This window comes from Danio aesculapii, chromosome 24 (assembly GCF_903798145.1).
Source record: "Danio aesculapii chromosome 24, fDanAes4.1, whole genome shotgun sequence".
NCBI lineage: Eukaryota > Metazoa > Chordata > Actinopteri > Cypriniformes > Danionidae > Danio > Danio aesculapii.
In genome coordinates, this window is record NC_079458.1 from 10,677,523 (window position 1) to 10,749,611 (window position 72,089).

At 36.0% G+C, this 72,089-nt stretch overlaps 2 protein-coding genes across 4 annotated transcripts in view; both read left to right on the forward strand.

The window, feature by feature from the left end:
- The first annotated feature begins 3,023 nt into the window (after positions 1-3,023).
- cnn3a (calponin 3, acidic a) lies at positions 3,024-26,426 on the forward strand. The gene is made up of 7 exons (XM_056450789.1): positions 3,024-3,244; positions 21,383-21,504; positions 22,943-23,009; positions 23,311-23,448; positions 23,543-23,659; positions 24,996-25,142; positions 25,236-26,426. Exons 1-7 carry the CDS (start codon positions 3,188-3,190, stop codon positions 25,575-25,577), a joined length of 990 nt encoding a protein of 329 aa, XP_056306764.1. The 5' UTR covers positions 3,024-3,187; the 3' UTR covers positions 25,578-26,426.
- A 23,446-nt stretch (positions 26,427-49,872) lies between these two features.
- tlcd4a (TLC domain containing 4a) overlaps positions 49,873-72,089 on the forward strand; it is a 37,549-nt gene continuing 15,332 nt past the window's right edge. The window contains exons 1-5 of one of the 3 annotated variants that reach the window (XM_056450126.1): positions 49,873-50,169; positions 61,942-62,111; positions 64,291-64,380; positions 64,529-64,587; positions 66,998-67,092. In XM_056450126.1, coding sequence (XP_056306101.1) covers positions 61,957-62,111; positions 64,291-64,380; positions 64,529-64,587; positions 66,998-67,092 — 399 coding nt within the window. In that variant the 5' untranslated portion in view covers positions 49,873-50,169; positions 61,942-61,956. Of the gene's footprint in view, positions 50,170-61,781; positions 61,863-61,941; positions 62,112-64,290; positions 64,381-64,528; positions 64,588-66,997; positions 67,093-72,089 lie in introns of those variants that run through there. The other 2 variants (XM_056450125.1, XM_056450128.1) reach the window with 2 other exon arrangements.

A 72,089-nucleotide genomic window follows, 5' to 3' on the forward strand; every position in this document is an offset into this window, starting at 1 on the left:
CAGATTCGAGAACCAGACAGAACTGTTGTATAAATATGAATATATCATGTACACTGTAAAAAATGCTGGGTTCCACACTATTTTCATGTTGTCCTCACGAAAAACGATTAAAAGAACTTAATCGTTTTTACAAATTTAAGTGGATTGAACATAAAACAATTAAGTTGTCCTAAAATATGTAGGAATTGTTTTTGTCAAAAGTAGTTTGAGCAAGCAGCAAAAGCCATTTTAGGTTATATATCAGAATATCTTGTTTTGTGTTTATTCGCTCTCAAGTTTAGAAGCATTTGAGTTTCTGTAATTGATAATGGAATTTTCACTTTTGAGTGAACTATCCCTTTAAAGGCCCCAAATGAGGCCCAATTCATTTAGCTGTGATTTAGTTAGTAAAATAATGTCTCACCAGCTTTGTTTTTAGTAGTTTGGGATCTTTTGTGACCTCTGTAAGATGCATTTGGTGTTTTACAACTGTCTTTTGTTGCAAAGGGAAGAAAGTCTTTACTACTAAATTCTTATCAAGAGAACACTGATTGTTTTCAAGAGAAATTCTTTAGCTCTTATTGTTTGTTATTTTCATTACAGATACTCTTATTAATGTTTTCCCCAGTCAACCATGCAGAATTTCATTCAGACATCCTCTGTTACATTTTATTGCGTTTAAAAGGGCTACAGCATCTGATAAAGCATGTGGAGTTGTCAGATGAAACACATGGTGAAGCTCCAAACACGCAGCTGTTCTGACATTCATTTTAAGCTCAAATGCATTAAGCTATTAGAAATATTCACAAAAGGAAAGCAACGTTCATGTTTCCTTGTTTATGACACACTTTGAGTGACAGGGTGAGATACTGATCTCCTCAGTCAAACCTCCTCTAGATTAGTTGTTTTTTCTGATGTTTTCAATTCAACCTTGCCGACAAAAATAAACCCTGACATTAGAGCCCCACCCTGCATATCAAGCTCAAAACAACAAGTGGACATTTAAAACCGTTTGAAGAATACAGGAAAAATACGTAATGCTGAAATTAGAACCATTTGGGTTTGGTTTATGTTGATAAATTGTAGGTACTGGCTTAAAAATTTCCCTGAAAAGTCTAAATCAAAACATCATGCATAATAACAATAATAATAATTACACTACCTGACAACAGTCTTGTCATTGATCGTAGTTGTAAGAGCTACAAATGATAACTTGACGTCTAGTTGATCGTTTGGAAAAGTGCCAGAAGGTAGATTTTCCATTGAATCATCTGTTGAACTGCATCCCAATCATCACAAATACTGCAGAAGACCTATTGGGCATGGACCCAAGATTCTCATAGAAATCAGTCAAGTTTGGTGAAGGAAAAATCATGGTTTGGGGTTACATTCAGTATGAGGGTGTGCGAAAGATCCGCAGAGAGCCTGAGGAATCAAGACATTTGTGCTGCCTATTACATTACAAACCACAGGAGAGGGCAAATTCTTCAGCAGGATAGCACTTCTTCTCATACTTCAGCCTTCACATCAAAGTTCTTGAAACCAAAGAAGGTCAAGGTGCTCCAGGATTGGCCAGCCCAGTCATCAGACATGAACATTTTTGAGCATGTCTGGGGTAAGATGGAAGAGGAGGCATTGAAGATGAATCCAAAGAATCTTGATGAACTCTGGGAGTCCTGCAAGAATGCTTTCTTTGCCATTCCAGATGACTTTATTAATAAGTGATTTGAGTCATTGCAGAGATGTATGGATGCAGTCCTCCAAGCTCATGGGAGTCATACACATGATTAATTCATTTTCCACTGCACCATGACTTTATATTCTATACTGTACATTATTTCTCTTAAGTGATGACACTTTTATCTAAGCAAAGTCAGACCTTACTGTCCTAATTAAATAATTAAAAATCAAGTCATGATCATATTTTATTTTGGTAAAATAAGCATAATCTAGAGGCCTTTGCCTTTCATATAAGTCACTACTGGTACCAACAGATCAACTAGAAGTCAATTTATTATTTGTTGTTCCTAAAACTTGGATAGACGACAAGACTTTTGTCAGGTAGTGTATAATAATATTAATAATGATAATAATACTAACTGTATAGTATAACAGCCACAATGGCAAGTTTTAGTCAAAATGATATGTGCATTATTGTTATTGCAGCCACAGTGTTGTTTTTATTCATTGTTTCTGTTTTTTTAAATTCATTTCCATCATGTTCTACATGAATAAACACCTCCATGATAAAATATCCATTAGCAAATATTGTCATGCAGTCTTTAATTAAACAGACAATTGTAAATAGGTAGAAATTAACCAATTTATGTGTTTGTATGCTAATAATATTAATTTAAATTCATATTATATTACTTTTATTCGTGTTTTTCACTTCTAGTTCATGCATTAATACATGAATGTACTTCTCATTGCCATTCTACTGTTAAGCGTTAAATAATATTTGTATATTGACCTACAAAAGTTAACTTTGAAATGTTTTTCTGCTCTCACTGTTGTCAAACTGAAAACAAAATAGTGAAAAACACTTTAACAATTTAGAATAATGGTCCATTTATTAATGTTAGTCAATGTATATACTAACATTAAGTAGGAATAAGCTTGTAAAGCATTTATTAATCATAGTTCAGCATTTACTAATGCATTATTAACGTCCACATTTGAGCTTGTTAACATTAATACACTAAGTTAGCATGAATGAACTAACAATGAACTAACGGTATTTAACTTAAATAACAAGGTAAGCAAAGCTGAATAAATATCCTAGAAGATATATTACTAGTTGTTTGTTCGTGTTAGTACATACATTACATACATACATTATTACACGGTTCAATTGTAGAGAATCCATCACTTTCGAGTTCAATAGTTTGTCAGGTGAGCTTTTACTTTATCCAGCTGCACCCAGAAGATAGAGCGAAACAATGGATATTATAATATGCAGATCAAATGCTTCTGATTGGTCGTTAATGCGCGTCACTCACCCAGCACCGCCCCAAATCCCCGACAGAAGCTAGAAGTTTTTGCGCGAGAGCCTCTGTTGTGTAAACTCACTGTGCGCGCGGATTATTCATGCACGCGGAGCGAAAAATCAACGCAACTGTGATTTTACTGCAACTTTAGGACTTTACTTCACTCATTATCTGTTGCCCTGTTTATTGACTCCACGGCAAAACTCAAAAAGTGAAACATGACCCAGTTTAACAAGGGACCAGCCTACGGATTATCCGCGGAGGTGAAAAACAAGGTAAACCTTGAACTTTTTTCCTCTTTGTTTAGAATATTCGTACACTTAACGTTATATTGATACTATTTCGGTATATGCACGTTTAGTAGCATTACTGTACTTTTTAAAAAGTGTAAGTACGCACAAGGTTTAGTTTGGTGTTACTGTAGTTAAGTTTAACTTTTAGCCATTTTATTAAGTTTTCTTATTATGTAAACAATGCCATCGACTTTTGATTCAACTTTGATACATATACATGAGGTCAAGCCTAAATCCAAGTGGATTTGAATTAAAAAGCTCATTAATCCTAAAATAATTACATTATAATGATAATAATTGAAGGTAAAATACTTTCTCAGTATGCTTACCACCTTAAAACATGATTTTTTTATCTGTATACTACAAAAATGCTATAAATACTTATAATATTTCTAACCAAATTTGTGTCAAATTGGGCTATACATTCAAATAAAAAGATTTAACCCATCAGTTGTGGCTGTGTCCACATTGTACCCAATTTTAAATTTATTTAACTGTGTGTGTCCGTGTGCGTGTGTGTGTGTGTGATACATGAACCATTTGTTTTTACGTCATATTGTTTTTAAAGATTATTTCAGCCTAACGTTTTCATTTTTAATGTAATTGTCTTGTAAAAATCGTATTATGTTATTAAGTCGACAAATTCTCATCAAAAGTAGTAGGGGTCATTTAGGGAAACATTAATGATAATTTGTGTTCTCTTGTTCGTTTAGTAGTGTATCCTGCCTCAGAATGACCGGACAGGATGTTTTATGCAATAATCTACGTACGTAAAAGCCAATAAATCAATGTAAAGACACCCCCCCTCCTCCCATTCAGATGTTTTTAGCATGACATCATCAGTATTGAAAAGTAAATTTAGACCCAAGTAATCTTACTTCACAGCTCAACAGACAAATGAAACCGTTCTTTTGATCGAGACCGTCTATCTTTCATCCGACCCCTTCGGAAGTAAGGATTCCGTCTTGGAATTTTAAGCATTCCTATAATGTGACGGCAGTGCCGGAACAGCTGTGATGTTTATAATCCTGCTTCATTCAGAAGAGTTCAGCTACAGGCTTTGATCTGTCAAAGTGTGTGTCGAAATAATGACCTTTTTAGTCAAGTAAATGTTGCTTGTAATTGCACTCACCCTCATGTTGTTCCAAACCCGTATGACTTTATCAACACCGTGGGAGGAATAAGGGATGTTCTTGCGCATGCAATTAAAATGAATGGGGATTTAAACTGTCTTTTGGGCTTCAAAAAGATTAGGAAAATGCATTAAAAGTGGTCTATAAACATGTGTGTTAGCTGGCACATCTTCTGTAAGAATACTGTAGCTTTGTGTGACGAACAAATGGATATTTGAGGCATCATTACTTCAGTGTCTGGATCGTAAATCAAATCTGCTTAATTAGTCTGGTTCTCTTTAACAGAATGAACTGATTCATCACAAAGATCCATTTCAAAGGAATGATTCATACAGCCCTCATGAAGTACACTGAATATACACTTTTGCTGCTTGTTTAATCTACTTATTTAAAATGAGTTAAAACAACACAATTCTTAGGATATTTTGGGGGACAACTTAATTGTTTTATGTTCAGTCCACTTAAATTTGTTAATATGATTAAGTTAACTTAATTGATTTGTGTTGGGACCTTTTTTACATTGTAGGATGAAGTTTATTCCTTTTACATAAATGAAGACCCAATATCACTGATATATTAACTATGCTTGTTATTTATACAGTCCCAGTCCTTATGCTCTTTCATGAAATTTAAGAGACAAGAGAGAATGTTACTCAAATTCACTTTTTTTTTTCTGTGTAATAAAATAAATTCAGTCAAACAGGTTTGGAAAGAGATGAGCCATGAGTAAGTGATGACAGAATTTACATTTTTGAGTCTTGTGGCTAAACTTGCAAAACTGATCCTCTCCTCTTTCCAGTGAAATGCACTGTACGTAGTTCAAATAACTAGTTCCATTACACAATTTGCCCTTGTAATCCCTGACGTATTTTCCATTTTTTTGCTTTTTTTTTGAAGTTCATTTTTGAGGTTTGTTGCATTAACACTTTAACTTCCCAACCGAGGAAAAAAAAATTGGATTGCATTTCTTAACTCCTAATGCCGCTATAGTTAACACACTCAATATGTTTTTTTGTCAACACATCCCATAATTTCTAAAATATCAACATCTACCAAATGGTTGATATGTCAGTTTATGGTAAAAGTACCGGAATGAATACATATACTATGAAAAATCTGAAATATAAAGACCAATTTATTTAAAAATATAATCATAATAAAGCAATTTTGAATGCTAAATCAACTTTTTTTTCTGAGGTATGCTATAAAATATTTCAGATTCTCATTTAACATGTTTTTTTTTTTTTACAATTAAACCAAAATCAAGTGTAGTAGTGCAACAGGATTATATTTGTTTCATTTATTTTGTAAACCAACCATGCTGTGTGTGTACACCATTATTTAAAACAGTCTTTCTTTAAATGTCTTTAACAGTCATTATTTAACAGAGTCAAAATATGGTCAACCATTTATTAGAGCAGGCAGTAAACAGTTGTTGATATTGGCATGTGCTTGTTTTTATAAAATTCTAGCCAAATTGACTAGTCATTTAAAGTATATTCAGTATTTTGAAAACATTTGAATGCCCAAATTTAAATTTGAGTACGTTTTGAGCATATTTACACCAATTCAAAAGTTTGCAGTTGGTAAAATTTAATTAAAGAAGCAAGTGCTCACCAAGGCAAACCAAGTGCATTTGTGGAATTACTATTACTTTTTAAAATATCTGTTTCAATTTTGAATAAATATTTTTTCTATAATGCAAAGCTGAATATTCAGCATCATTACTCCAGTCTTTAGCATCTTTAAGAATAATCTTTCAGAAATCATGATTTCATCTTCAAGATGCATTTATTATCATCATTGTTTGAAACATTATAGAATTACTTAATATAGTTGTTATGAAAATCGTTATTTACATTTTTCAGGATTCTTTAATAGGAAGTTTTAAAAAAAGAATGTTGTTTCAGTTTTCGGAGGCCTTTGTTCATCTTCGAAACACAAATTAATATATTTTAGATGAAATCCGAGAGCTCCCTCATTCTCCATTGACAGCAGTCGTCACACGATGCTCAAAGACCAGACAAAACATTGTCAAAACATTTCAACACTTCAGTTGTTCAACTGTAATCATATAAAGCTCCAAGAACACGTTGTGCACCAAAAATGAATTAAATGGAAAAACAACTGTTCACCAATGTCTTCTCTTCCTCGTCAGGTCGTGCGTTTACTATGGGCAGTATGACATATTGCCATTACAGTTAGCAGTGCAACACGCAAATGTCGAATTGTGTGTAGTAAGCTCGCAACCTAGGCTGCGTTCCACTTGAGTTTTAGAAATGCACTTGAGAACTTCCCTTCCCTTGTTCACTCTGGAAAATCATGGCCATCATTTTAAAGTGCGTTCCACTTCATCAAGCGAATAAGGGAAGCCTACACAGACATACCCACGATCCCTCGATTTTGACAGAGGAAGTGAGTCTGCTTCCACTCCAGCACCTATTGACTTTATTCTTTACATGCGTTCGCAGCCATCAGGATCTTTTTGGCTCGAGACTGAGGATACGCACATCAATATAGCATCACTTTCGTAACACTGTATAACAGTAAGTATTTACAGTACTGTGATGGTTGGGTTTAGGGTTTGGGTGGGGGTAGAAGCTAATAAAATACAATTTATTGGGTAATTTAATAAATAACAAATAATACTCTGTACAGGGCAATGCGGTGGCACAGTGGGTAGCATGTTCGCCTCACAGCAAGAAGGTTGCTGGTTCGAGCTTCGGCTGGGTCAGTTGGCATTTCTGTGTGGGGTTTGCATGTTCTCCCCTTCTTGGTGTGGGTTTTCTCCGGGTGCGCCGGTTTCCCCCACAGTCCAAAGACATGCAGTATAGGTGATTTGGGTATGCTAAAATTTATCATAGTGTATGTGTGTGAATGAGTGTGTATGAATGTTTCGCAGTGATGGGTTGCAGCTGGAAGGGCATCTTCTGCGTAAAAAAACATATGCTGGATAAGTTGGCGGTTCATTCTGCTGTGGCGACCCCAGATTAATAAAGGGACTAAGCCAAAAAGAAAATAAATGAATACTCGGTACAACTACTGTTTTGCATTACTGTGATGGTTGGGTTTAGGGTTGATGTTAATAAATAAACTAAGAAATTAATGAAAAATTGAATAAATAATTCTCGTCAACTTCCAGCCGCAAACGTATCTGATCTAGCAACAACCTAAAACAATCGTAAAAACTAGCGTACTTCTGCATCGCAGAGAAAGGTCAATATGTCCCAGAATGCCATGCAATTTTTACGTCACAACAGTGTAGTTCCCAAGTGCTCAAGGGTTTAGGGCATTTAAATCCATTCAGATATTTCGGCAGTAGTGGACACTTGTGTTACATAATCAATGACGTACATCCGAGGGAAAGAGACAGAGGGAATTTAGCGAGTGAAGGGCATAAAAAAATTGAACTGGAAGGCAGCCCTGATCTAACATGGACGAGTCGTTTTTACAGTTATTTTGTCTCGCAAAAGTGTTCTCGGAGTCGGCAATTTAGCTTACACAAACTGAGCAAATGATTGTATGATTGTGCATGTGAGGCTTTACGTCTAGTTTGTTTTAGCAAAATAGCAGTTCAGACTTATCTTATATAAGGAATAAAGCTAAACTATACACATTTTTCAAGCAGCCATTTAATCTACAGTATTAATCTACAGCTACGAGAACATTAATAACTCTGTTTATTTCAAAGCTTTTATAGGTCATGCGCTTTTCCGAGACTTGATTGTCCCGTTCTTTGAGTTTCATCAGCTCTCGCTTGCTTCCACTGAAAGCCGAGAGCTGATTTCTGCCTTTGTTTTCTGGCAAGCTGAACTTTATAAATGTGGGAAGTCAAGGCTCACAGCGAGATTCAGAAATGCTAGCTTTCCAGTGAATGTCAATGAATCACGCCATCTTGTTAAATAGAAATACTTCTTAAAATAAAACCCACAAATGACATAATGGGAAAGAATGTTTTCCCAATCAAACCGATGACCCTCTTAAGCAGGCCTAAGACGTTGTTCGTCATGGGATTATTGCCAAAGATGATCTTCTCTTCACATTCAGTACAGTAAGGATATTGTTCAGCAGGATGATTATTTTTAAACATGTAAGAGGCGATCATTAACCACCTATTTTTATCAGAACCACTCGTGTTACATTATTTTAATCATATCAGTTGTTCTTACCATGTTGTTTTCCCCCAGGCAGTGGGTAGACTGATAATTATTCCTGTTTTCGAGTTATTGGAAATAGTTTGCAGACATATAAACATTTTTTCTAGTAACTACACTATATTTACTATTATTACTATTAATTTACTAGCATGACAGTCTAGATCCATGAGTGAAAACAGTTTCTCTTTTACTTTTGAGTTGTGAGTCCTGGGGTTGAGAATTGATTGCATGCACTTTTGTTGAAATCTGGAAACATTCAATCCTAATCTGAAAATAGTTGCATTAATAGGAGGAATTCATGGAGAAAACTAAATTTCCCTTGCTACAGGACACAAAATTCCACAAATCAAAGTGAGCAAAAGATATTTTTGTTATATATATATATATATATATATATATATATATATATATATATATATATATATATATACATATACATATACATATATATATATATATATATATATATATATATATATATATATATATATACATATACATATATATATATATATATATATATATATATATACATATACATATATATATATATACATATATACATATATATACATATATACATATATATACATATATATACATATATATATATATATATATATATATATATATATATACATATATATATATATATATATATATATATATACATATATATACATATATATATATATATATATATATATATATATATATACATATATATATATATATATATATATATATATATATATATATACATATATATATATATATATATATATATATATATATATATATATATATATATATATATATATATATATATATATATATATACATATATATGTATATATATATATATATATACATATATATATATATATAACCCACCGGTCCTACTGTACCTAAACCGCTCTGAGCTGGTATCGAACCGGTGATTGTTTGTATGTAAGTCGATTGCTCTAACAAGGAGGCTAAAGACCATGGCCCCTAGTGTCTGTTTGCTTAAGCACCTTTTGAGGTCAGATGAGTGAGGTTAACCTGCAAAGCACTTCGCTAGCTGGCCTCCGTTAACACTCATCCCCCTAAAGCTTACTCTCATCCTGGAACGAGCCCCCATGTGTAACCCACTGGTCCTACTGCACTTTATTGATTTTTTTTTCCCATATTTTGGAGAAAGTAAATTCAAAAACACGTAAGGAAGAAAAACAAAAACAAAATGATTTGAGACTTTATAGACTGGTTAGTTTTAATATACACTTTAGTTCATTGCCTCCAAGAATTTTCCACTGTCAGAACTTTGAACATGCAGGAATTTCCCCTGAAATGTTTGGCTGTGCTTCAACTGACACCTTGAATCTCTCAGGCCTGGGAAAAACGTCTTCAGACTGCAATAAATCTAAAGTCTTGCTTCTCTGCATGGAATCTCATTTTGCATCAATTTTAGTGTTCATGTCTGTTCAGTGGATTTTGGAAACATGCCAGTACTGGTCCAAATCTCAAGTCTTGGTGTCCTGGGACAAGCCAGGAGGGTCAGAACAGATAGGTCATGGTGGTTTTTGGATAAACCCAGAACAGGTTAACCATGGCTCTTTGATCTGTCGCTCTTTAATGCCACATTCCTTCTTGATCCTCAGCATATAAACACATTTGCTGCCATACTGTGACTGCTGGTGTGCAGCCGGCCGAGTGAGGGGCCGTTACATTCCCCGCTATGTGCTGATCAGCAATATTTTCCAGGATTGGTTAAGGCTCTGTGAAGTGTGGCCACGCTTGTTAACCCTGTGTTGCCATTTTAGGAAGAACAGGAAAGTGGGTTTTCCTGAGGCTATTGTCCTTAGGCCATTGTTCTGCAAGATCTTATAACAGTGTAAACACACACAAGACTTTTACTTAAAGGATCATCAACGTATATTGAAGGTTTGAAAGCCTTTTAGTCAAACGTTTTCTGTGAACTCTTTGCACTCTCTAGTTATTAACAGCTGTGTTGTTTGTGAAAACATTTTGTGATTTATTTTAATTTTTTTTGCAAAAACACCATAGTAACATTTTTGGTTCACAAATATTGTGAAAAATCAGTGAGCGTAAACGTTTTTTCAGTTTAATAACCTAACAAACCTGTGATGCCTGCAATAAAATACCTTTTGTGGAATGTAAAGATTCTATTATAGGATATTTATGGAACTGTCAGTGCTAATAAATAACCTTTATTTTTAAGAGTTTTGTCTTATGTTAAGTGGAAGTTGTTAGTTAAACATCATTATTATAGTTTATTCTTGGAGATTTGTTTATGAGAAGGTATAAATAAAGCCAAATAATTAAACCAAATAAATAGAAATCTATTGAAGAGTGGTTAGCTAATACTTCACTATCTGGCACAGGAACTATCCAGCATTTAAGTGATGACTTAAAACACCCCAACAACCAAGTAATGCCACAGCAGCCACTTATCAATACTCTAGAATTGTGCTTGTAGATATTCTCTTCAGTGTTCTACTGTAGTTACTGTATGCTATCATATCTGCTGAAATTAGCTTTTATCCAGCAATGCCCTTCCTGTGGTTTCAAATAATATGCTAATTTTTAACAAAATGTACAAATCTGTTTTTAAGTAGTTTTTTTATTAAAAGGTTTTGTTTTTCATTTGAAAACTAGCATTTTGGCAATTTAAAACTTTTTAAAACTCTTTAAAAGGGTGTGTTTTTGGAACCTTTTATCATCTTCAATAGGGCAGCACAGTATATCGAATAATTTGCATCAATGCATTTATAGTATATGCAATATCCGTATTGCAGCATATGTTTTACACAGTGGATGACCTTCCAGCTGCAACCCAGTAGTGGGAAACATCCATACACACTCATTCACACACTACGGCCAATTTAGTTTCTTCCATTCACCTATAGCACATGTCTTTGGACTGTGGGGGAAACTGGAGCACCCGGAGGAAACCCAAGCCAACACAGGAAGAACATGCAAACTCCACACGGAAATACCATCGACTTTCTTTCTGTGAGGTGACAGTGCCAACCACTGAGCCACCATGTCGCCCCAGTGCTATAAATTATGTTTATTATTTATTATGTGCCAAGCATTTGTTGCTTGCATAGATTATTTATCCAGATATCTTTATACATACCTCCCCAGTTGGTGCTATTATGCTTTTGGCTAGAGAGGTGCAAAGCTCTAGAGCAAAAATAAACTCTAAAGTTGAGACGAGAGGAAAATTAACAGCAATTAGAATCTGAATATCTATTAAAGTTTTCACTCTTACATAGTGTTTTCTCTAGGAAAATGTTATATTGCAGAAATATTATTGCAGTACTCTATGCATGATATGCAATACTGCTGTGTAGTGTTGTCAAAAGTATTGACTTTGGTACAAGTCGGTACTGAAATTTTAAAATAGTTTATTTCCAGCCAACATTTGAGCATGGTTGAGTTTGTTCTTAAACACAGCTGATTGGTAATTGTGTTCACCTGTGGCCATTGTGTTGTCAAACGTATTGTCTTCAGTACCGGTTATACTGAAATTTAAAAAAGTCTGTTTTCAGCCAACTTTTGAGCTCAGTTGAGCATGTTCTTAAATAGGGTTGCCAAAGTATCGAGTTCGGTACCAATAGGTACTGAAATTTTAAAAACGCCAATTTCCTGCTAACATTTAGGCAATATTGAGCATGTTCTTAAACACAGCTGATTTGCCATTGTGTTCGCACACTCAACAGAAATGACTGTGATTGGCCGTGAAGGTCATCGGTTCACCACTCTTCAGCACAGTTCACCAAGAGCAAACACAGATACACGGACATTGGTGCGTTTAAAAGCTGTTCTGTCTATAAGCTGACATACGAGTAATCTGCTGATGGACCAACTGATCTACGCGTATCTGTCTTTTGCTTTTTATAAATAGCGGTGAACTGATGACCTTCACGCCTAATCAGCCATTAATGTTGAGCAGTGCTTAAACATTAGCGGAAAATGATTTTTTTTTTTTATTTCAGTACCGAATTGGTACCGAACTCGTGAATGATAGTGAACTTGATACTTTTGACAACCCTATTCTTAAACATAGTTGATTGGTTATTGTGTACTCATGCCTGACATCGCATCAGCATGTTTCATTTAGGAGCTTACACAGATACATGGACAGTTTACACTAGTAGGTTCATCAATGGATCGCTTCTGTATCTGTTCACAGCAAGTAATGGACATTTTTTTTCAATTTCAGTATTGATTTGTACCAAAGTCAAAACTTTCGGCAAAATTTATTCGCAGTATTGTGCAACCCTGATCTCTATGTAAACTACATAAATGTGATTTTGTGACATCACAAGCAGGGCTCGAAATTGCGACCGTTTTGGTCACATATGCGCCTGAAATTTTATCTATGTGACTTCACAATATTTTTGGGAGCATTTGTGCGAACGCATAAAATTGTTGCCGTGCGACCGGTTTTCACTGCAAAATTTTCCCCGCATGCACGGAACATGAATGCATCCTTCATACAGAATGCATCCTTGCGCATGAAACGCCAAACGCAGCACTCAGGTATGGTTTAAAACAGTTGTCATATTGACTTGCTGCAGTAAACAAATCATGAACATCAAACGTTCAGTTGTGGTCTGAATACATTTCCTTATACTACAGGGCTCGAAATTGCAACCATTTTGGTCGCATGAGCGCCCGAAATGTAATCTATGCCCCCTCATAATATATTTGGGAGCATTTGTGTGTCTGAATATAATGGTTGTAGTGCAATCTGATTTGATTTTCTCTAAAAACTTGCATTTACACTTTGAAGAGTGGAAAGACTTCTAGTGGGTTAAAGTCCACTATGAAAATCAGTAAAGTATTTGCTGTAAAGCCTGTGATGGAGGCTTCAGGTAACAGTGTTTGCCTCTGAATCTAAACATATTAAGTGTGAGAGGTTCTATTTAATCCTTCATTTTATCGTCAGGTGTGTGTAAAATTTAACACCGCATACTCCATTGCAAAATGGCTTGTATTACCTTTTTAAATTAGGGATGCACCGATACCAATTTTTTGGAACAGATCCAAATCGGCCGATACAGATCCGATCCCGATACTGTGCCATTTTTTTCAGGTTTTTATTTTTGTTTTTTAACATAATACAGTTTCTATAGTTCTGGAACTAAACTCAAATAATATATCTTATTTAGTAAAAATAACAGACCTATAGGCCTACTGTATATGACAGACCGCTCAATCTAACTAAAACATGATGCTTGCTATAAACTTTAGGCTAAATTAATTGAACATTCATTATGACATTGATCTGTTGTGGTTCAGCTTATGTTTCCTTTTTTAATATTAAGATTTTTCTTAGAACTCTGTAATAGGCTACCACTCATGACCCTAATCATTGGTAAAATAACCAGCCTTTTAGCAAAGCCAGATATTTTCCTGCAGGTTTGAAGCAGACTAAACTAAACCGTCTGAATCCAGTTTTACTTAATAAGCATTTCCTCGCCATGAGTGAGATGGAGAAACTGAAAAATTGTCTAAAAAAAATAATTTTTTGTCTGAAAAATTTTCTTTTTGCAACAAATTTTGTTTATGTATAATTTGTTGGTTATTTTAATGTATTTTTTATTGGTCAGAATGTTTGAGGTGAAGTTCAAAACAAGTTCCTCTTATATGCTTCAGTTCTCAAACTGACACACTGGTCTGTTAAATAAAATATTAATATAAATAAAATGACAGTGAAATGTCCAGTTTCAGAGTAGCCTATATTAGGCGAAATAATTTTCTGTTCATGACTATCCATATTGCGCCCGTCAGTTTCACTTTTATTTATTTAATACTTTGACCACAATGAGCAGGGCTTTACAAAGTATAAGCAGCACTTAAAGTATTCCCCTCGGGAAAATAAACTCAGTCGGAAGGATGAGAGAACAGAAACTTATTGTGAGAATAATTTTACTGAGTGGTGCACGTCTCGTCTGCGCGGCCGTTTGCATGAATGAAGCGCTTGATGCACTGAGACACAGCCCTCCTGTATCTGCGGACACTGTCAAAACAGCATCCCAAAGGGGAGAAATCAGTGCGTTGAGGATCTGTCAAATGTATTATTGAGCCTTTTCTAATGTAAAGTTTCAGGTAGGCCTACTTTGTGTGTGAAGAGCAGGTAATATCCCTCTCTACTCCAGTGTTGTGAACGCGATCTGCTGACAGACACAGCGCAACATGATTTAGAATCAGCAATGAACTCCTTGTGGCAGGTCAATATGAACCCATTTGATGCAAAACTAAATGCATTTCTCCACTGATTACTTATAATTACAGGAACAAATAGTCTTGGAGAAAGTTTTTTGAGTTGTCACGAACACGACACGCAGTGTTTCCCAGAGATGGGTTGCAGCTGGAAGGGCATTCGCTGCGCAAAACATATGCAGGATAAGTTGGCGGTTCATTCCGCTGTGGCGACCCTAGATTAATAAAGGGACTAAGCCAAAAAGAAAATGAATGAATGAATAAAACGACACACAGTTTGAATTGTGAATGAATGGAGAATGATTGACAGGCGCAGCGCTGGAAAACGCTGAACTGAACATGAATTAAAGCACGTGACTATTGATCTGTACTTCACATTAAACTATAGAATGGCTTCAGAATATTTGGGATATAAAAAGGCTACATGACAACTTTCTAGTGCTTTATAATAGGCTACTTTCATGGCTTTGTTGGCTTATAAAACACACAGAATATAGCGCACCTGCAAGATCGGATTTGGATCGGTACCAGCTGGTCGATACCCGATCCAGCAAAAATACGCGGTATCGAACCGATATCCGATCCAAGTATCGGGATCGGTGGATCCCTATTTTAAAATAAACTAATAACTTATTGCAGCTCATAAAAAAGACCGTATTGCTATTAAGATGACATATGCAAATAATAAGCTAGATGTCAATATCATCTGTGCAAACACTACCTAAAAGAACAGCAAGTTATTATTATTAACTCAGTTAATCTCAATTATGTCAAGCAGTGCGTGTAGAGCCGGTGGGCACATGCAGATTTTTTTTGTTTGTTAGTTTTGATTAGTGTTGATTTCAAATGCAGTAAATCTGTCAAAATAAAACTTCTATTATATTATAGTAATGGTGCTCATAATTTTTGGTGGGTGCGCCTAAATTTTGGCTGGTGTGCCTACATTTTTTGAAGTTGGGAGCACTAGTGCTACCAAGCAAAAATGTTAATTTCGAACCCTGACAAGTGAACATATGGAGACTTTTTGTCTATAGTATTGCATGAGTCTTTTAGTGTGGAGGAGGATTGTTTTCACAAAAGTGTTGTATGTCCACTAAACTTTAAAAGAATACAGAGGAAAAACCTTTCTAATTCTAATATACAACATTATCATGTAGACGTTTCTTGTGTGTTTAAACAGTTCCTTTCAGATAAAAAAATAGATTTCACATGTATAGAAAAGCAAATCTTTCCTTGTTGTCTGCTTCGCAGGGTTTTTCCAGAGCGTATGGTTAAACATTGCCTAATACTGGCTGGACTAGTTGTCCACATGTGATAAAGTAGGCACGCTTGATTTCAGCACAATACTCAACATTAGTCACAGAAGATGTAAGAATGCATGTTGGTTTTAGCCAAGTAAACTTTGCATTGTGTAACCACATTAAAATGATTAACCATTATATAATCATATCTTACTAATAGAAGCTCTGCTTGTCTTTTTTAAGCATCAGATTGCAAATTTATCTGGTTGCTAATCTCTATATTTCACTGTTTGCATGGGTTTTTAGCTTATACCCAAGGTGAAAAGGTCACCCCTCCTCCACTGTCATCACTGTTTTATCGATCTCAGAGGGACTGTTTGTGGAATTGATCATGTCGCGTTGAGAGGCCTTTCACTCCCTGACCTTATTTTAGTCCGATGTTTGCTGGGTTTCTGTGCTGTCATCAGTGTGCTCTGAGAATTATGAGTGGGGGAGGACTCCAGCGGGATCAGCCCACAACTTTCCAGAATGTTCTTCTCCTGCAAATGCCTCTAACATCTCCATCAGGGTCACTTTTCCACATTTTTTTTTTCTTTCTTTTTTTCTTCTCTATCACTGGCTGGTTTCCCAGTGGACTGGAAGGAAAGACAAGACAGACACATGGTTCTCCGATCTTTCCTCACTGTCTCCATGGAGCCCTTCTGTGCTTCCCCCTCCTTTTATCAGTCTTCATTTTCCGATTTGTGTCTAATATAAATCACCCCAGTCAATGGCTTATTATATCAGCGATATATAACGTTCTTTGTCTCCCGCTGCATCCAAAACCATCCACTGCTCTTTTGAACTTTTTGGAACATGCAAAAAGTTCTGCACTTTGTCAGAGATGAGAGACCGTGTACGGTTTAGTGTATCGTCTGTCATTATAGGAGAAAAGTCATCTCGGCTGACCTCAAATTGCACAAGGGAACGGCCACAACACCCCACACACCATTTTTTCCTAGTGGTCTCACATTTTGACTGCTGGGTTTTAGCGTGGGAGGATTTCTGATTGATCTTCAGCTCACTCAGAGGCCTTCTATGGAAGTTTATGAGCCCCGGCTATATCTTAAACCCTTTGGGAGAAATAAAAATAGCCAAGCATGAGACCATTGTTGGCATAAATTATGTGGATAATCATGGCAAAGATAATTTGGTTGATACTGAATACTGAAGTCACTTTAGTATCTCTGCAAATCTGACCACAAGTTGATTTGTTTTTTCTTTGTTTTACTCCATTTAATTTGAAAATAGGCTCTGTGTACCATTTTTGAATCCATTCAGACAATCTCCAGGTCTGGTGGGAGCACTTTTTAACTTAGTTGTATATAATTTGAATGCAAATAGACCATTAGCATATCTCTAAAAATGAACAGAGTTTCAATTTTTTTTTCTGTTTTAAGCTTGACTCTTTTTTTTTTTTTTTTTTTTTTGTTACATGGTGTACTATGGTCTTCCGCCAGACCTAGAGCTCGGCTAAATTGATTAAAAAATGGTAAAAATTAACTGTTTAGCCCTATGGAAAGTTGTAAAATGAGCCTATTTTTCAAAAAGTGAAGTGTTCGTGTAATATATACTGTGATTCTTAGTATTATATTCTCATACAACAGTATTGAAATAATAACAGAAAGAATACTTTAGATTTTTTAATGATAAATGGGCCAAAAAACATGCTAAACCATTCTGTTGCAACCATTCTGTTGTTTTTGGTATGATACTGTTACTGATATGATACTAAGACAGTTTACTTTGTATTAAGTATTTGTATTTGAATTAAGATACCTTTTTCTCAATCAGAATTATGCTTAATACAGACATCTAAAGCATTTTGGGCCTTCAAAATAACACCAATTTTTCCACCTATGCTCTAAAAAAAGCTTATTTTTAGCCAAATTTGGATAAATGTGGAGAAATTGAGATTTTAAAATAAAAAAGTATGATACATGGCTAAAAACATACTACACTATTCTTTTGCAACTGTATCTTGTTTATATGATACTCTTACTGATATGATACAGTTTAACTTGGTATTAGGATACCTTTTTTCTCAATCTGAATGATGCTTTATACAGGCATAAACCACATCTAAAGCATTTTGGGCCCACAAAATAAAAGCTATTTTCCACCTACGCTCTTAAAAGAAAGCCTTTTTTTAGGCAAATTTGGATAAAATGTGGACAAACCAAGCAAACTTACTAGGCCATCCTTTTTGCAACTGTTTCTTGTCGATATGATACTGTTACTGATATGATACAGTTTAACTTGGTATTAGGATACCTTTTTTTATCAATCTGAATGATGCTTAATTCAGGCATAAACCACATCTAAAGCATTTTGGACCCACAAAATAAAAACTATTTTCACCTATGCTCTAAAAAAATCTTAATTTTAGCCAAATTTGGATAAAATGTGGACAAACCGAGCATTTACAATAAAATAAGTATGATACATGGCCAAAAAAAACATACTAAACCATTCTGTTAAAACTGTTTTTTGTTGATATGATACTGTTACTGATATGATACAGTTTAATTTGGTATTAAGATATGTTTTTCTCAATCTGAATGATGCTTAATACAGGCATAAACCACATCTAAAGCATTTTGGGTCTGCTTTCGTAGTGTATAGACCCACAAAATACTACCTATTTTCCACTTACACTCTACAAAAGCTTATTTTTAGTGAAATTTGGATAAAATAAGGACAAACCGAGCATTTTTAAATTAATTTACAATCTACTCACTAAACACATAATCATTATGTGGCATGTTGTGAGAAATTACACCAAATCAAAGCCAGGTTATGAATAAAAATAGAGTTGCCGTCCACATAGATCCATTAATTCAATAGTACATCTGGGTCACACTGTGCTCACATTAAAGTGGTAAATGACAAAATAAGAACAAAGGGTGTCTGAAATTGAGTTGGATAGATGCATTTTAATGCACGTTAGCTACAGGTGGGAATGGGAATGCATCTCAGCTGACCACTAAACATGCATGATAATAACAAGCGGGAAACAAAGTGTCTTCGAAGGTTTAGAGCTCTGTTTGTGCTGTAAATATAGTTTGAGATAGCCAACAGGTCATGACAAAAGACTCTTATCATGTTTTGGCTGGAAAGAAAGACATCTCCAGAAGCCTCTGTCCACCGCCTATACCAAAAATATCTTCTCCTCCACCCTGTTTCCCTGTATATCTCTTTGTCCCGCTCTCTGTTGATCTGTATTGATGGCCACATTTAGCTTTGTCTATGTACAGTCTGACCCTGAAGATTGAACTTGAAAAAGAGCCTCTGTGATAAAAGCCATTTCCTTGATGTTTTTATTAGTAGCTGTTCTAAATGTGTTGCTTACGGTGTTTGTTGAAATTCGTTATGCTGATTTACACAAATGTTTTCGAAAGGGTATACTTGAAGATGAAGTAATCATGGGTGCTTACTAAAAAATAAAAACATCCTTTGAGAGTCTGCATGAATTAGAAGTGCTTGTACTGTTGATACTTAATGTGAATAAATCATTGACTCTAAATCTTAGTCTTACTGTACCCTAGTTGAGGTATACTATTACTTTTTAAAGACATATGTAATCGCCTACAACAGAAGCCATCATTTTGACTTAAGTAATAATAATACCTAGATAATATGTATACATACACTACCTGACAAAAGTCTTGTTGTCTATCCAAGTTTTAGGAACAACAAATAATAACTTATATTCCAGTTGATCATTTGGTATCAGAAGTGGCTAATATGTAAGGCAAAGGCCTCTAAATTACGCTTATTTTACCAAAATAAAATATGATTGATTTTTAATTATTTAATTAGGACAGGTAGGTCTGTCTTTGCTTAGACAAAAGTCTTGTAAACAGAACGTCTCTAAACAGAAATAATGTACAGTCTAGAATATAAAGTCATGGTGCAGTGGAAAAAGAATTAATATTGTGTATGACTCCCATGAGCTTGGAGGACTACATCCAATCATGTCTGCAATGACTCAAATAACTTATGAATAAAGTCATCTGGAATGGCAAAGAAAGCGTTCTTGCAGGACTACCAGCGTTCATCAAGATCGTCTGGATTCATCTTCAATGCCTCCTCCTTCATCTCACCCCAGATGTGCTCAATAATGTTCATATCTGGTGTTTGGGCTGGCCAATCTTGGAGCACCTTGATCTTCTTTGCTTTCTGGAACTTTGATGTGGAGGCTGAAGTATGAGAAGGAGCGCTATCCTGCTGAAGAATTTCCCCTCTCCTGTGGTTTGTAATGTAATGGGGCAGCACAAATGTCTTGATACCTCAGGCTGTTGATATTGCCATCCACTCTGCAGATCTCTGACATACCCCTATACTGAATATAACCCCAAACCATGATTTTTCCTTCACCAAACTTGACTGATTTCTATGAGAATCTTGGGTCCATGTGGGTTCCAATAGGTCTTGTGCAGTATTTGTGATGATTGGGATGCAGTTCAACAGATGATTCATCAGAAAAAAAATCTACCACCTTCCACTTTTCCAAATGATCAACTAGATGTCAAGTTATTATTTGTTGCTCTTACAACTGCGATCGACGACAAGACTCTTGTCAGGTAGTGTAGGTGCATTTTATTGAGAATTTAAACCTTGGTGGTTTTTGCACCCAGAGGCTGCACGATGTTGTGGTATCTTCAAAAATTAATTGATTTTTTGAATCTATGTTTACATATCTATAACAAAAAACACTTCTGCAAATGATGTTGAATTGTGGCACCAACTTCTGCACAAGAAAGCAACTCTCGTCTTTTGTTCTGATTGGGTTTGTTCTGTTGTTAGTCACAGATTTCATTTCTTTGCAGATTACTCTTTGTCAGCAGGTCAACTGTGCTATTTACAGTCAGAAAAGTCCTGAGAAAGAGCGAAACGGCCAGAATAGATTCATGCTGAGACTCTTTGTTGGGATTTTATGCTCCATTGCTGGCAGAATCGCATGTTTGGCATTGCGTCACATGATTTACAGGCAAACAACTCTATTCACAAACAAAGAAAGCCAGAAATGAGCTTTTACAAGCAGTCTGATTGAATTAAGCTGCATTTGATGATTTTCCATTCGCTCTAAGGCAACAGGCAAAGAAGATCCTGTTTCTTGTGTTGACGTCAAAGACGTCCTGTAAGAAGATCAGCAAAGTATATTGGCATTGCAATAGTTTAAATAATCATGCATGCAGACACATATCTGTAGAATCTAAAGGAAGATTATCACAGGTAATGATGATCTTGCAGAGCCGGTTTGACTAATGCTGTTGGGTGACTTGTTGATTGACTTATTTCTTTTCACAGATTGCACAGAAATATGACCTACAGAAGGAAGAGGAACTTCGTTTCTGGATTGAGGAGGTAACCGGAATGCCGATTGGAGACCACTTCCAAAAAGGGCTCAAGGATGGCGTTATACTGTGCGAGTGAGTTGGTCAACATTTTACAAACAATTTGGCCCTGTGGGCAAGGTTTCTCTGCTGGAATCAAAAAGTTGAACATGATATAAGCTAGTTTGCTGGTCTCCCTTTTCCAATTTGTCATTTTCTATGCCTCATTTCCACTGAGGGGTACGGTACAATTTAGTAAAGTACAGTATGATTTGGTACGGATCATACTAATCAGGCTTGCTTATCCACTGCCAGCAGTAACTTGGTACTTGGCATGGTGTACGCCACAAAATTGTGGTCAATGTCATTCTTGTTAAAAAAAAAAAGCCCATACAGGCTATTGACATTTTTGTGTTTTGTACACAAGTTTGTTATTTCAAATGTAGACTTGTTGCGATCGCACCTCACACTTTCCAAATGTTTTTTAAACGTAACGTGTTATTGGCCATGCAAACAACAATGGAGGACATACAGCACAAACTATTCTTGTGGTTGTTTGTTACAAGAAGATGACAAGCTTTGTTTTAATTTGTTCATTGCTGCCCGCTGTTTTATATACAGTGTTGTGTTTCAGTGGTGTATTTAAAAATGCCACTTCCTGTGTTGTCATTCTCCTGGCTTGTTGTGCAATCAAGTGACAATTCTCTGTAAACCAATTACCATTCAGCAGTGAGTCAAGCTCCACCCTTTGTTATCATACTGTACGTATGCATACATGCTAGGTACGTGTACACTTAAGAGTCTCAAAAAAAGCAGCACGGTACTTATTACAGAGGAAATGGAAATAAATGTGTACCATACTGTACTGTACCGAACTTTATCACTCAGTGGTGATGCTCAATCATTCATTACTATGGTTTTGTTCAATTGGGAGACCGCCGCCAACCAAGTAGGACATGTTCCTGGATTAACATCAGTGTTGATCCTGGAACAACATTCCAATCAGCCAATCAGAATTAAGGGACACGTTTACAGTTTAGGCTTACAGTTAGGTTTATGCACTTATACATGATTGTTATCCAACTATTATTCCCCTTGGATTTTGTGCATAATTTACAGTTATGGTTGGGGTTAAGGGTAAGGATTAGGTATGAACCACATTTTCAAACAAAAATGACATTCCAGGATCAACATAGATGTTAATCCAGGATTGCCTCATACTTGGCAAAATCATGACGCAATGGAGACTACTTGTCTGAACCGCTAAACTAGTTAAAGATTTGACTTGACAGACTAGGAGACTATCAGAACATTAAGAGTTTCAGCTTAACCTAATGACACTTTCTCAACTAATAAACCAGTGCAGGACTATCAGTCTTGTTGACCAGTGGCATAATATGTGTCCAATTCCATTTAGTGATGCTAGTAGCAGGGAAATGACCTATTCCAGCAGAGAAGATGCTTATTTATGCGGTTCTTATGGAAAGGAAATGAACTGAAATGATTTCCTGTTTTTATTTGTATTTTTTTCCAGATTGATAAACAAGCTTCAGCCTGTATCGATAAAGAAAATAAACCATTCACAGTTAAACTGGCACAAGGTATATTTCTACCAAGGTTTTTGTATTCATCTGCATGTGCTTTTCTTACAAAGTGACTTCCTATACAGCATAGAAATATCACTGGCAAATGCTAGGACAAGCGGCTGAGAAAACACGAAGCACAAAGCAAAAGCTCCTAACAACTCCTAACAGTTGCTATAGTATATACATGTGTTAGAAGTCTTTATGTGCTGTAAGAATAAATGGTCCCATTCATGCACTGACTTTTCAACCTATCCACCTACAACTAACTCTTTCTTTGAAAAAGAAGTAACCAATGATGTTGCAATTGTTCCCTCAGTTAGAGAACCTTGGGAATTTCATCAAAGCCATTCTAGCCTACGGGCTGAAGCCCAATGACATCTTTGAAGCCAATGACCTCTTCGAAAACGGGAACATGACACAAGTTCAGACCACACTTCTCGCTTTGGCCAGTATGGTATGTCTATGAGTCCTTGAATCCCACTAAGACTCTTATGTTGAACTTATATCATAGACCTTTTTGCAACAAGTATTTCTTTTTTTTTTTAAAGGCAAAGACCAAAGGCATGGAAACAAACATTGACATCGGTGTTAAATACGCAGACAAGCAGCAAAGAAATTTTGATGATGAGAAAATGAAGGCTGGCCAGTGTGTCATCGGACTTCAGGTTATAAACACTTTCCTGAAACACCCTTAATGTTTCATCGTTTTTAAAGGAAGTCTGGCCATAATGCTATCTTATTTGTGTTTTGATGGGGCTAAAAGGGAATACACATTACGAATGAGTTGATGATTGTATCCAATGTTACTTGAATGACCTCAGTGTAAGTGATTAGTTTGTGACTTTGTTTGTGAACAAATCCGCAGTATAATTAAGCGAATGAAAGACCAATCCTACAGATGCGAAGTAAAGTTCATCCACTCTTCTGTAAAAATTGGCATCAGACAGAAGGAAATGCAAAGGCTTTGTTTTTTCCACATCTCTGCATCGCACTGGCATTGATTGTTGGTTCTAGATTGGTTATAGTTTAGGGCTTGTACAATAACTGACTTATTTGTGGCAAGGCTTAGGGTTGTTGAGTCATTGAGTAGCTTTCTAACCTGAGGTTATTCTAGATCATAGATCCGTTTCTGGAGGGCCGCAGCTCTGCACAGTTTTGCTCCAACCCTAATCAAACACAGCTGATCCAACTAATCAAGGTGTTTAAAAGAGTCATGACCACCTTCATTAGTTGTATCAGCTGTAATTGATCAAATTTGGAGGAAAACTGTGCAGAGCTGCGGCCCTCCAGGAATTGAGTGTGAGACTTGTTTTCTAGATCAATGGTCTCAAACTCAATTTCTTGTGGGCCACAGCTCTGCACAGTTTAGCTCCAACCACCACTAATGCCGCAGTCATACTAGAGTTTAAGCTAGCGAAATTCTGTGGCACGGCGCTGTGAAAAGGGGCGGGATTAAACAAGATGATTAGACATGAAAAAAGCAAGCGACTGGTCCATATTTAAAATTTCTGTCCAGAGAGGTCATGTTTTGATCCTCGATTGGTCTCACGCAGTCAAGTGATGCGATTTCGCAGGTCATAGTTCACCAAGCTTGAACTTTGCAATGCAGCGAACTGCAAAACTTGTCGCACAAGCTTGCGTTTCTGGTCTGATGCATTCGCGTGCGTATAAATGGGAGTCTATGGGGAGAAAAGTCCAGAGTGGCTGCAGCTTTACTCACACCTGCTTAATAGTCTGTAGTAGTTTTGAACACCTTGATTAGTTGGATCAGCTGTGTTTGATTAGCTTTGGAGCAAAAATTGTTTGCAGCCCTCCAGGAATCAAGTTTGAGACCTATGTTCTAGATGAAAACAAAAGCTAAATCCTACCCTTACCCTTATATGTTTTCCCTTCTCACTCCATCTCTAAGCCAATGATCTAATGCTGCTGTCGGACTTAGAAGTCATGGTCTTCAAAGTAGTCTTCAGAGTAGTTCTTTGAACAAAGTCTTTCTGATTTCAGATGGGAACCAACAAATGCGCAAGTCAGGCTGGAATGACGGCCTACGGGACCAGGAGACATCTTTACGACCCTAAAACACAAACAGAGAAACCCTATGACCAGACCACCATCAGCCTGCAAATGGGCACCAACAAAGGTGCAAGCCAGGTAAATCCTAAAATGCACTTTTATCAACATTATTTAGCATAAAATGACCTTTTACCTCATTAATCTTCTGTCATTCTCTCTCTCTCTCTCCAGGCTGGTATGTCTGCTCCAGGCACCAGAAGGGACATCTATGACCAGAAGGCAGCTCTGCAACCAATGGACAACTCCACCATTTCATTGCAAATGGGAACCAATAAGGTGGCCTCTCAGAAAGGCATGAGCGTGTACGGGCTGGGACGGCAGGTTTACGACCCCAAGTATTGCGCCACTCCAACAGAGCCTATGATCCATGCCAATGGCAGCCAGGGAACAGGCACGAATGGCTCAGAAATCAGTGATAGTGACTATCAGGCGGAATACCAGGAGGAGGAGTACCAGGGCGAATACCATGATGAATACAGAGGGCACTATAACGACCAGGGCATCGACTACTAGAGAACGCTGCTGCGCTGATAGTCAAAGCAGTATTAACACAATGTATATCAACAGAGCAAGTCTTTTGCTATGCCTTTTGCTTCTCACATTTACCCTTCCTCTCCCAGCGCATGTGATTGGGTAAAACGATTGTGAGCGGTAAGATTTCTCAAATTTGTCTAACCATGCGGTCACATTCACTGTTGCTCGGTGAAAATTCTAAGGCAAAATCCATTCATTCCAATAGCAATCAGCACAATTGGGAGTTGTTGACTTGAAATCTAAAAAAATCTGCTTGGTTTTGAGTATTTTTGCTACGCTAATGACAATGGACCATTTATTGCCATTGAAATTTTGCTGAAATATTGCTCATGTGACCCGCATGTTGACAATATTAAATTAAATTTTTAAAAATGTTTTTATGAAGTATGGATGGAGAACTGTAAAAAGAATTGTCTAGTTTTGCAATGCGATTCTTCTTTTTATGCCCTACTCTTGTTTATTTTGCCCTTGCATCTTGGAGCGAGTCGTTCTTGCTAGTTTTAACGCTAATTCTCCTTTTGAAATCTTGCTCCGCACCAACGCATGACAGACTGAAAGCCTTCTGAAGACATTCCTTCCTAAATCATTCCACTTGAAGTCATTCCATTTTAGAATTCCAAATGTCTGGAAATGTTACAAGCTACAACTGTTACCATTTTAAAAGATTAACTGACTGGACGACCAAAAACATTCCGCTATTGCTTCATTTTTATTTTGTGCCATAATATTCGGAAAAAAAAAGATTCCCATTGTATTTATTGCCCTGCTTTTCATTATAAACCTTCTGTCATATGGGTCTTTTATGAATAAATTTTATCTTATAAAGTATTGAATGTCTTCAATACTTGGTTCTCTGCACATTTTTGTCCTAAAATCTTAACATTTTCAATTCTTGGTTGTCTATTATACGTTTAATAGTTTTATCAGGATTAAATAACACACTTTTTTTCTTTCACCTAATAGTCCGAGTGGTTCTTGTAGTTGCCCAGTAATACTGAGGTGTGGTTTCAGCAATGGCCCGATTTTGTTGTTTGGTTCTTTGCTCTTGTATCTTTTATGAGGGTGAATTGAAGTGGCACCGGGCCTCAGATGTGCACAGACTCTGCCCAAGTATCACAGCGCAACCATAAATCTTGTGTTTTTGAGGCTACCCTCAGAGGCGTTTGGAAGCTGCTCGATGGGTCGAAAGCCCAGAGTTTCTGGAAGCAGTTATTTAACCGCACAAAGTGGTGAAAGCCAGAATCTAAAGTAGAGCAAGCCAGTGCCTTCGTGCAGCAATTCATGTTGCATGTGTCCTATTCATCCTACAGATTTGGGTTTTTAAAAGAATTCCTGAAAAGCACTTACCATGGAGATTAAATTAGAGAACAACCTACAATTTCCCCATTTCTGAGGTCACTGTCAGGAGTGAATGAGTTGTTTTTAAGCGTATTTCATGAATTACATCAATTTTGAAGATGCATACTCACAATGCTTTCCGAATGAGATATACTGCCCTCTGAAGGACACTTTGCAGTGAAAACAATCATTGCCGTCATATAAAAGTGTCATTCCAAGACCCTTCGGAATAAAGGGTTTTGAAAGGAACAATTGATGAACGCTTCGGGCAACAATGATGCTTTGCACAGGGAAGTTGATTGGTGTCGCACAAAGCTGTCACTCTGGATGGTAAACCCTTAGAAGGGATTAGGTCCTAATGGAATGCAGGGTCTGATACCTCTTAGTTACTGGTGTTAATTTGGTATCTCTGGGTAAATTGCTTAATTTTTTGGCAAACTTCAATTAATTATCGGCTAAACTTTTTAATTATTTGCAATATGGCAAGCCGTGCTAAAGTGAATGAAAGTCTCTCACAGCAAGTTGTCTAGATCAGTGGCCGCAAACCTTTTTAACACTGCGGACTGGTCAGCGCTTGACAATTTTACCATGGAACGGTGGGTGGGAGGTTCGTAGATTGCTAGGCGACCATTAACTGTTTTCTCAGAGGATGACAAGCTGACAAAACATTGCTGTCATTTTTATACTAGCTTTATTTATGGAGAATATTAAAAAGCACTGCAGTGTTTGGGTCTTCTGTGTTTGTCAGTCCACCGAAATGTGTATATTCCATTTAAAATATGAAGCTAATTGGTCAGTTCTTGTCACCTGACTCGCAATGCGCTGGCGGCATTTATTCAAACTAGGTGCGTCTGAAAGGCACGAGCATGTCATGCCACGCACCTCCATTGGAAATAAAGAACTTGTGCGCACTCTAGAAAAGGCGCAATATGCGTACAGCTTCTAAAAGCCCGCCATCATTTGCGATCTCCAGCAGTCGATCTTTTTGCACAGACATGCTGGATTCACCTGATTTGTTGACAAGAGTTGTGGGTCCGTTCCTTTGACAGTTCATGGGTTCTTTACTGGACCTTTCCCCCTTAGCAAAGACACTTTCCAAAGACGTCTGTTTCTTACTCATTTTTATGCATGAAGTTTACATGTTAACAAAGGTTCAGCGGTGGAACCATGCCTCACTTTGTCTCCCTAACCAATCAGAAACTTATTTAAGACAGACCAGCCCTCTTGCACTGTTCTTCTTGTTCTTTCGAACCCCCCTCCCCCCCTCTATTTCCTCACTTTATCCAATCCAATCACTTTACAAAAATATTACAGAGACGTAACCCCACTCTGAGTCTCAACCTACCTACCTGTTCACTGTTTATCCTCTTACTTGCCTTCCCTTTCATCCCGCTGTTCTCTTTTCATCTCTACAATAAAGTATAGCTCAAAATGTGGTGTGGTTCATGCTGGTGTTAAAGAGATGTAAGCAAGGGAATACAGTCATTATTCAAAATAAAAGATTTTTCTAAATAACTGATTGTTTAGACTTGTATAATAAATAAAACTGAAATAATTAATGATTTCTTGTGCGGCCCGATACCAGTTGATCCACAGATTGGTAACTCAACCTGGTGGTTGAGGACCACTGGTCTAGATGAAGGCCAAAGAGAAGATATGGTTGTTCCAAATCTGTGATTTCTAGTGTCACGAATTCATTCAAGGCCCCTAATGTGGCTGATCATCCAAAAAAAGACAAATAAACAAGATGACTGGAAAATGCAGAGAATCTCAATGGACAATGGGTTCACTGCAGCTGGAATCGATCTCTGTTGCCGTCCAAAGTTCACTTCAGTAATGAAAGCATATGTAATTTATATGAATCCAATGGGAAACAATACCCACATGGCAAAATATCTCTGGCCCACACAATCAGCTTTTGTTTGGCCCACATGCCGCAGTGAATTACAGTACATGACTGGACCAAGTCTGGCTTTCAGACAAGGGCCAAACATGGACCATATCTGGGCCAAGTCTCAATTAACTGGCCTGAACTGGGCCAGATATATTAGTGTGTCACAACTACAATGAAATTGATAAACCCACGAACCATTGCACTTTAGGCGTCCTTTTTCTCGAAGCGACCTGATTGGTAGAATTTTTTTTTCTTTTTTAGAAAATAGTAAAAATGTATTTTTAAAAGTGGGTCAAGATAGGCCAAACTTACATGGCCCACATATCAATTAATGATATCTGGGCCAAATACTACATTTTACATCTGGCCCAAGTATTGTGTGCCACCTTAAAGACGGTGCCACCTCTGCCTGAATGCCAGTGCCGGATGAATGCCAGCTATGCCAGATTTTTGCCAAATCTGGGCCAGAATTCTTTGCTCCCTGGGTATGTTTGTAATCAGTCTTGACAAAGACTGAACCCAAACTCAGGGAAAGGTGGAGAATGAGATGTCATGGTTTGCCATGGAGGATGTTTTCTTCAGCAGGAGCTGCATTCTAAATGTTTTTAGACATAAACTAGATTTTTAGTAACATTGAATTGAAGACATGCAAGTGCTGTCTACTGAATCTTGATGTACACCAAATTTGCAGTACAAATGAGCCAAGAGATCCGAAACTATAGTAGTCAACATCTCAAGTGGATCAAAACCTTTGTCCTAAAACTATTGAACAACACCCATCCTTGACTGACATGTAGGGTAATTTTGATTGACTTGACTACTGTAAAGTGCGAGCACAGTATAACTTAATGAAATTCTGCACTTGACGACCTTACAGAGTTCAGCGGACATCCACGGAGAGATCTGGAATGAGCCGCACACCACTGAATTCAATTACGCTTCCCATGCCGTGACCTTTCTCCATTCTCATGGACCGCAATGTCAACTGAAACACAACGGAATGGTGAAATGGTGCGATGGGGCTCGGCGGATGGAACATTCCAGAAGTATTGGAGCAGTTTGGGCTGAGACTGCGGGCTTGAATCGAGATCAGAAGAGCATTTATATGTGCAGCAAATAACATGTTAGCTTTGCATTCTGGGTCATTCTGAGATATGTAACCTGATGCCACATGGAAAAAACATTATTCTGTTTCCATAGTGATTTGGAGCCAAAAAGAGATTCAGAAAAGCATGAAGAACAGAGAGTTGACTAATTTAAGTAACATGCTGGCGCTAAATCTGGAAGTCTGTGAACTTGCTTGAACTCTTATTGTGTAAGTAAGTGGGTCCACATGAGGGGAGGACCATATAAAAAAGTACATCCTGCATACAGGACAGTGACCAAACAACCAATCGGCTTCATGAGAAAGCAATGGCATTCACTCAAGTTCTGTATCCCCTCGCCTGCCCCTCCTGACTGTGTTACTCTGGCATAATCGGCACATTGTGCTGGCTGTGGAATCCAGGACAGAAACGCAAGACTCAATTACAGAGAAGGTCCAAAAAAGACTGTTACCGCAGCAACCACAAAAACCCCTTTAAAGGCAGACGGCAACTGAACCGGTGCTGCAGCTTTTGTGTGCTGCGTCACGCTGCTAACAGTGCCACCCCGGTGGTTCTCGAGGGGCCCGGGGCCCAAACTATATGCAATAATCTCTGTGCCAAAGCTTCAGAGAGTGTCATGTGGTAGTTAGTGGTGTTTGCTGAGGCAAGCATCACTGTTATTATTGCTCCTACACTGTATTTAACTTCAGGTTGTAATCCATAGGTGCAGGTCGAGCTACAGACACAAAATAATGCTTCAAGCATGCACAGTTTTTTAAAAGTGAAGACTTATATGAACCATGATTAGAGCTGTAGGCCTGTCATTTTTATTGTGCGATATATTCATTCATTCATGTTCCTTCGACTTAGTCCCTTATTTATCAGGGTCACCACAGCGGAATGAACCATCAACTTATCCAGCATGTGTTGTAGGCAGCAGATTGCCCAGCCACAACCCTGTACTGGGAAACACCCATACATTTTTGTAAAATGTTTGCTTTGTGAAAAATGCAGCGCGTTTTATTAATTTGATTGCGTTGTGAAAAATGCAGTGCAACTCACACAGGCTCACCAAAATTGGACAATAGAAGATTGGACTCTGCCTGGTCTGATGAGTCTCGATTTCTGCTGAAACATTCGGATGGTAGGGTCAGAATTTGCCATCAACAACATGAAAACATGAATCCATCCTGCCTTGTATCAATGGTTCAGGCTGCTGGTGGTGGTGTAATGGTGTGAGAGATATTTTCTTGGCACACTTTTGGCCCATTAGTACCAATTGAGCATCGTGTCAACGCCGCAACCTACCTCAGTTTTGTTGCTGACCATGTCCATCCCTTTATGAGCACAGTGTATCCATCTTCTGATGGCTACTTCCAGCAGGATAATGCGGCATGTCAAAGCACAAATCATCTCAGACTGGTTTCTTGAACATGACAATGAGTTCACTGTACTCAAATGGCCTCCACAGTCACCAAAGCTCAATCCAATAGAGCACCTTTGGGATGTGGTGGAACGGGAGATTCGCATCATGGATGTGCAGCCGACAAATCTGCAGCAACTGCGTGATGCTATCATGTCAATATGGAGCAAAATCTCTGAGGAATATTTCCAGTAACTTGTTGAATCGATGCCACGAAGGATTAAAGCAGTTCTGAAGGCAAAAGGGGCTCCAACTCGGTACTAGCAATGTGTACGTAATAAAATGGCTGGTGAGTGTATAGTCATGCATTGTAGTAGGGCTGCACGATTGATCATATTTTTATAGCGATAACGATATATGTGACCCACGATCAGTAAATCAATATCGTCACAATTTTACCGTATATATGTTTGTTTTTTCGATATTAGTGGCTGTGAAGTTCAATAACAATACACAAGTGAATAAAAGTTAACCAGAGGAATAATTGTCATTATTAATCGTGATTAACATTTTGAGCAAAATAATCATGATTATCGTTTTTCCAGTTATTGTGCAGCCTTATATTGTACCACATTGCAAGACTCATAGTTAAAAATACTTGGCAACCAAAATACCAATGGTGGACTATATGTAATGCTGTGCAGATGCTTAGTGTTTTCTAAATGGCATTGCATACAAAATACGATGTTGTTTTTTTGTTGTCATTTTCACATAGCAATGTTAAGAGGATTGCTGTGACAGCATATTATTGCCTGTCTGCTTTTTTTTTTTTTGTAAAATTAATGAAAATGTAAAAAAAAAAAAGGATCAACTCATGAAAACTGATGCAAAAGATACAAGATTAGCTGAACGTTATGCATCACGTAGAGACAGCAGCTGATTTCATGTCCTCGAAATGAAATATTATTAAAGTGGTCAGCTGAGAAGGAGCATGATGGGGTGGACCCAAGAACAATAAAGAATAAAAAAAGAAGTGGAACAGCCTGGAGTTCATTAGCTGATCACCCCAGTTCCTGCGGCTGAGCCTCACTGCAACCGGCCAGGAATGAACAGAGGGGGGAGAACAAAGATATACTGATCCTCAGACACACACACACACACACGCTTGGAGGAACTGTGACTGCTGATCAGCATGGAATTCATTCTTAGCTAGAGAAAACAGGCTTGATGAAAGATGGCTGAGAATATGTGGGCTAAAATAGTTTGTTTGTATTACACTCCAAACCCAATTTGAATCTTATTTAGTTCAATCCAGGCATTTCCTCCAAAGGTCTTGCTTGTGTTTGTTGTAGAATTCCGTTAAAATGCTTTGTATGTGCTGAGATTCCCTCTGGGTTTTTTATTTATCCAAAACCAATGTACAGTACTGTGCAAACGTCCAAAGCACCATACCAGCTTTTTTTAACTTAATACATGCACAATATATAAACAATCAGTCTCTTTATTAAAAACAAATGGAAAACATAGGAAATATGTACAAAAAAGAGTCTATGTTTCATGTGGCTTCCCTGGAAACTGTTTTGTTCTAATTGTCCCGACATCTTCTGAAATAAAGGACTGTGTATTATTAGGCACTTTCCAGAGTTCTTCTTTAGGTTTAGAGTGTTCTATCTTTCTTTTTTGTCCAGGTGATCTCATAGAGCCTCTATAATATTTAGGTCTGGACTCTGTGGAGGCCATTTCATGACTGTCTTCTTTAGGTTTGGAGTGTTATCTTTAGACTGTCTTCTTTAGGTTTAGCGTGTTCTATCTTTCTTTTTTGTCCAGGTGATCTTATATAGACTCTATAATATTGAGGTCTGGACTCCGTGGAGGCCATTTCATGACTGTCTTCTTTAGGTTTAGAATGTTATCTTCAGACTGTCTTCTTTAGGTTTAGAGTGTTCTATCTTTCTTTTTTGTCCATGTGATCTCATACAGCCTCTTTAATATTCAGGTCTGGACTCTGTAGGCCATTTCATGGCTGTCTTCTTTAGGTTTAGAGTGTTATCTTCAGACTGTCTTCTTTAGGTTTAGAATGTTATCTTCAGACTGTCTTCTTTAGGTTTGGAGTGTTATATCTTTCTTTTTTGTCCAGGTGATCTCATACAGCCTCTATAATATTTAGGTCTGGACTCTGTGGAGGCCATTTCATGACTGTCTTCTTTAGGTTTGGAGTGTTATCTTTAGACTGTCTTCTTTAGGTTTAGCGTGTTCTATCTTTCTTTTTTGTCCAGGTGATCTTATATAGACTCTATAATATTGAGGTCTGGACTCCGTGGAGGCCATTTCATGACTGTCTTCTTTAGGTTTAGAATGTTATCTTCAGACTGTCTTCTTTAGGTTTAGAGTGTTCTATCTTTCTTTTTTGTCCATGTGATCTCATACAGCCTCTTTAATATTCAGGTCTGGACTCTGTAGGCCATTTCATGGCTGTCTTCTTTAGGTTTAGAGTGTTATCTTCAGACTGTCTTCTTTAGGTTTAGAATGTTATCTTCAGACTGTCTTCTTTAGGTTTAGAGTGTTATCTTCAGACTGTCTTCTTTAGGTTTGGAGTGTTATATCTTTCTTTTTCTGTCCAGGTGATCTCATACAGCTTCTATAATATTCAGGTCTGGACTCTGTGGAGGCCATTTCATGACTGTCTGTGTTTTATCAGCTGTTTTCTTTCTTCAAATAGAATTTCTCTGCAAATAGCGAATCAGTATCATGCTGAAAATGAAAACTATTACCACTAAAGTCCTTTCCAGAAGGAATGGCATAATGGTTTAAAACCTACCTGTACTTTTCAACATTTACAATTCCGTCAATTCAGACAAAATTGCTAACAACACTGGTAGAAATGCAGCTCAAACCAGGACAAACGACCTCTCTCCAACATTATGTGTCTTAAACCAAAATAATTCAAACTCTAACCTAACCTAACTCCTATCCTAACAAAACATACATCAACTGAAAGATATTTTTCACCCTGTATAAATCTCACCTCTGAAAAAAATGACAAAAAAAAACACTAGTTTTGTGGTAATGGGTCACATACATCCATTATACCATTAGTAAAACTGTAATGTTGGCCTAAAACGTTTGCACGGCACTGTATCTTCCACATTATTACGCTCATTATTGGAGGTGAAATATTGAGCTGTAATGAGAACCACAGATGCTTTATAGTAGCTCTCCTAGTTTAAATTTCCTTGGACACAAGCGGGAACCATGTGTCTGTGACATCTGAGACTTCCTCGCATGCCTGTGGATATTGTTTTTAGCCGAACGCTCACATTCCCCGGCCACTCCGACTCTACAAATTTCAGAACGAGATCAGCACTGATTCCTCCCCTTACAAATCCAAACCAGTGGCCTCGAGCCATCTCCATTTATTCCCCAGATATTCAGCTCTGAGAGGGAAGAGAAAAATCGCACCATATGTTGGAATTCCAAAGTTGTTCTTTATTAATTAAAAGGAGTTTCTGTTATAGTACCTCCTGTTAATCTAAAACAGCTGGATCTGAGTTGAGATCCATATGTTATCTTTTGCGCATATGTGTTGACAAGCAAGTAGACAAAGGTACATTTACAGCAAGGTGAGAGCATTTCTGGGCTACCTGTAAACTGTGCTACGAGTTTATGACATCAGCTTCTGGACAATGCAGGCCACATTTCTCCAGCATGATGTGAACACTCTTGTATTTAGTCAACCTGTAAAAGAGAAGGTAAGACTTCCTCTCTTTAACAGCCAATTAGTCAAATAGTTTGTTCTATTTACAGGCACAAAATGGCAACAGGCCTGAATAACAATCCTCAACAGAGGCCACACAGTGAAACCCACACAAACATTTCGTAGGACTTCGCTTATGTCATGAATAACAGTTTTATAAAACAGAATTGACACCGTTTACTTTCTAAATAGACTTTCCCATTCTCATTGTGCACGACTTGTTAGTTTACGTTATTTAAAAAATAATAACTTAATCAAAAAGAACTTTAATTCAGAAAGGTTTAAATAAGATTCATTTTTCTCTGAAGGTATAAATAATAAAACATGGGTCATGGAGAGCCAGTGTCCTGCAGAATTTAGCTCCAATTTGCCTCAACACACCTGCATGGATGTTTTTAGAAAGCCTGTCATGATCACCAGTGATCCTTCCTGACAGCTCACTGGTGAACTACAAATGTCAAAGACAAATCTTTTTTTACTTGTCTAGAAAATTACTCTTGATTTAAAAATGTCTGAATGTCAAAAACTCTAAGTAAGAAAAGCATTTTTCACACTTCCAGGTCACGGCAATTCAATTCAATTCACCTTTATTTGTATAGCGCTTATACAATATAGATTGTGTCAAAGTAGCTTCACATAAAAGGTAACAGTAAATAGGAACAGTGTAGTTCAGTTTGTAGTGTTTAAGTTCAGTTCAGTTTAGCTCAGTTCAGTGTGGTTTAATAATCACTACTGAGAGTCCAAATACTGAAGAGCAAATCCAACGATGCGCAGCTCTACAGATCCCGAACCATGCAAGCCAGTGGCGACAGCGGAGAGGGAAAAAAAACTTCACTAAAGGCGGAAGTGAAGGAAAAAAAAACCTTGAGAGAAACCAGGCTCAGTTGGGCACCAATATAAACTTTCTGGATCTACTTGTACTGCCCCAAGCAAGGTTCAAACCTAAGTTTCTAGCATAGGAGACAGGTCAAGTAACAAACACTACACTTTTAAGTATAAATCACTAGTGCACCTCTTGAGGCGATGGGAGGGAGTTTTCCTGATGAAGACCATGTCGGTTGAAACGTTGAAGACTTTTTGAGAGCTAAAGTGGCAGTCTGCCGATTTTCTTTGGATCTTTTTCTACAAATGTTTGTTTTTGATCGAGCACCTGTCTTTGAGATTTTCTAGATGTGCGCACACTTCTTTTTTTTTTTTTGAGGGAGTTTTAATCACACAAATATTACTAGTTACTCCTTACTCCTCTAAACCAGAGCGATGTAACCCCTCTGGTTCTTCTACTCCAGCTCCTTACTCTCATCAGGGTCATGGCACCAACACAACCCCCTGCTCCTCTCATCTTGCTCTGAGTTGGATTCAAACCAGGAAGCGCATTAACAAAGAAACTGAAGCCAAAAGCCTCCTGAGGCCAATGGAGTGAGTTTTACTCACACAACCCGGTTTACAGTTGGCCTCTATTGTGAACATTCAAGGTTTTATAAAGATTTGGGCTGTCAAAACTCTTTGTAGTAGCTAAAAACCATGTCTAATGGCTACCGTTTTTGGTTCTACTTGATTTTTTTAGAGTCTGCATGTGAAAGCAATGGAGGCACATTTGCAGATGTATTAACTTCAGATTTACAAATACACAGGTATTTATGGCCCAGGGGATTATAGCATGCTCTCAATTTCTATAAAAGTGCTCCAGGATGAATCGCCAACCAGTGAGGAATGTCCTCGCACATCGAGAGGGAAGAGTAGCACACATGTGAACAAAATCTCAGACCAAGTGGTAGAAAGGAAATTGCAGCTCACTTTGGCAGCGAGTCCATTGGAAGAAAAACAGACCTTCCTACTGTACTTTCTTTTTTTATGTGCTTGGCTGGAATCTTGCCCAAGAGTCCAGTCTGTTGCAGGAGAGCCATTTTGAATGGCTTTGTTAAAGAGGAATTCAGCTAAAGAGCTCAGACCTCACTGGTCTTAGTAATGCAAAGGTTTTGGAACATTACATAACCTTGCTATGAAAGCATAAACCACTGCCTTTTCCCCCTCCAACACACACACACACATTAGTATTTTTTCTGAGTGCTGGATTGAATGGAATTGATTTTAACAGAAGACTGTCTGTACATTTCAGCACATTTTCTTTGAAGAGAGGAATGTTCCACTGGTCAAACAATCAGTTTTTGGTTTGGTTGTTAAATTTCATTAGTTGGTTTTAGCCTTCCTTCAACAAATAAAAAGTAATAGTCATGTAATTGCAACCTTTTTTGACTGAATATTTATAAATTACAGCTCCAAAAGCTGAACGTCTGGAAATAAACGAAACGTTTCAAAAAAGTTATAATTCAGAGTTTATTTGAATTCATAGCAGTTATTTTTGTCATTCATTATATTCTATATTAGTTATATTATATTTATATTTCGTTATTCAATTTATTTTGTTATTATAATTATTTGTTTTCAGCTTCTGAGTTAAAATCATGATTGTTTTGTACAATTGCTATAACAGCCCTTTGATACGGAGATGCTGTCTTGATAGCTCTGTTTGGAACACGATTGGCTCTTTCGATCTTCATACGGTTGGATTTTGTTTGAATCCCCAGAGAGCTTGGTAACCAGGATTCAAAAAACTTGAGAGGTCAATCACCTTCTACATTCTCTGGAAGCCCAACAATATCATTCAAATCATTCAAATGTTCGGTTAACTTCAGAATTCCCCTCTCTAGTGTCTGTAATTTACCCTTGACTGGGGCAGCGGCAGCTTCCACTGAGATTCGGTTCTCAGTTTCAGCGATTCGTTTTTCGTGGTCCTCAAGTTTTTCATTCTGTTGTTACAACAGTGGACTCGTCGATTTTCATTGATTATTTTGGAAAAGTTTTTCTTGATTTTCGTAATAACCTGCCGCGTGCGAGGTTCGGGAACACTGCTGTGGTTACATCCAAGGTGATAGTAGCATAATCGTCACTCTGAAGCCGCCTTTCCACTGAATATGGCAAGTGACAGACCGGAAGTCATTAATTTACCATAGAGAGTAGTCCGCGAGCTGCGTGGAGTTCTGATCATCTCTGTATGCGGAAAACTCTGATCTGATTTGAGCTGCGGATATTTTGAAATATTTGAACTCCTGCGACTAGACCGTATGCGACCGGTCGACCGGATGTGATGTATTTAGGTGTTGTCCAAACAGGTCTATGCGCGCGAGATGAGAAATGGTAGTTTTAAAAAAAATTTTATCAAAAAAATCTATATTAAAAAAGCATTTATATTCATAAATGAGTAATAAAAATATAATTTTTAATGCTGTCTCCACATTCCCTCAAAACTTTTTTGAGGTTAATGAGTTTCTAGTATTCATTCATTCAACCTTGGTGAACGCATGGAGAATAAAGGCTTTTTTGCATTTTATTTCAGACACCACGAGATCAGCATCTTTCCCATGGTGCATGACAACACAGAAAATTCTGTGTGATTGCCCCAAGGGGGCATATTCGACAGTCGTGTCCAAATGTTGTGGAAAGGTGCCTTGACGGTTACTTACTGTCTCTGATTTGCTCAATATTTTTCATGTTCCGTTGAGGCATGGCGATCGATTGCTTCAAGAGGTATGCGTCTATACTCATAGCAATGCGTGTTGCAAGTAACACAGAAGATAAAGAGCTCAAACCATGCACTGTCTGATAAATGCGACAGTTCCTTAAGCCGCCATGTTTGATCTCCTCCATTTCATGTGTATTGGCTTTCTTGCATTTCTGACTTTTATTTTGTAATCTTCAAGGAAAATCTTGGAAGTCAAACCTTTTTTCTCAGTATGGGCTATATGCACAAAGACTTTTAATTTTCAGCCAGGCGCCCAATGGCTTTCCATAACAAAATTGCCTTGTTTAAGATCTGATTTCTTTAAAAATCAGTGATCCTCACTGCCTGTTAGATATACGATATGAAGTGGGTCTCAGATTGGATAAGAAGCACTGCATTAAATTCCATTTCCCCCCGCAATGTCTTTAAAATATGACCGTTTTTTTTTTACCCCAGTATTTTCAATGGAGTTTCTGTGCTAGCCTGTTGCTACTGAAGGTGCTAGTGGTTACATGATCTTTCATCTCATTTTACGCTTGAACAACTAAATGAATGCTTAAGTCTTTTTAACTGAATGTATTTAAATAACATTATAACATCGATGCATCGATACATGATAAAACTCTAGCTGTGCATAGAGCCCATTGTGAGTTATAATTTTGCAATTGTAAGAAGCAAATGTACAGTTTTAAGAAGATTTCACACTTTTAATTTTACAAATCATACTTCAACAACAGAAAAATGCTTTAAAACAGATCCTGAATTTGCTGTGTATATACTGTTGACAAAAACAAACAAAAAAACTAGTGGCTTCTTTGACCGTAATGACTGCCAAATTACACTGTAACCGCACTTGGATGCTTACCAGGAAAAACTGCATATAACTCGCTGTATAACTTCCAATGTAAACAACGATGATCCCACTGCTGTCAGTCAGTGTGTCCACTGATTTGTATACGATCTAAAAAGCCTGATTGATTATTGCCTTGTGTCCTGACAGAGCATTTCTTTATCCTCTGGATGTGCTCTGATTTCACCGGATCAGCCATATTGGCATTTTGACACAGTGTTTTGCTGTAGGTCTCAAGTCAGTAAATTGATCTCTCTGCATTGTGTTCTGCATGAACAGTGAAAAAAGGAACAGACTAAGCCCATTTCATTCATTTTTTTTTTTTGCCATCAACAGGACTTTTAGCAAATGTCTACATGCAGAGATTTATGGGAACTGCGAATGCTAATTTGGACTAATGAATCAAATATAAATGAATCATGGTACTATTATTTAAGAAAAAGATTGTAATTTTTAGTTGTTGTTTTGCATAGCCTATAGCATGTATTTAGCAAGATATGTTGACTAGGCTTATTAAAAATGTGCTAGTTAGTAAACTATTACTACCAGGGTGCGAATTATACATTGACATTATTTGGTTATGTTCGTATATAATATGCCTCTTTTCGGCTGAGTCCCTTTATTAATCCGGGGTTACTAAAGCAGACTGAACCGCCAACTTATCCAGCACATGTTTTACGCAGTGGATGCCCTTTCAGCCAGAACCCATCTCTGGGAAACATACACACTCACTCACTCACACTCATACAATACGGACAGTTTAGCCTTCCCAGTTCACCTGTACCACATGTCTTTGGACTGTGGGGGAAACCAGTTTGCTTTCCTGCACCTAATAATTGATGACCATGAAAGACTGCACGTATTTTTTATTTTACTGTTTAACTTCCATGTGTGAGTCAGTGTATAATAAAATATAAACTATGCATCTAGTTTTACAGACACCTACAAACTCTTTTTTTTTGTTGGTGCTCTAGATTTGCCAGTTTCAAACCGATGAATTAATATTTTTGTCACAAACATGCATTCATAATGGTATGAACCATTATAGCGGTGGTCACATGTAAATTTATGTTATCTATTTTTGTAATTATTAATTTTATTTAAGATACAGATCGGAGCAAACTATTTCTTAACTATTAAAGGGCTGACTCCCCCATACATCTTGTTTTGATGTCCTTTATGGAGGAACGAGCGTTAATTAGGGGGGTCAATCCCTCCCAAACGCCCCTGTAATTCGCACCCTGATTACTACTAATTAGTTTATTACTAATCTGAACTGAAACTAAAATCTTAACAAAAACATTTTTGATATATGACATAAAATAAACTGTAATTATTATAGGAATAAAATTGACAACACTTTAGTTTAAGTACCAGTTTCCACAATTTATTTATTAATTATTTACTTGCTTATATTGACTATAGAGGACCAGGAGTGCCAGTTAGAAATAAAACAACAGTCCAATAGCATTTTTTTATCGATTGACAAATGGATGAAGAAAACAGTGTTGCAAAAGGAAAAAGAAAACCAACTGGCAAATAGAGAGAGAAAAGCATTTGCCAAATGCCTTTTAAAAAGCAATTTATTAATATTCTTTTTAACTGTTTGATCAATCAGCATTTTAAAACACAAATTAAAAAATACTTTATTTTGATGGTCCATTTGAGTAATAGTAGACTGTCTGCTTAATATCTGTTGATACTGCTCCTTCAACAGACATTTAACTGACTACAAGAAACTTAGCAAGTACATGTCAACTTACACTAACCCTAACCCCAACCTAACAGTCTGCTTATAATCTAATGAGAATTAGTTGGCATGCAGATGCAATCTACATTTTCTGCCGCTTTTCCAGGGCCGGGTCGTGGGGGGCCGCATTCTTAGGAGAGAACCCCTGACTTCCCTCTCCCCAGACACTTCCTCCAGCTCCTCCGGGGGGATCCCGAGGCGTTCCCAGGCCAGCCGAGAGACATGTCCTGGGTCTTCCCCGAGGCCTCCTCCCGGTGGGACATGCCTGGAACACCTCCCTAGGTAAGCATCCAGGAGGCATCCGAAACAGATGCCCGAGCCACCTCAACTGACTTTTCTTGATGTGGAGGAGCAGCGGCTCTACTCCGAGCTCCTCCTGGGTGTCAGAGCTCCTCACCCTATCCATAAGAGTGCGCCCTGCCACCCTTCGAAGGAAACTCATTTCGGCCGCTTGTATCTGAGATCCTGTCCTTTCGGTCATGACCCAAAGCTCATGACCATAGGTGAGAGTAGGAACATAGATTGACTGGTAAATCGAGAGCTTTGCCTTTCGGCTCAGCTCCTTCTTCACCACAACTAACCGGTACATCGACCGCATTACTGCTGCCGCTGCACCAATCCGCCTGTCAGTCTCACATTCCATCCTTCCCTCACTCGTGAACAAAACCCCGAGATACTTAAACTCCTCTAACCTGGAGATGGCAATTTAAATTTATTATGATACCCATTTAAATTTGCCTATTAATTTGTCCATTTAAATTGTGATATATTTATGTGTTTTTGTGCTTTTTTTTCATGTGCTGTAGACCTCTTGGCCAGGTCACCCTTGTAAATGAGATCTCTTATTTATATACAGTTGAAGTCAGAATTATTAGTCCCCCTGAATTATTAGCCCCCCTGTTTATTTTTTTTCCCCAATTTCTGTCTAACCGAGAGAAGATTTTTTCTCCACATTTCTAAACATAATAGTTTTAATAACTTATTTCTAATAACTGATTTATTTTATCTTTGCCATGATAACAGTAAATAATATTTGACTAGATATTTTTCAAGACACTTCTATACAGCTTAAAGTGACATTTAAAGGCTTAACTAGGTTAATAAGGTTAATTAGGCAGGTTAGGGTAATTAAGCAAGTTATTGTATAATGATGGTTTGTTCTGTAGACTATCAAATAAAAATATATAGCTTAAAGGGGCTAACAATTTTGACCCTAAAATGGGTTTAAAAAATTAATAAAAATTAATAATAAAACAAACAAATTTGTTCACTGCTTTTTAAAATTTGTAAATTGATCATTTGATTCTTAAGTTTTTATATATATATATATATATATATATATATATATATATATATATATATATATACAGTTGAAGTCAGAATTATTAGCCCCCTTCAAATTTTTTCTCTTTTTTAAATATTTCCTAAATTATAGGAATTATAGTTAAATTAAATTAACAGAGCAAGGAAATTTTCACAGTATTTTCTATAATATTTTTTCTTCTGGAGAAAGTCTTATTTTTTTATTTCGGCTAGAATAAAAGCAGTTTTAAATATTTATTGAACCATTTTAAGGTAAAAATTATTAGCCCCTTTAAGCAAAAACTTTTTTCGATAGTCTACAAAACCTATCTACACCAGTCTACACCATTGTTGTACAATAACTTGCCTAATTGCCCTAACCTGCCTAGTTAACCTAATTACCCTTGTTACGCCCTTAAATGTCACTTTAAGCTGTATAGAAGTGTCTTAAAAAAATCTAGTAAAATATTATTTACTGTCATCATGGCAAAGATAAAATAAATCAGTGATTAGAGATGAGTTATTAAAACTATTATGACTATTAAAACTATTATGTTTAGAAATGTGTTGAAAAAAATCTTCTCTCCATTAAACAGAAATTGGGGGAAAAATAAACATGGGGGCTAATAATTCTGACTTCAATTGTATATTAACATTTTTTTTTCATGAGCCATGTGCTGCAGACCTCTTGGCCAGGTCCCCCTTGTAAATGATATATATATATATATTTCAAACTGGCACTCCTGGTCCTTCATAATTGGCTGCTAATTAGTAGTGTAGTGTGTAGTGTTATTATACATTCCATACCCAATGCCTATAATAACTACTAATAAACAGCAAACTGGTACTTTATTAAGCTAAGTCTTAATTAATAGTTTGTTAATAGCAGGAGTACATTAAAATGAAGTGTGACCATAACAACTTTAGCCAAATTTAGAAAAGCAGTAAGTAATAAAAAATAAAAAACACTAAAAATGATTAAAATCTTAACTAAACATAAAGTTTAAAGTACAAAATTAAAACCCTATTAAAACTATTTTTAAAATATAATTCTTAGTCAATAGTTTTACCTTAAGTCAAGAATTTACATTAAAATAAAGAGTGACAATAACAACTATAACCAGAACCAAAAAACCAACAAAAAAAATAGAAGCGGTAATTATTTAAAAATATAAAACACCCAACAAAATTATTAAAACATTAATCAAATATAATAACATGCAAAAATAAAAGCTAATCAAAAATATTTGTAAAATACAATCTAACTAAATTCACATTCATTTAATATGATGTAAGATCTGGTGAAACATAAAATAGCTCCTGATTTATGCAGCAGCACTATTCTCTCCTCTCTTTCTCCCTGCTGGAGCCCCAAAATTGATTCCAGAGATACAACTTGACACTCATAAATGTCTTCAGACAGCAGGAGTTCGTGAGATTTCTCGCTACAGTTGGGCCGGTTTCATTTTTCCTGTGTTTCCTTGTATTTGCTAAACTAGTCTACTCTCCATTTCCTCAGGAAAAGGCCTGGAGGATGAAATCCTTTCCGCATGTCAAATAACACAGATACAGGAAAATCATGTCACTGTGATGATTTACAAACGTTTAGCATTTAGGAATGATCCTAGAAGCAGATTTGATGGAAATTAAGTCATTATGCAAATAAAAGGTATTACATTTATACAAGACACCATCTACAGAAGTCTAAATCCAGATATAAGTGAGAATTCTCTGTCAAATCTGTATTTGGTTGTCATTTCTATTCACATTAAAGAGATATTTCACCCAAAAATGAAAATTCTGTTATCATTTACTTCCCATTTGCCTGTTTAAAACCTCAGACTTTCTTGCTTTCCTTGAAAACAAAAGAAGATATTTTGAAAAATGTTGGAAATCTGTTACCATTGACTCCAATAGTAGAAAAAACAAATACTATGTAAGTCAATGGTTACAGGTTTTCAGCTTTCTTCACAATACTTTCTTTAGTGTTTAAGAAAGAAACTCTTAAAGGTTTGAAACTAACTTTAAAGTGAGTAAATAGTGAGTGCTTTTTATTGTTTTGGGGGTGAACTATCACTTTAATGTAGACTTACTGCTCTCTGGTGGTGATTAGAAGCTATTACGTTTTAATGAAATTGTAGGTGTAATGTACAGCAGTGTGTACTGGCCTTCATTCATTCATTCATTTTCCTTCAGTTTAGTCCCTTTATTAATCAAGAGTCGCCACAACAGAATGGACTGCCAAATTGCTCAAATTTAGTTGTAGTTAATTATAATAATCTCCAGTGTCCTCCAGCTAGATAAATCTGCATATTATGTAACAATTATGATAAATGTGCTCATTTAGGCGAATGAATCAGGGTTGTTATTAACAATATTTATTCATTCACTTTCTTTTCGGCTGAGTCCCTTTATTAATCCGGGGTCGCCACAGCGGAATGAACCGCCAACTTATCCAGCACATTTTTACACAGCGGGTGCCCTTCCAGCCACAACCCATCTCTGGGAAACATCCATACACACTCACTCACACTCAAACACCATGGACAATTTAGCCTACCCAATTCACCTGCGCTACTGCGTCTACCTTGTTAACAATATTGATTTCGGTAATTTAAATAAGGAGAACTGAAATCAAATATAAATATATTACATGAAAATTATACATACTGGATTGGAACTAACATTAAAACAAAAAACAATCCAAAAGGCAATTAAAATTATTAATAATTTATATAGTAATTATATTTAACTGCAATGAATGTCACCTTAATATATTACAACACCTTAATATATTACAAAACAAATTGTACAAACAAAGTAAAAGTATACACTACATTATTTTTGAATATTGTCAATATTAATAATTTCATTTAAATAACCAATTTCCTATTTATTTTACAACCAAACAATTAATTTCTATTTCACCACCATGCAAAGCCACCATGTTGGCTGTACTGGCCTTGTACTTTCAAAAAGTTAGTGGACTTGAAATGTAGGAACATGTGATGCAAATTTGCCATGTGTGTGTGTGTGTGTGTGTGTGTGTGTGTGTGTGTGTGTGTGTGTGTGTGTGTGTGTGTGTGTGTGTGTGTTTTAATTCTGCTGCCAAGTGTGACAAAGGAGATGTTTTAGTAACCTAGTTTAGCCTCAACTGGGGGTCAAATGTGAACATCCCACCACCTGTTTGTTCAATCAATATAACATGATGGTTGAGTGTATATAACAAACTTAAGGTTAAATTGTAATCCAGATTCATTCTGAAAAGTTTTTATTTAACCGAAATGATCTAGAGCACAAAACTATATGATGTTATCATTTTTTTTGGTATTTTAAAATATGATGGCTCTGTGGTTAGCACTGTCGCCTCACAGCAAGAAGGTCGCTAGTTCGAGACCTGGCTGGGTCAGTTAGAGTTTGCTTGTTCTCCCTGTTATTGCGTGGGTTTCGTCTGGGTGTTCCGGAGCACAGTCCAAAGACATGCGCTATAGGCAGCATCCGCTGCGTAAAACATATGCTGGAAAAGTTGGCGGTTCATTCCTCTGTGGCGACCCCTGGTTAAAAAAGGGACTAAGCCAAAATTTCTAAGAATATCTTTCATTGCTGACACTGGGCTTTTATCTAGTTTTACATTAAGCATAAGTAAGTCACAGGAAATCCTTATACAGAAAATTCATTAGACTTCTAAAAATAGAAAATATCCTAAAAATATCTGAGTGATGAGAATGAGAGGAGAGTATTGATAGATGGTTTTTCATTAAATAGCTTGGCCTGGGAATTGTGAGCAGTGGTGGTTTTGACACAGCTATATTAGCTTTGGAGGATAAAAAAGCTTTATACTATGTTTACATGACAGCAATGTATTAAAAACATTTTGTATATGGATTACAATGTTGTAAAAAGGAGGAATCCACAAACACACATTAAATATTAAGGAAATAAATAAACAAATGAAGGGGCGACACTGGCCCAATGGTTAGCACTGTTGCCTCACAACAAGAAGGTCTCTGGTTTGAGTTCCGCCTGGGTCAGTTGGCATGGCTTTCCTCCGGGTGTTCTGAATTCTCCCACAGTCCAAAGACATGTGCTATAGGTGAATTGAATAAACTAAATTGTCCGTAGTGTATGTGTGTGAATTAGTGTTTATGGATGTTTCCCAGTACTGGGCTGCAGCTGGAAGGACATCCGCTGTGTATAACATATGCTGGATAAGTTAGTGGTTCATTCTGCTGTGGCGAACCCTGATGAAAATAATATTTCATTTTAACGATAACGAATTCTCTCCCAAAAAATGATGATAGCAAGCCTGTGCTCTTGTCCAGGATGACTTCTTCATGACTAAAGAAAGAAACGTTGAGATCGTTAAGATCAGCGCCCCCCTAGTGGCGAATAACAATCACTATATTAATACACCGATTCTCCATTTCTTGGGAAAACCAGCAACTTCTTAAATAAAATCTAGCATATTTATGTGTCTATCTTAGTATTTAAATGCTACAATACAGTTTTTTAGCGAAAAGAAATTTTTTAATAAAAAGGCAACATACCTTCACCAAGACTGGACGCGACATCGGGTTGATGTCTCCTAAAGGTCCTAAAGGTGAGAATGACGAACGAGTATGTCAAATATGTGTATCAATCCCTCTGAAAAAAAATGTATAGATGAACCCGGAAGGTAAATAAACAGTTTTTATCTGTTTAATATAGAATGGTTTGTGTCATCATTAATAGGGTATATGCGGAGCTGTTTCTTCCCATACTGATAAACTTCAGGTGAACGGTTAATGTTACTTTTTCCCATTTTATACGATTCCTTTTACAGCATCAATGTTGTAATGTAATTAAAATATAATCAGTTAAATAGACTTTGGCATTCATTTAGTTGCTCGAGCGTAAAGCAAGACATAAGATACAAGCAAGATATAAGAAAAAGACAAATAAATACAAATACAAAGTGTGCATATTACTGTAAGACTTCCAGGTCTCATGGCTCAAATTGCTTAGGGCCCCCAAATAACTAAATCTGGCCCTGCAGTCAGTGATAGTATAATTGAAAAAATGCATTTTGAAACTTGTATTTAAATGTATGCCATTTACAGGCCTCCAAAACGCTGTTGTTGTGTATATGAATGGTGCAAAACAGTGTCATACAAACACCATGGTTTACATGGAATTGCAAAAAATGACTAATAAACAACACTTTATGAATGCCAAGCAGTTGGCAATGCCACTTTAGACACTACACGCCTACACACATATGCCTGTTGCATGAAGATAGTTGCAGAAACTAGTTTAGATTTTACAAAGCCAAACAGATCCACTGCAGATGCAGCAGTAGCAGCTGAAAGAAAATGTCTGACTATAAACCATTTTGAGGGATGTAAACAAAACCCTCATTTTAGTTTGCAGAGACAAACTGGGGAAAAATCCAGCTCATGTTGCTGTTTTGGCTGCCAAGTTGTACACGTTTATAGATTAAACTAATTATATAATATGGTAATAAAGGAGAAGATGCTGATAAAACTTACTTTTACCTAAAAATATTCCATATGCTAATTTGACATGAAGGAATCGGTTTAATCAAATGAGTCTTCTAAGTGAGCGAAGCAAATCTTTTACGACCGACCCGATTCAACGGATCTGTTCTGACTTTAGCAAGAGCCAATAGAATTGGGAAATCGGGCTATGAGGGAGATTTTTATTGGTTGAAGCTGTAAACCCCATTTACTGACGAGTCAGTTGTGAACGAGACTTGAAACGACGCTGACGTCTCCTTCACACGAACACAAACATTATATACATTGTTTATGATTTATACAGTTATTATTTATTAACAGTTACATTATTTAATTTACCTAAATTAACAAACACATCTCATTCAAAAGAGCGGACTAATAATTATAAACGTGCAAAAATACGCATTCTACACATTGTAAGGACTTTGTTGGACCTGTTTTTTATTTTGGCCGTTAATGTTGTGATGAATACATTAGCTCTTATTCAAGACGGTAAGTGGAGGAAAAGGACTTCGTTGTGTGTTTTGAGAAGGAAAACGCGTTTTACAACGACTCGTTTGAGGGAATGATTCATTCAGGCCGCTTTTAGTTCCCCACCACCCATAGACTGTAAAATATATGGACGGAGTATCCGTGACGTCACCCATAGGTTTCTGAAGAGCGCAAAAGAAGCCACAAGTAGGCGCGGCCAACCGTCGCCATTTTGTTCGCGCGTCATCGCACCCACGGCGGGATACCAAACAAGGGCAAAGAGGCGGAGAGTGGGCGGAGCTACAGACACCTGCTGGAACTTTGCTTGGACCTGGCAGACAGACTTTACTTTGGGAGAAACGCTTGATACTTTATTACCTGAGACTCGTTTGTGTTCTGAACACATGTGCTTGGCTGTACACTATATCAGTAAAGTGATTAGACTTTCAAAAACACTGTAGTAATACATTGAGCCACTAAACATTGTTCTTATGACGTTTTTCTACAGGAGGAAAACGCGAATTACTTCCAAACACTTCAGATATAGTGTGTGTTAGTAAATGCAAGACTATTGATGAACTCCAGCATAACACTGTATGATAACGCTTCAGGTGACTGTTCTAGAGCCTACAGCTAATCAATCTGTCACATTCTGGAGTGCTTTACGGGTCTAAAGAAAAATATTAATGATAAATGGTCTTAAATAAAACAAATACATTTATAGAGATGGTATACAAGTATATAACTTTACTCACATGGGAAACGGAGGCCACGTGAATGGTTTGTGAGCACAATTAAATGCACACAGCATCCCATATCATCTGATAATTGTAAGAAATAAGTCCAAAAGGCAGCTGACTGTGTAAAGCCACATAAAACAACACAAAAATACGATGAATATGCCGAGATCAGTGGCTAATCTGCCGGATTCAGCTGAGGTGAAGTGACGGCGACCAGCGAGACCTAGCTGTCACTCAAGTGGCCACGCCCTTAATTATGCAAACACAAAATAACCTAATATAAAGGAAATGGATGAGTTATAAAAAAATTCACCCCCCTCACAGTTGTCATGGAGGGTAATAATAGCTATATGAACCAAAATCGTTCTTTGTACCAGGCTGTAAACACCTTTTTTTCTGCTGTAAAGTTGGCCATTCTAACAGTGGGCTCAATTGCAACTTGCTCTATTATGGAGCCAGGACTAGCGGAATTTTGATGAATTGCAGTTTCAGTTACTTCCGTATTGGCCTCCCGAGGGAGAGCGGGAGGTTGCCGCTTGCCACCACCTAGTGGAGTAGGTGGAGTACCGCGCTGAAACGAATGAATCATTTTGGTGAACTGATTCAAAAGAATCGACTCACGGATGAATCATAATTCAAAAGAGGATGTACCGAAATTGGATTCCTCGTTTTTCCCCTCACCTCCAAACATACAGCCAGCTATCAACACACACAATCATTTTCAACATGTTTTTCTCGCCGACTCGCGCTTACGAAACCACGCATCGCAGGCCGAGATTGTTATAAGAACCTGCCGTTTCCGTGTTTGATATGAAATCATGCATTTCATATCGCCGTGGAGAGAGGAGAACCATGCATGTGTCTGACGGAAAAACACGGATTTAATCAGTCCATGTTTTCAGACACCATGCGCAACTGACCCACAGACACCATTGATGTTCGATAAAAGGTAAGCCCATGGTTTTATCGCATTATATCATGCCATATTTTAACACACAAGCGACGTGTTTTCATTCAGCATTGCGGTGCGATTTGGCCTAAAGAAAGCAAGCAGGCATGTTGGTGATGACAACACAAGTCGATTTCTGTCCATCGCAATGTTTTACAGTGCGGGGATCCAGATGCGATGCTGTATTTATTGACATTGTCATTACTGAATAGTAACGCTTGTATAACGTTAGTTGGAACCCATAAAATGCAAATCTAAGCATAAATATACACATGTATGTGCATTTGTTACACAAGCAATGCGGTTCAATGCAGCACACCAGTCGTTAAATGACCGACTTTATTGACAAAATGAGTCGTAGGGACAAAATCCGTGCTTCGAGTGTGTATCTCAGTATGAAAGAAAGCATTTTGCTAAGATTTATGACTGGGAATCCATTAACTTGATCTTCATTCAATCTAAATATCTGCACAGCTTTTCTGAACCACAGTGCTTGACATTTCTTCAGTGATTTTCTGACAGTTGAAAACTAAGTTATTGTTTAATGAGGTCTTTTATTTTGCTCTTCCTGATTTGTATTTATAGTACTTTCAGTTTGAACACTAATGCGTGTGTGTGTGTGTGTGTGTGTGTGTGTGTGTGTGTGTGTTAGAAAAATGCCGCACGAAATGTTTCTTTAAGTAGTTTAATGAAAATGTTATATTTATAGTATTTGTTTGAAATTTTGATTTTAAAACTTTAAATGAAATATTTTGCAAATATGTTTTTAATTTTAATGGTTCCTAAATGTCAGGTGAAGCAGGTGTCAGATGTCTGTATTCATATTTTCAAGGCAAAAACACTTAACATGCCTATGCTATTTTAACACAACTGCTTTTTAATCTTTAAAAATAATAGCAATAAAATATAATTTTAATAACTAAACTTTAATAACAAAATTTTGTAAAATATCTGCAGATTTATGTGGATTGATTTTTTTTTTGGAGTATCAAAACTGAAAGCTTTAATATATTAAATTAAAAAACGATAGCTGTTTAAAATTGTATTTAATGTTTACAATGCAAATCCAGTTAAATCCAATTGTTTGGTAAACAAAGTAAGTCTCTCATGGGAGGGTTGGGCGATGTCGACCAATTCGGCACCGTACAATGTCTAACATGAAACGATTGCGATGGACCATGGCATCGTAGGCGGCCATGAATTCATAATTTATGAATAATTAATCAATTCATAACAAATTAATTATTTGAAGCCTACCGTTTCAACTATCTGATCTGCATGGTCTTTGTTTTACCCATAACCAAATCATAAAGAAATAAAGATAAGTTACACACACATGTCCACCTGTCATTCATTTTTTTCTGCAGCACTCTGGCATGAATAAGCAGAGTGATCTGTCATTATAATGCCGTCGACAAACTTGGTTGGTAAAAAAGGTGCTCAAGCAACAGGACCCAACCAACAGTGTCTAAGGTTTCCCTAAAATTACTAAGTGCACGCGTGAGAGTGGAAGATTGAAGCAGTGTACTGACTCTCTGACACGTTACCTGATAGATTCAAACGACAAAGAGTCGTTACATTGAGACAAAATGAATTAAATATCATGTTTAACAACTATAGTGAGACACGATCCAGCGGTACATCCTTGATAAACTGTCCGATGTGTACTGCTCTCTGGGGTGTTGTGCTTAAAGCACCCGCTGACTGCTGTAGCTCAGACATGCACGTACGCTGCAGCGCATGACAGTGTGTGTGTGTGTGGTCACGTGATGTGCCTTTTCAGAAATGCTAGATGAAATGCCAGTGTGGATGTGGACAGTTTTTGTTAAAAAATGGCATTTTAAAACTAAGACATATTAGTGTAAACGGCGCCAAAATGTGTATTTTTCGCGTGCTGCTGTAACGGGACCGGGGTGGAGGATCGTGATGCCAGCTCAGCATTGTGATGTCTATCGGCCATTGACAATGGATGATGGCATCGTCTATCAACCCAACACTATCTCATATATCTACTTAAAGACAGAAAATATTACTTCATAAACTGTATTGTAAATAAATCAAATGGACATTTGCATATTAGTCAATAATATCACTGAAACTAATTTAAAAACTGAATAAATATAAATTTACACATTTACAAAACAAAAAAATAGACTCAATGATGGGCTAAAAATCTGCGGAAATATGCAGAATTTTGTGTGGGCCTAATCATAACTAAAATATAGTTGATTATTAGAAATTTTATCTTAATTGCAGCCTCTTGACAATTATGACTTTGATTTTTGAAAATACTTTGCTTTAGATGATTTCTATTAGGGCTGCACGATATTGGAAAAATCACGATAATTTTTTTATTCTGCGATGTTTATTATATTGTAAACGATATATCGAATCGCGATAAAATGTATGCAAATTGCAAAGATAAGCTCTGGGCTTTTTTACTCTATATTGATCTAAGAGCCAATCACACAGCAGAAAAGTACAACAATGGGAATCTAAAAGTGTGTTGATGATATTCGAGATATTTTGCCACCAAAAATGTATCTGCCGAAAATATGCTACACTATTTAATGGACCCTCTAATTTTGGTGGCTTCAGTCATTGTTGGGGTACACTTTTAAATCTGGAAGCATTAACAACTTCTATCGAAATCTATATCATTATCGTTTAACAGGGAAAATAATTATCGAGATAGAATTTTTGCCATATTGCCCAGCCATACTACGAATACAATTTTTCTAAATTAATTGAAAAACTGTTTGGAAAGAATGTATAATTTAAGATTGATTGGGAGGATTCATAGGGGGTGCGTAACATATAACAAAAAAAATCTACAAGCACAGATAAATTCAATAAAGAAACATATGCTAATTAATTAAACAGCGTTTTATTGTCTCCTGAAGATTTGTACTGTATTTAGGTATACAGTAATGGAATAATCAAATGTAAAATAGGACTACATAGTCTTCGTTTTATAAACAATTCAATAAAATTAATCATTATTAATTATTCAAAGTTACAAACGGTACTTTTTTATGCCTGAATGCTTTTAAAACCCACAGACAGTCACAGGCCTCAAAAACACCTGCAAAATGATAAATTATAATCCAGACTCAACATTGCGTATATACTCACGATGTGACTATTGCGAATGATCACTTTGCGATATCGATGCTGAAGTGACATATTGTGCAGCCCTAATTTCTATTCATTCATAGTTTTGTATTATGCATTGCTTTCTGGTTGTATTGTTTATTTCACATCACTGAAACTTTATGATAACAACATCGTTAATATATATATACAGTTTAAGAATTATTATCCCCCTTTTAATTTTTTCTTTCTTTTTTAAATATTTCCCAATTGATGTTTATGAGAGCAAGGAAATTTTCACAGTGTGTCGGATATTTTTTCTTCTGGAGAAAGTCTTATTTGTTTTATTTCGGCTAGAATAAAAGCAGTTTTAAATTTTTTAAAAGCCATTTTAAGGTCAAAATTATTAGCCCCTTTAGGCTACTTTTTTTTTTCGATAGTCTACAGAACAAACCATCATTATACAATAACTTGGCTTTTTACCCTAACCTGCCTAGTTAACCTAATTAACCTAGTTAAGCCTTTAAATGTCACATTAAGCTGTATAGAAGTGTCTCAAAAATTATCTAGTAAAATATTATTTACTGTCATCGTGGCACAGATAAAATAAATCAGTTATTAGAAATGAGTTATTAAAACTATTATGTTTAGAAAATGTTGACATTTTTTTTTCTCTCTGTTAAACAGAAATTGGGGAAAAAAAAAAAATATATATACATGTGTGTGTGTGTATATATATATATGTAAATGTATATATACATTGTCGATTTTGTCTGCCACTGCAGTTTTCTCACGGCTTTAATAAAGTGTCCTTCCATCCTGCTTCTCTGTGAGCTTGCTACAATCTCATTCATAAGGCTGCACTCTTAATGTAACATGCATTTACTCAGTGCACAAAAGCATGCCAGCAATGCAACTTCATCAATGCTGTGACAAGAGAACACGATAAACCTGCTAGAATTGAAAGTTGTTTATCAGACGAGCCCGATCTAACATTTCTGTCATCGAAAGCTTGACTTCTTTCGATTGCATGTTTACTGATTACATGCAGTTGCAGCAGAAGATGTGTGATCACACTCTCGTATGTGAGAACTGCTGAACTTCCTGTTGCGCCACCACAGACGTTGCTATACGTTGCTTTGTGACCTCTTTAGGTGGCTGCCCTTCATAGCCACATTACCCTATAGGATCTTTAAATACACTTACCCCACCCCTTCTTCCGAGTGGGTGGATGTGTGTGTACATGTAGCCTATTTCTTCATAAAGACCGTCTAAATATAGTCACAGCATGTTTTTGGACTCTTCACCCTATGAGCAGATGTGCTGATGTCACACTTTTTAATTAGGCTTTTTTGACAATGTTCTGCCTCTTTTTATGCTGCTTTTGACAACCTTCCTGATTTTTTAAGGGTTAGGTATAAGTCTGCAAATGTACACTACCTGACAAAAGACTTGTCGTCTATCCAAGTTTTAGGAACAACAAATAATAACTTGACTTCTAGTTGATCAGTTGGTATCAGAAGTGTCTTATATGAAAGGCAAAGGCCTCTAGATTATGCTTATTTTACCATAATAAAATATGATCATGCCTTGATTTTTAATTATTTAATTAGGCCAGGAAGGTCTGACTTTGCTGAGACAAAAGTCACTAAACAGAAATAATGTCCAGTATAGAATATAAAGTCATGCTGCAGTGGAAAAAGAATTAATATTGTGTATGACTCCCATGAGCTTGAAGGACTGCATCCATACATCTCTGCAATGACTCAAATAAATTATTAATAAAGTCATCTGGAATGGCAAAGAAAGCATTATTGCAATCAGGACTGGTAAGAAAACGTTATGCTTTTCACATTTATTTCGCCTTTTCACCAAACTAACCATTTCTGATGGCTATTTCAGACTGTTTTTTTGTGGTTATTTGATTTAGAATGTAATTAACCACATGAATGTTAACCCTAAATCAGACAAAATCCAAAAAGCGCATAAAGAATTGTAATAAATTTTGTGAACACCACAGCTATTCTACTTTCTTTTCTCCAGTCATGTAACACTCATTTCAACTTTAAGTTTCTAACTAAAGTACAGTTACATAATTGTGAGTGTGCATCATTTCCCTGTTGTGACAACACAGGTAATACTGGTATCACCGGGAGCGGGGCTTCTTTTAATTGGCTTGTAAATTACTTTCACTTTTGAATTAGTGACAATTAAGACTCAATTGCTTGAATTTAAAACAACAACAATTGTAAAAAAGTACGATGACAAACTCCCTTATGTTCATTCATTTTTCTTCGTCGCTTTATTCATCAAGGGTCGCCACAGCGGAATGAATCGGCAACTTATCCAGCATATGTTTTACACAGCGGATGCCCTTCCAGCTGCGACCCAGTACTTGGAAACATCCATAGACACTCATTCACACACATGCATTACGGGCAATTTAGTTAATTCAATTTACCTACAGCACATGTTCTTGGATTGTGGGGGAAACCAGAACACTTGGAAGAAACCCACGCAACATGGGGAGAACATGCAAACTCCACACAGAAATGCCAACTGACCCAGCCAGGACTCGAACCAGTGAACTTTTTGCGGTGAGGCAACAGTGCTTCCCACTGAGCCACCATGTCGCCCTTCACTTATGTTATAATGACATTTTAACAAATGTAAAGTTTTTATTGAGAACTTTTGTAGGATTTGTCTTAGAATCAGGACTGGTAAGAAACGTGCTTTTCACATTTATTTCGCCTTTTCACCAAACTAACCATTTCTGATGGCAATTTCAGACAGTTTTTTTTGTGGTTATTTGATTTAGAATATAATTAACCACATGCATGTTAACCTTAAATCAGACAAAATCCAAAAAGCGCATAAAGAATTGTGATAAATTTTGTGAATACCTTAGCTATTCTACTTTTCTCCAGTCATGTAACACTCATTTCAACTTTAAGTTTCTAACTAAAGTACAGTTACATAATTGTGACTGTGCATCATTTCCGTGTTGTGACAACACAGGTAATACTGGTATCACCGGGAGCGGGGCTTCTTTTAATTGGCTTGTAAATTACTTTCACTTTTGAATTAGTGACAATTGAGACTCAATTGCTTGAATTTAAAACAACAACAATTGTAAAAAAAAAAAATCTTCGTTGCTTTATTCATACAATGTCAATCTGACGTCATGTTGATGTCCTGTGTCTGCTGGGATGTTTACTGTTCCAAAATATTTTATGTTAAAAGGGGAAAAAGCTCGTTTTTTACCCCGACATTTAAAAAGAATATATTTTACAGCAGTAATCACAATACCATGAAACCGTGATATTTTTATCCAAGGTTATCGTGCCGTCAGAATCTTAAACCGGCCCATGCCTAGTGATACAGTTGGTTGTATAAATAATGTGTTACAGGCGTTATATATAGCAAATATGAACTCCCAGAGTGAAATTTGCTTCTCAAACTGATACGCAAACCTCCTGGACTGACCGTTTGATTGCCGTTGGATGTTATGACATGTTAAATGCTGCAGTAAAGACTTTGTGCATGCACACAGAAGTACATCTATCTGTCTGCCTATTTGTTTATCTCTCTCTTTGCTGTAAGTGTGTTTGGGTAACTCAACTCTCTTCAATGTAGATGACCTCAAAGCTAGTAAACGCGGTCTAAAAGCCACAGAACTCCAATTTCACGGTTATGAAATCTGTGTCAGTCTCTTTTCACTACTCTCTCAGTTCACAGGGTTCATGTTTTGTATTTTTTCTGTCATCCTTTGAAAACTTGTAGCCTTAGGTAAGAGTGCGATTCATGTTTTCCATTAGCTGTTATGTGCCAGAGGTCATGAAAGTAGATCAGTGGGAAATGTTAAGGGCTCTTTGATGCCCACTGGAAGATGCCTGGTAAAAGGATGCTGCTTCTACAAATATTTTGCCTTTTGTTTTATTTCATATTTTGACAATTTTTCACTGATATTTGAAACATTAACACAGACATTTGTATTTGCCTTATTTCTATGTACAGTTGAAGTCAGAATTATTAAACCCCCTGTATTAGCTCCCCTGTTTATTTTTTCCCCCCAATTTCTCTTTAACGGAGAGAAGATTTTTTCAACACATTTCTAAACATAATAATTTTAATAACTCATTTCTAACAGCTGATTTATTTAATCTCTGCCATGATGACAGTAAATAATATTTGACTAGATATTTTTCAAGACACTTCTATACAGCTTAAAGTGACATTAAAAGGCTTAACTAGGTTAATTAGGTTAACTAGGCAGGTTAGGGTAATCAGGCAAGTTCTTGTATAACGATGTTTTTTTCTGTAGACAGTCAAAAAAAACAAAAAAACTTAAAGGGGCTAATAATTTTGACCTTAAAATGGTTTTTAAAAAATTAATAACTGCTTTTATTCTAGCCAAAATAAAACAAATAAGACTTTCTCCACAAGGAAAAATATTATCAGACATACTGTGAAAATTTCCTTGCTCTGTTAAACATCATTTGAGAAATATTTAAAAAAGAGAAAAGAAATCAAAGGGGGACTAATAATTCTGACTTCAACTGTATTTTCTGAGTATTGTGACAACTATTTGCTAAAATGCTATTTTTATTAGCTGTTTTTAAATAATTTATTTAATGATATTAAAATAAACAGGTTAAAATATACAGTGCTCAGCATATATAAGTACACCCCTCACAAATCGATCTTTTAAATTCATATTTTTAATAGGAAGCTATACAATATTATATTTGTGCATATACATTAGATTAGTCAGTACTGAAGTCAAATCTGGAGCTAACCTTACAAAATAACTTGCGATAATGGTCCAAAAACTAATACAACCATATTTATAAGTTATAGAAAAATATTAAATACAAATAAAAAAAACAGGAAAAATCAAGAGATGCAAAAAAATTTAAAAAATGTTTGTAGGTTGTACTTTTTTTTTTTGCATTATTTTAATAAATATACCTGTTTAATAAATCTGTTTTGTTTAAATGCACCAAAATACATTGCCTGTATTCACTGGGAAATGGATAAAAATATTCATTTTCAAAATGGGGTGTTCTCAATTATGCTGAGCGCTGTATGTTTCAGATCTATTTCATTCTCAGACTAAAAACCAAGATTCAGACATTTAGAGCGTGCTCACACTAGGCACAGATGCCTTGAACCGTGCTGAAGTGCGCTTGTCCCCTCCTCCCCTCACCCCCGACGGCCTGCACTAGCACTGCATTTTGCCTTCCGAACCAGAGCACGTCATTGATGATGTGACTGCTCAGTTTAACAGGAAGAGAAGCGCTCACGCTCAGCACAGTGGATATTGCTTTAGTTATATTGTTTTGTATTATTTTTAGCCATTTGATATCAGAGTGTCTGTGGGGTCTTAAAAAGTATTAAAAGTTGATAAATCAGTTATAGGAAAATTAAGGCCCTTAAATGGTATTAAAAAGTCTTAATTGCATTTAAAATTTTTGTTTAAGCATTTTCCAAAGTGTTTGACTCCAAAAAAGCATAAATATATTTATTTCTCTCTTAATATTAACAACGGCGTGCTAGATACATGCGATTCGGGCCGGGGCACGTCCAGCCAAACTCCCCAATCCGGGTGATGTCATGTAAAACGCAACAAACATGGGAAGGTGGTATGACGCTTTCCACATGTATCGAAACCGTAGAGCGAAACGAACGGCAAAATGGGAAAATGTAAGTTTGCGTACTCCTGGTTGGAGTTTAAACAGTGGCTGAAGCCTGTCGCTGATAACAACCACATAATTTATTCTTTCAAGCTTTGTTTCTTCCGAGCTTATCTGAGTTCTGTTGCACGATTGTGCTCTATAGATTTATTTAACTACAACTATTTATTAACAACTGTTTATTAAGTTAAAGGTTTAATACTGATTAGAACTTGAAGTGGCGATGAGGTCTTAACATATTCTGAGAAGGTCTTTAAAAAGTCTTAAAAAGGTATTGAAATGACCTTTAGGAATCCTGCTTATACCCTGGATATGCAGTGACACTCATCATTCCAAATATTTAGCAAAACAGATCCACAACTTTTGACGCTCATAAATGACCATAAAAGTCCTCGTGTTGCACGTTTTAGGAGGTTTGCTAACGTGCAGCAAGAGGTTCACGTCTTTAATAAATGACGACAGTTCTCATTCATTGAAAAGTAAGAATGATCAATAAATGCACATAAAGCAGTCCCTTAAGAGTGACGTCGCGTCGGTTTTGGGCTCAGGTGCACTTCGCACCCACGCTACAAGCGTACCACACCAAAGCCCAACTGAACCGCACTCTGGCACATCTCCTCCAACCGTGCCATGACCGGCCACCTGAACCTCGCCTGGGCCTGATTCAGAGCACTCTCTCTTGTCAAACAAATCGAGAAACGCACCTGGGCACGGTTTGAATAGCATAATGTGAAACACTCTGTATAAGTGAAATCCTCAGCAAATACTCTGCCTCTGATTGGCTGTTGTAAATTTCCTCACTGTAGACTTGAACAGTATTTATTTCAAGGGTTCACCTTTGCACTGTTCTAGCCAATAGCAGATTAGCAACTACTGGGGAGGTGGGGATAAAGTTAGCAAGGCCCCATCTGATTGGTCAAATTTCAATAAACAACCAATGCATAAAATATATCTAATTTATAGGGGTGTCAAAATTAATTGTTTCTTTGGTGCACCGTGATGCAGACATGTACAATTCTGTATCGCTTCAGTAATAATCATAACCGGTTATTATGTACTGATGTCATTTATCTCGTAGCTTACTATGGCGAGGGAGGCGAGTGCGAGTATTTACAACGCTCCAACTACTTAAAAATGCAGAAACTGTGCACAATTTCACTGCGTGTGTGTTTGCTGGATCAGTCTTTTACTGACACTTCCAGCAGAAGCTCCTATGGCGTGACTTTTTCTGTCCTCTCAGCTGTTACAGCAATACTTCTGGATACAGACATGAGCGCGTGTCTGCAGAAATTTCTCCACCGTGTCTATCATGTATCAGCTGTGATCGTCGCTGCTGTTTATGAGTGTGACTCATCGGTGAAGACTGCCAGCGCCAATTGCAGCCCTTTCTGTTGAGCGCGTGTCCAAGACAAGGCTCAGAGAGCGAGCGGGATATTTATATTGGATACATATATATATATATATATATATATATATATATATATATATATATATATATATATATATATATATATATGTATGTATGTGTATATATATATATGTATGTATGTATGTGTATATATATATATGTATATATATATATATATATGTATATATATGTATATATATATATATATGTATATATATATATATATATATATATATATATATGTATATATATATATACATATATATATATATGTATATATATATATATATATGTATATATATGTATATATATGTATATATATATATATATATATATATATATATATATATATATATATATATTTGCTCGTGTTGTTTAAAGGTACAGTTTATATGTCTGACTGTTTGTATTAAGGACAAAATTGTATTACAAATAGTATATAAATATATTTATACATTTTAATACAAGAATTGCTGTGCTGTGAAGAAAATATGAAACAGTGTATGGAAAGCTTCGTCAATGCACCATGATGCGTCGAGATATCGAATTGAACCGAATCGTTGGCATGATAATCGTAACCGAACTGAACCGTGAGATCAGTGTAGGTTCACACCTCTACCCATTTATCACACGTCTATGATGCATGTACTATTATCGCGATACCAATAATTTTGCATTATATTGTGCAGCCCTAGCCAACACCAGTTTGACTCACCATCTATTTGTAATGCATTGTATAAATATTATAAACCACATCATTGAATAATCCATATGCTAAACATTTTTTTAAAGTTTAAAAGTAAAATCTTCCACAAGTCCCTAATGCTAACGCTGATTTAGCCCAGCCTTCAAGTACTGCATATTTAGCCCAGTTAACCATTTGAACATTAACCCAGTGGGTTTTCTCTACAAACCATAAATGGAAATCCAGGAAGTAAGTGTAAAACATCACAATCACCAATCTTTTGCTCTTTGTGCTGATTCACCCTCGCAAGACCCAGTTGAAGCGCTGCGATTTAATTTGGCCAAAGGTTTTACCATTATGGATCGCTGCTTCCTAACTATGTGCTTCAAAAGGGGGCAGACTTGTTTTTCTGGTGCACAATGAGCCAGACGTTAAAAGGAAGTGGAAACCCTGTTGCTTTTCTAACTGCAGATGAATGCAATTTTAGGAGATTGCTGGTGTGTGTGATATACTAGCATAAAATAGTTCATGTACAGTGTGAGTTATGACAACAGAAGCTCTATATTTACTTCAAAAACAGTTGTGCAACCAGATTATGTAGCATTTTGGACGGCCTTTTGGAATAGTAAACAAACTCTTGCGTCACTCCTGGCACCTTTAATATAAACGGTGATACTTTATATAAAGTGTCCGAGATATACTGTGACATATATTGGTTTTCTGAGCGACAGAAAAGAGTGTGCCTTACATTAGCGCAGTAATGGCAGAGGGCATGTCTGTTAAACATTTACTTTACTTTTCTCCTGGAGCTGTGAGTTTTGCATTGCTTGAGCTGTGCTTGACGCTGGTGTTTTGTGTAAAGCGTGTTCATGTCTCTCTTTCTCCTGCAGTGGGGTCGGGTGGCCATGGACCCCTTCAGCCAGCTGATCCTGCTCATCTCGGTGGTGAGTTTTTGTTTTTTCCAGTGGCTCTTTCACAGCGTGAGCCCCTGGGCGTCGTCCAGAATCAGCCCTGGCTTCCTCAAACTCACCCACAAACAGAAGATCGAGTGGAACTCAAGGTACACAAACAGCTGTCTTTTTGTATGTATTGTCTGTATTCTGAGATATCGCTTGGAAGTTTCTTAAAGAGATAGTTCACCCAAATGTCTGAAGAAAGCTGGAAACCTGTAGCTATTGACTTCCTTAGTAGGAAAAGCAAATACTATGCAAGTCAATAGTTTTTGGCCTCCTTCAAAATATCTTCTTTTGTGTTCAACATAAGAAAGAAAGTCAAAAATGTTTGGAATGGGTAAAGAGTGTGTAAATAATGACAGAGTTTTCATTTTTGAGAGAGTTATCCATTTAAGTTGTTTTGTATGCGCTGTCTTCTACATTCTGAGCTATCTGTTAGAAGTTTCTTAAAGGGATAGTTCACACAAAATTCTGAAGAAAGCTGGAAACCTTTAGCCTTTGACTTCCTTCCACTGTAAAAGCTGTAAACAGTGAAAGTCGCTAAATGAAATGAGTTAGTTTGACTTGTATTTGAAAAAAAAAGACTTAATTAAAAAGAATTATGGTAACTCATAAACTGATTATATTAGGCAGAACTCAAATCGAATGAGTTATGAATTAATTAATTATATTTTTGTGTTAACTTAATGCTGCTAGAAGCAAGACCAAAACATTCATGTCACATCCATAGCAACACTTTTTCCTCATAAATGCAAAAATATTAAATAAAATAAAATCAGTCATTTTTGTTCTATAGAGAGACATATTTTACCCTTTTGATTATCAATATTTCTTTTGGGTTGTGCAGTTTATTTCACAGAATTTATGTTGTATACTGCAAACTCACATCCATAACGCATGTTTATTTCCCTCATTTCAAGTATTGATATTTTTTCTGGTCCCTTAACTCTGTCGTTAGTTGTTTTGGAAAATATAAACAGATGTTTCAATGTAATGTTGACGTATGCTTTCTCTGTGAATTTATGTTTTGAGTTTTTACTGCAAATGTCACATCCATTACGCTGGAATTGCTCACAGTTGAAGTCAGAATTATTAGCCCGCCTGTTTGTTTATTTTTTTTCCCCGTTTTCTGTTTAAGAGAGAGAAGATTTTCTCAACACATTTTTAAACATAATAGTTTTAATAACTTATCTCTAATAACTGATTTATTTTATCTTTGCCATGATGACAGTAAATTATATTTGACTAGATATTTTTCAAGACACTTCTATACAGCTTAAAGTGACATTTAAAGGCTTAACTAGGTTAATTAGGTTAATTAGGCAGGTTAGGGTAATTAGGCAAGTTATTGTATAACGATGGTTTGTTCTGTAGACTATCGTAAAAAATATATAGCTTAAAGGGGCTAATAATTATGACCTTAAAATGGATTTAAAAAAATTTAAAACTGCTTTTATTCTAGCTGAAATAAAACAAATAAGACTTTCTCCAGAAGAAAAAATATTATCAGACATACTGTGAAAATTTCCTTGCTCTGTTAAACATCATTTGGAAAATATTTAAAAAATAGAAACAAAATCAAAGGGGGGCTAATAATTACTTCAACTAATAAAGACTTCAACTGTATATAAGTTATAAATCAAATCAAAATGATCACAATCGGTTTCCTCAAACTTTGAATTGAGTTAATTTATCGGGATTTACTGTGTAGTAAGAAAAACAAATACCATGGAAGTCAGTGGTTCCAGCTTTCTTCATAATATCTTCTTTTGTGTTTAGGGTTAGTAAAGTCAAAAATCAACAAACATGTCAAAAATGTTTGGAATAAGTAAAGAGTGTGTAAATAATGACAGACTTTTCATTTTGAGAGAGCTATCTATTCAAGTGTTTGTTTTTTTTGTATGCAGTGTCTTCTCCGTTCTGATATAACTGTTGGAAGTTTCTTAAAGGGATAGTTCACCAGATCATCAGATTATTCTTAACAGTCAGTCACTACACTGAAACAGTTCCCCAGTAAATGTCTGCTCAGGAGGTTAGACTGCGGAGAGCAGGTTGTAAGCTGTCTCTCAGAATCCTTGATGTCTGTGTTTGCTGAAAGAAACTGGCAGCAGGCGAAGATGCGAGCGATAATGCGCTCATTTCAGCGAGCTGTCAGAAGAACAGCCAGCTGGAGGAGATCTCAGCAGTTATCATTGTTTTTAACTTGACATCATCGTCTGCAGGGGAAGCAGACCACGGTAAATGGTGTAGTGATCAGTGTTTTCTCCCATGTGTGTGTCTCTGCAGGACTGTGTCTACGCTCCACGCTCTGCTGGTCGGCCTCTTCTGCCTCTACATCTTGTTCTTCGATGAGGCCGTCAATCAGGACCCCGTATGGTGAGCGTTTTGGCCGGCAAGACCGACTGCATGCAGGGCATACTGAGAAAGCGCTGCTCTTTACTGATAAGCAGGATGCTTTCTGTGTGTGTGGTTGTACAGTGATGGTACTGTAAATCTCAATGCACTGTCATCTTTACCACAACAGGGGAGATCCTACTCTGGTGAAGATAAACGTGAGCATTACTACAGGCTACCTCATATCTGGTGAGAGCTTCAAAGTTAATGCAATGTTTATATATCTTGACTTACAGTATGTCAAAGATTTCTTTCAAAGTTAGGATTTTAGTTGTTAAAGTCTTTAATATACAGTATATTTCTCACTCTTGAAGTGTTTAAGTTGAGCTTGAATGTTTTTCAGCTTTTTCCCTTTTGAAACAATGTTTTTATTATACATTTTAACAGATTTTAAATAATTATTTTATTATTGTTATGTATGTATGTATGTATGTATGTATGTATGTATGTATGTATGTATGTATGTATGTATGTATGTATGTATGTATGTATGTATGTATGTAGGTAGGTATGCAAGGTATTTACAGTGCTCAGCGTAATTGAGAACACCCCATTTTGAAAAGTAATATTTGTATCTATTTCTCAGTGAATATAGGTAATATATTTTGGTGCATTTAAACAAAACAGATTTATTAAACGGTCATATTTATTAAAATAATATTTTAGTCACCAAACATATTTAGAAATGGACCGATAATACAATTAAATTCAAGCTAAATATTGCAAAAAATTTATTACAACCTACAAAATTTCAACAATTTTTCAATTTTGCTTCTCTTGATGTTTCCTCTTGTAAATTTGTATTCAATACGTTTTATAACATATAATTTTGTGTATATTAAATTTTGGATTGTTATCATAAGTTATTTTGTTAGATAAGCTCCAGATTTGGCTTCAGTACTGACTAATCTAATGTATATGCACAAATATTGTAAAGCTTCCTATAGAAAATATAAATTTAAATGTTATATTTGTGAGGGCTGTCCTCATATATGATGAGCACTTGATGTATGCAAGTATGTATATTTCTGTATGTTGACTGTTTTTATGAAGACTGGTCTGTTATTCTAAATATTTTATTGAAATGATACTGTTTGAGTAATGAAATAGAGCTGTTTTTGCTGTGAATATTGCGATTGTTGCTGATGTGGCATTTAATTGTAAATGTTTTAAATGGAAAATTTGTTTGGGGACCGCTTATTGTACTAATAAGTTTTTTGGTATAGGGTTAAAGTAGACATAGAAGACAGTAGAAAAATAATAGAAATACATCAAAACCAAAGACAAACGTGCAATGTGTAGTGCAGCACTACTCCCAAGACTATTAATAATAATAATAATAAAATAATAATAGTAGTAATAATAATAATAAAAACTACAACAATAATATTAATTAAAAACAACAACAACAATAATAATAATAATAATAATAAATATAATAATAATAATAATAATAATAATAATAAAAACAATAATAATAATAATAATAAATATAATAATAATAAAAACAACAACAACAACAACAACAACAATAATAATAATAATAAAAACAACAACAATAATAATAATAATAAAAACAATTATTATAATAAAAAATATAATAATAATAAAAACAACAATAATAATAATAATTATTATAATAAAAACAATAATAATAAAAAAACAACAACAACAACAACAATAATAATAATAGTAGTTATTAATAGTAGTTATTAATAGTAGTTAATAAGTTATTATTATTATTATTATATATAAATATCCATGTCTACCTTTAATGTTTACTGTGCATATAAATGTATATAACATTATTATTTTCCTTTTAATGTTTTGTTAATGCATAAATGCTCTGTATTTGATATTTTATGAACTGTTAGCAAGTAAGAAAATCACAAAGTTCAAATCATAAAAAATATTATTATTATTGTTGTTGTTATTATTATTATTATTATTACTACTATTGTTATTTGGCAACCCCCCTAATTTTTAAAGTTCAAATCATAAAAAATATTATTATGATTAATATTATAGTAATTTAATAATCTACATGAAAATTAAAAAAACAACCGTAATAACAGCAGTGGCAAAAAAGAAACAAGCTAGAAATAATATAACATTATAGTAAAGAAAATAAAGTTTTAATTGTCGGCATTCAAACAATAACACATTGAAAGGGAGAAAATGGGGGGAAAGAGCAAAAAAGAAAAAGAAACAATTTTAATAGAAATGATCGATGTATACCGAGAGAAATACATATATTATGTTTTAAAAGATATAAGCACACAGGAATCAGTTGTACACAAATATTGAACAAAAAGTGACCAGGTTTGTTTGGAAGGAATCAAAGTTGTGTGCAAATGCAGTTAATTGATAAACTAGTAATAATTTGAGCCAGTTGTTTATTGAAAGTTATGTCTTTCCAGTTAAGTAGCGTGCACCGTGAGAATGACGTTCCAATAATAAATAAGTAACTTAATTGTTAATAAATGACTTAAGTGTATAGGTAGGTGACTTTTTAGAAAGTATTCAATCACTTTTATGGGAGTTGTATACACAAAAGTAAAGTTCTTACTCTTCTTTTCTCCTGTGTGTTTTTTTTCAGATCTGCTGCTTATATTTTACTATTGGAGAGCAATAGGAGACAAGTTTTTTGTAATCCACCACCTGGCAGCATTGTATGCTTACTACTATGTACTGGTGAGTTCCCTGTTGTCCCATAACAGAACATGCAGGCAAGATGGGAAAGAGACAACCAAGAGTGAGCAGTGGTGGTGTCAGGTGTGCAGCTGGTGCTCAAAGCTCTGTGTTCCCTCCACTACAAACTTATCATAGTGCTAAAATATACTAATTTGTCGAAGGCTGGAAGGCCCGTTGGGTTTTTCCATTAGTTCAATTCAATTCAATTCACCTTTATTTGTATAGCGCTTTTACAATGTAGATTGTGTCAAAGCAGCTTCACATAAAAGGTCATAGTAAATTAGTGGCGTTACTGTCATCATCATTCATCTTTTGTTAGTATATGTTAGCTGCTGTAATTATTTGTGTTTCTGATTGGTGAAGGATTATATTTTTTGCAGCATTGCTTTATAAATTGTAGCATAATATTTTAGTTTGATAACACTGATGTACCAGGCCACCAAGTGCTAGTTTCATTTCTTTTCAATCTTCCTATTTGTTTCCCAAAAGCTTTTCTGCAATTATTAATGGATTTATTTTTGCTTTTATTTATGCATTTATTTATTTATGCTTTTATTTGTTTATTTATTTATGCATTTAATTATTTATGCATTTATTTATTTATTCATGCGTTTATTTATTTGTGCATGTATTTAATTATTTTTTCTGTTTATGTATTTATTTGTGCATTATTTATGCTTTTATTTGTTTATTTATGCATTTAGCATTTATTTATTTATGCATTATTTATGCTTTTATTTGTTTATTTATTTATTTATGCATTTAATTATTTATGCATTTATTTATTTATTCATGCGTTTATTTATTTGTGCATGTATTTAATTATTTTTTGTGTTTATGTATTTATTTATGCATTATTTATGCTTTTATTTGTTTATTTATGCATTTAGCATTTATTTATCTATGCATTTATTTCATTAGGCTTTTATTTGTTTATGTATTTATTTATTTATTCATTCATTCATCTATTTATTTATGCATTTATTTATTTATTCATGCATTTATTTATTCATGCGTTTATTTTTTTATTTATAGATTTATTTCTATATGCATTAATTAATCATTTATTTATTCATGCATTTGTTTAATTATGCTTGTATATATGTATTTTCTTTATGCATTCATTTGATTATTTATGCATTTATTTATTAGTTCATGCATTTGCTTATGCACTTATTTATTCATGCATTTATTTATTTATGGATTTATTTATACATGCATTTATTGATTTGTTTATGTATTTGCTTATGCATTTATTTATTTATGCATTTATTATTTATGCATTTATTTATTTATGCATTTATTTATATAGGCATTTATTTGCTTATTCATTTTCTTTTCGGCTAAGTCCCTTTATTAATCTGGGGTTGCCACAGCAGAATGAACCGCCAACTTATCCAGCACATGTTTTACACAGCGAATGCCCTTCCAGCCGCAACCCATCTCTGGGAAACATCCATACACGCTCACTCACACTCATGCACTACGGACAACTTAGTCTTCCCAATTCACCTGTACCGCATGTCTTTGGACTGTGGGGGAACCGGAGAACCCGGCGGAAACCCACGCAAACGCAGGGAGAACATGCAAACTCCACACAGAAATGCCAACTGACCCAGCCGAGGCTCGAACCAGCGACCTTCTTGCTGTGAGGCGACAGCACTACCTGCTGCGACACTGGGTCGCCCGCATTTATTTATGCATCTATATATATATATTTTTTGTTTAATTATTCCATTTTTTTAATCGCAGAAAAAAAATCATTGTGGTCTAGTGACCTGTTTTGGATATCTATAAATAAACCTAACCCCATATGTCGCTTCTAACATCATCTAATTGTAAAGTGCTTTTAATAAGAATCCAGGCACTCTTTTCTAACTATCCAAAGGCTTCATTTATCAAACGCATTTATTAGGGACAGATCATGTTGTGCTTCATTTCTCTTTTTATACTTAAATTAGATGCATGCTTTTCATTTATGATTTTGCACATCAATACTGTGCTGCAAAACTGCATCATCAGTACCATCTCCATTAAAGAACAATTTCAACATAAAACACACTTAAAAGGAGGCCTAAAAATAAAAATAGGCCAACTATAAAAACATTATACACGATAACAACATTCCGTTCCTGTCCTTTTGTGCACAATACCAAATCTTAAACAAAACAGCTTCTGAAAAACTCAGGCTTATTAAGTATCTTCTTCATTAAATGTTAAAAATGTTTGCATTCACCAGCCCAGATCTTTAACCACTAGTCTGCAGGACCCACTGAGACCACTGCGGTTCACTCTTGGTTAAGTGTTACGGTTACCCTCTAGGTCACCAGGTTCTGTAGCTGACTATGGCTTTGATGATGATGGTATTTTTTGCATGGAATGCTCATTGACGGTTATGCAGAAGTCCATTCTCTCTCCTCTTCCTCACTGACTCCTCTCAGTAACCCTATTGGTCGGTTCTGCACCAGATCGTGCGCATGTATTGATGCTCGCTGCTCCTGTGGTGCCGTCTGAGGGTTTCTTGTGTGCATGCTCTGGTTACTTCCTCTGCTTTCAGCTGATCTTTCTCCTAAGTAGCGATGCACCGATCTTGACATTTCACGGCCGACTTACGATTGCGGTTTTGGATTCAGTTATTATTATTTTTTAAAATAATTTTTAAATACTTTATTTTTACTTATTTATATTTTAGGAAATAATAATAAATACAATAACATCAGAACTTAATTAAACATTTGACTGGTCATATATTTCCCTACAGGTCACATTAACAAATACATGTAAAGATCAGTTTACACAGTGTAAAGGCATAAGCACAATCCATTTCCGGACCGTGCACACCGGGATGATTGTTGCTCTCATTTTCCGTCAACATTTAACGCCTTGTGACTAAATAAAGGGCGCCAATGTGATCGAGAACACCAACGTGCAAAACGCCAGGCATAAAATCGTCATTTTTTAAGAAACGCCTCCTTCTTCACCAATCAGATTGGCACTTTTGTTCACATGTACGGATAATTGTGTTTAATTTAACAAAGCTAGTACAAAATATCTTGTGTTTTTTCCATGTGACACCATGAGCTGCCAGTACAGTATGTCTGCTGGTACATCTGCTCTCTGTTTCTAGCCTCTATTAATGCTGTGTTTGCACACTTTTTTAACATAAAATCTTTGTAGTGTGGTTTTGTATTGGTCAGCCAAATTGCAGTTGCCAAATACAAAAATTGTCCGATTCATATATCTGGCCGATCGATCGGTGCATCTCTAATCCCAACCCTTTTCTCTCTCTCTCTCTCTCTTTCTCTTCTAACACTTCACATCCACGTCTCAGCTGCAGGATGAGTAACAGCGAGATCACGCTTGTTTGTTGGCCTGTCGAGATGCTCCTTGGAAGGTTTTGCTGAATAACAGGTTGATCCGGTCCTCAACTGAATTCTGATTTACCACACCATTAATTTTGGTGGAAATTAGTAAGAGAAATCTGTTAAGAAAAATCTTAAATTGGCATCAGTTGGTGCTTGGTTGTTTGGCATGGGTCATTCTGCAAAACAAAGGCCTTTATTATTTAAAAAATGTCCATACTGCTTTAGAAAAAGAAAAACATATTTTTATAAATGTAATTTTAATGAACAGTTTTGCTTTTACAGTGCTCAGGGAAAATGGGGAATAGTTTTTGGCGCATTTAAACAGTTAAATCCATTCATTTGATCATCATTTGGAGTTTGGTCATCTAACACCATTAGGTATAGAAAGATAATTAAGTTATTGTTAAAAAAAATGTATATATAAACTACAAAATTTCAATAATTCTATATTTTTTATTAATTTTGTTTGATATTTTTCTCCAAACATATTCATTTGGAATCAGGGTATCTTCTCTTCCGTCCATTCCATATCCGTTTTCAAACAAAAAAAAGAAAAAAGCCATTTTTTGGTTTTTCTTTTGATCACAAAAAAAAGAGAAAAAAAAAAATGAATGAGATTTTGGTTTAAAGTAGGAAAACAGATAAACGACTCTTTTTCCTCTGATTGGTCAACCATATCTGAGCTCATGACACCACCCTCGAAATAATAATCCTCTCTCTCTCAGATTCAGATTCAGATTCAGATTCAGATTCAAAGAGCTTTATTGGCATGACTGTAAAACAAATCACAATGTTGCCAAAGCAATAACAAAACACAGAACATGCATATAGATAAAAGAGAAATAAGTAATAATAAACAAACACATTTATATATATCGCTATATTATAAATATCTGTTGTCACAATAAACAAGTTAATTAAAAAGATTAATAAAACTATATAATAATAAATGATAAGGACAGAGAGCTTTAATAAGGGATAAGAGGGTTCAGCCTTTTTCTCTCATATGGTGACATGAGGACACGTACTGTGCTGCTAAGTGGAGACACTTTTCATTTTCTCCCAGAATATAATGGAGTTTCTCCATATCTGTGGCTTGCTGGAATTGTGGCAGAATTCGAGATATTTGTGTGAAGTAAGCATCTCTTATGCTCTGATATTTGCTGCAGTGAGTGAGGAAATGCAGCTCATCCTCCACAAATCCAGCAGAGCAATGTGGACACAGTCTGAGCTCTGGGCTCCTCCAGCTGCGCTTATGTCGGCCCGTCTCCACACTCAGACTGTGTCCACTCAGACGGTACCGGCTCATCAGCTTTCTCTGACCAGGGCTCTTAATGTTGGTCAGGTACGGGGCCAGTTCATAACCAGGTTTAATCTGGTGGAAGCATGCTAACTTTTTTATTTGTTGAACTTTAGTTTGCCAATTGAGTTTATATTCCTCCTGGGTAATCCTTTCTATTTCTTTAGTCTTTATATGTTGGGACTGGGTTTGTGAATTTAGTTGGTGTTTTTCCACTATATAGTGCATGGGGTCGCTGGCCGGATGTGCATTTCTATATATATATATTTATTTATATATATATTTACATTTACATTTAGTCGTTTAGCAGACGCTTTTATCCAAAGCGACAT

Excerpts from the sequence above, each read along its gene's own strand:
- cnn3a (XM_056450789.1), top strand. The coding sequence starts at position 3,188 with ATGACCCAGTTTAACAAGGGACCAGCCTACGGATTATCCGCGGAGGTG. Across the intron at positions 21,505-22,942 it reads GATGGCGTTATACTGTGCGA|ATTGATAAACAAGCTTCAGC; the intron begins GTGAGTTGGTCA and ends ATTTTTTTCCAG. Across the intron at positions 23,449-23,542 it reads TTCTCGCTTTGGCCAGTATG|GCAAAGACCAAAGGCATGGA; the intron begins GTATGTCTATGA and ends TTTTTTTTAAAG.